General features: G+C 37.6%; 2 long non-coding RNA genes across 10 annotated transcripts; both read left to right on the forward strand.

The window, feature by feature from the left end:
* The first annotated feature begins 10,339 nt into the window (after positions 1 to 10,339).
* Positions 10,340 to 32,710, forward strand: LOC120100662 (uncharacterized). Of its 7 annotated transcripts, none has more exons than XR_005500489.2 (5): positions 10,340 to 10,635; positions 11,360 to 11,551; positions 27,783 to 27,871; positions 29,526 to 30,770; positions 30,888 to 32,710. It is a non-coding gene; the product is annotated as an uncharacterized LOC120100662 (long non-coding RNA). The 7 variants fall into 7 exon arrangements; XR_005500492.2 differs by lacking the exons at positions 10,340 to 10,635; positions 11,360 to 11,551 and adding an exon at positions 23,896 to 25,027 and having other exon boundaries at positions 29,526 to 29,543; positions 29,661 to 30,770; XR_005500491.2 differs by lacking the exons at positions 10,340 to 10,635; positions 11,360 to 11,551 and adding an exon at positions 23,898 to 25,027 and having other exon boundaries at positions 29,526 to 29,693; positions 30,727 to 30,770.
* A 96-nt stretch (positions 32,711 to 32,806) lies between these two features.
* Positions 32,807 to 43,932, forward strand: LOC102554363 (uncharacterized). 3 transcript variants are annotated; one of them, XR_590809.2, is made up of 4 exons: positions 32,807 to 32,969; positions 36,206 to 36,327; positions 41,536 to 41,676; positions 43,689 to 43,932. It is a non-coding gene; the product is annotated as an uncharacterized LOC102554363 (long non-coding RNA). The 3 variants fall into 3 exon arrangements; XR_001836530.2 differs by having other exon boundaries at positions 36,244 to 36,327; XR_005500486.1 differs by having other exon boundaries at positions 36,247 to 36,327.
* Positions 43,933 to 72,089: the final 28,157 nt, after the last annotated feature.

The raw sequence follows: 72,089 nt of genomic DNA on the forward strand, positions 1-72,089 counted from the left end.
TTGGTTTTTCACTTAAATATTTGTAAATTGTAATTTAATGAACTTTTAATAAAATGTAATAAAACTTTGAAATTATAAACCTCAGTTACTTCCTGCACATTTAATAAGACCCCAGCATTTCTATTACACTGCAAAGCCAAATAACAATTATTTGAACTTCATAGCTAATAAGTCATCATGAACCATTTATTTTTTTCAAATACAGAACAAATAATTGAAAGGCTAGACTAATGCACAATTTGAAGCATGAAGCAATTGATATTTTAATATCTTTATTTCAGAAAGCTGCCTTATTTTAATTAAAATAATTTAACATCATTAACATTTTGTTCCTCAAAATAGTCTATGTAAGTGCTGTCTTTATTTAAAGATTAGGAAAATAAAACAGGCTATGTTTTATTCAGGATCTCAAAGTAAATCAATAGGGGGAGATCCAGTTTTTCACTAAAAAAATTAAATGAAAATTAAGACAATCATACATATAATAAAATTTCACACTGCCAATTTTTGTATTGATTGCATTTTGTTCAAATGAAGGCTCCATTTTCTTAAGAGCAAATTTCCAAAGTAGGTATTTTCCTCTCTTTAAGAGTGGCATTATTTAATCACAGAACAAGCAAGATAGCTTGGGAGTGACTCACACAACATTTCTTTTGGTACATCTATTTAAAGAAAGTCATCAAGGAGAAAAATCACAGCATGGCCGCTGTGTTAATGACTGATGAAAATATAAAGTAAAGGAGTTTTTCTATACACAATTAATCCTTAGGAAAATATATTAAATAGCTTGATTTGATATCTATATTTTGCAGACTTTTTCTAAAATGAATTCTAATGCTCAATGATGAAATCTATATCCCAAAGCAGCTTTGAAACAGAAGAACATCATCCTAACTTCTATTTATTAGTAAGTAGACTTTCCATGAAATAAATCTTTTTGGACAGAGAAATACAGAAATTAAATGTAAATGGAAGAAGCCTGAGCCCTATTTGCCCTTCACAAAAGATAAACAAGCCTAGATTCCTTGTTTCTAATATGCATTACAGAAACAGAATATTGTGTGAGTGTCCTATGGAAACTATCTTCTCCTTAAATCATAATGTTCTGAGGACCTTCACATTCTTCTTCTTCTTCTTCTTCTTCTTCTTCTTCTTCTTCTTCTTCTTCTTCTTCTTCTTCTTCTTCTTCTTCTTCTTCTTCTTCTTCTTCTTGTTCTTCTTCTTCTTCTTCTTCTTCTTCTTCTCCTTCTTCTTCTTCTCCTTCTTCTTCCTCCTCCTCCTCCTTCTTCTTCTTCCTCTCTCTCTCTCTCTCTCTCTCTCTCTCTCTCTCTCTCTCTCTCTCTCTCCTCCCTTCCTTCTTTATATCTTTCCCTTGAGAAGCTTGCGATTCTACAATAAATTTGAGTGCATCATGGAAGTCAAGGTAGTGAGATGCTGTGCTATTCCATACCAGCTGCTGTTGTCAGTACCAGAGGTGGGACAATGGGAACTGACACCTTTGTGAATAAAATATAGAACATACATATGGAGGAGAGATGAGGATAAAGACAACTTCTATGAAGTCTTATAAGCTGAATCTTTTGCATGAGACCTACATGGTAGAAAGAGGAAGTTCACCTCCACAAGCATGCTGTGGGATGCAAGTGTGTGCATCAGTAGGACACACACAAGTACACACACACACACACACACACAGAGAGAGAGAGAGAGAGAGAGAGACACACACACACACAATTTAAAAATTTTAAGTAAAACGTAGACCATTACGCATTAACTAGGTTAACTGTTTAAAATGTAATTCATGAAGTGAATTAGCTGAGAAAAAAGCAGGTGGGTACTGGCTTCTGCTCTTTTTTTCTTTATCATGTGAGAAAATGTAATTCTGAAAGTCAGAAGCAGGACAGTAGACTGTAGATCCAAAGTTGGCATTCACTTGATACCTCAGATAATACCCATGTGGAGCTTAATAACATAACATGCTCTAAATTTGTCCAGGATAGTGTGCTAGATGGCTAATCAGATGCCAGTCTATAGGCATAGAGAGTCAAATGTAACTAGGGTTTAGTCGATAGAAATTACTCTTTGACCCATCAATAACCTAATTATGGTCATTTATATAAGGTTTTTTATTATATAGAATTTTCTTGATGCCCTTATATAAATATTCAATCATAAGAATAAATTCCTGACACGCTAAAGTCTAGGTTAGATTGAGCAAAATGTTCACTTAAGAAAATATATGTCGTGATTGAGAGGATTTGATGGCATAAAAAACCCCAAATTATAGAAAAGGGTTTCGTTTCCAAACAAAAATAAGAATGTCCATCATTGTTCTTCCTGTCAATTAGAAGTAGGGGAACGCTCGGTTTTCTATTGATCATTTCGAAAGAGCACAAAGTAATGACAACACTATTCATATATGATCAAGAACCAGGCTTTTCACAAACATTCCTTTTTCATTTTCCCTATATAGCCCAGCTATAAGCTAGTCTAAAGAAGAAACTTCATTCTACATTCTTCAGATGGAAAATGATTATGCAAAATAGAACTGGGCGCTGTAACTTCCTTTCAAGTGTTCAGATACCTAGGTTATTATTGGTGATATAATGATTGGCCTATAAAGAATGTTGTTTGCCTCATTTCTTCAAAACTATAGCATCTGTTCTTCCAACACCATTTTACAGTGTCAGACATGGAAGAGGAAGAAAACAAGAGCCCAGGACTTGTTTTTCTCCGAATGGCTGCAACAAACTCTGAAATCATGACAAGGTAACTGAGAATAATTCTGAAATCTGCCTGCAGCATTATGGTGTGGGAATATTCTTTTTAAGAGAGAAAGTTGACTTTTTGTCACTGGCCTTTTGGTTTCTTTGTCCCTGTCATTAGGCAGAGTTTTCTAAGCTGAAGTTTATTCATGTCTTAAATTTAGTACAAGCAGCAGACAGTTTAGCCTCTATGTACAGGGGATCATGGCAACTATACCTATACTAATAGCACATGTGCAATGCCTCGACCTAGCACTAGACCATTACTGAAACAGAAGAGGAAAGTGCATCCTGACCGAGATACAACTCTGGAAGCTGCCTTTCCTAGAAATGTGGCTATCAAGCAAAAATTGGACTGTGTCAGTGAAGGAGGCCAAAGCAAATACTCCAGCAGCAGGTGATCCTGGTCTCTGACAGCAGAAAGAGATGTCTACTGGATGTTTCTGTGACTTGACACTTAGCGAGCAAGTGTATACATTCCATCTGCACTGGGTTTGACACCTATTCAAAGACAAGTTTAGTCCCAAATATCTTAAATAAGAGCAAAAGAGAATCATCCTGGCAGGACTACATTAAGGACAAAGAGAGGAACGGTTGCACAGATCCCCAAAGTCACGTGGTCATGCAGAGGTAAAAGATAAGAGCTAATGGGAGTGAGGATAACGTCCTGGAGAGGTAGGTGTGGTTTCAAATATCAGCAGCTCTTCAAACATCAAGGTACAGACAGGACCTACAATTTAGGTCAAGAAGAACAGGCACAATCCAGTGACACTTTCCTGAAAGAGGAACAATTCAGAAATTTAACATTAAGTTCTAAAACACACTGGTGGTGACTACCAGAAACATGCATCCAACTGACTGACATTTCTCAGACCATTAAGTTTGTACTTCTTTGGAAGTTTTAATGTCAAAAAATGTTTCCAATAGCGTTTCTTCAACACCTACGTTGTCCAAACAAAATTTTATTTGAAATAAATGGCAATTAAAAAGGATAAAAAATGTAAAGATCCATATTTTATAAAAAGTTACAAACTGATATCAGATATTAGATTTTTAAGCTAAAATTGTCTCTTGTGGGGAACCATTGTGATATCCCAGCTGATAAAGGAGCTTTGCTACCAAGTCTGATGGCTTAAATTTATTCTCTGGAACCTCAATGGTAGAATGAGAGGACATGTTACAAAATATCACACACACACACACACACACACACACACACACACACACACACACACACCAGCACATGTGCAAAAATAAATGGAAATGATTTTACAAATCCTTTAGCACCACAAATAAAAAATTGCAGTTATGTTATCATAAGAACAGTCTAATATGGTCCTTTGAGAGCCCTTCCCTAACACTTTTGTGTAATATACCATAAGCCATATTTGATTTAATCATATAGCAGGTGTGTGTCTACATTTGTGTGTGTATATATGTGTGTCCCCACACACACACACACACACACACGTGCACACATGTATTCACACACCAAGGATGAGGTGCAGGCAGAGGTCAAAGGACAATTTGCAGAGGTCAATTCTTTCTTTTCATCATGTGGATGAAAACTCGGGTTGTCACAATGTGTTTTGTCACAATGTCATCTTTCTAGCCCTGAAGTCATTTAAAAAAAAAAAACAGCAGTGATCAACAGTCGCTAAACATTGTAAAAAGAAACAAATAAATATGAAGGAAATCTAAAGAAAAGTCAAAATGAGGAAGTCTGGAGAGCTTTACAGCTGGACCAATTTGATGCACAAGGAATTTATGGGACTAAGGAAATCTGGGTGGGTAGGGCTAGGTGACCACCCTGTACATTTGTCTCAGAAAGACAGGCATCCTAAATAAATCCTGCCCCAAATCATCATGTTCTATTCTCCAATTTTGTCCTTGTCACCAAGTGTGTCCATTGCTTCTGCATATTAGAAAGCTGTAGAACTCTCTGTTTGCTGCTTAAAATCTTCTTAGTGGTTCAGAGTTCTTTCAAGAATATATTTTGCCACTGAAGCCCATCAATTGTAGTGATTAGAAATGCAAGTTTTATGGGTTGTTTCCCACCATGAACCATTGGATTAATTCAATAATGGATTCTTTTTTAAATGTATTTTTGTATATGCATGTGTAGATGCATCAGCATTCAGTACCCTGGAACTGAAGCTACAGACAGTTGGGAAGCACTTCATGGGTGATGGGAATTGAACCTGGATCTTCTGGAATAGCACGAGTGCTTTTAACCACTGAGCCATCTATCCAGGCTCTATTGGAGCTTCTTAAGTACCGTACTTATCTGTTTTTTTCTCATATGTTACATCTCAGTTGCAGTTTCCCATCCCTGCTCTCTTGGAAGTTCCCCACCCACCCTAGTTTACTCCTCGATTTCCCTTCTCAAAATTGCAGACTCATAGAGATCTCGACCAAGCATCTCATATCAAGTTTCAATAAGACTGGGCACTTCCCCTCACATTAAGGCTGGCTGAGGCATCATGGTAGAAAGAAAGGGGCCCTAAAAGCAAGCAAAGGAATCAGACACAGCTCCAGTGCATTCTTATCTAAGCTAAAAGGGCTTAAAGTGACCTCAGAGGCTGGGAATAATTTCTTTAATAAAAGTTTGAGGAAGAACTCATTAAGGAAATTGTTTAAGAAGCAAAGTTGGAAAGAACTAATCTCTAAGATCTAAACCCTGATATATACATATATAATGGCTGACCAAATCACAATCACAAAGAAAAGCTTCAGAGCAGCAAGTGAGTGGGAACCCACAGTTGATCTTAAAAACCTTCAGTAACACAATGTGATACATAAGCGAAAAATCAGCTGCCACACAAAAGACAATGCCTCCATCCATCAACCCAAACGCCGTGAGTTTCTGACATGTGCTCAGCACAGCCTCATGGCCATGGTGTTTATTGTTCCATTTTGGGCATCTTCTGATGTTTAGGAATGTCAAGAAGTCACACTCTGGCTAATGCTGTAAAACACCATAACTGCTAAGACAGAGAAACAAATCGAGTCCACTTTCATTTTTCTCCTGCAGTAAGATCACAAAGGTCAGACCCACTGACCATGTTTTGTTCCAAGAATCCCAACTCTGCAAGCTTCCATTTGCCAGGTCTAGTTAGGAAACATACAGAACGAATTTATCAGGAATCCATTTCACTGTGATAGATTACACCCAGCAAACAGTAACAGACTTTTGGGAAGAAAACTATATTTTATAAATTTTTAGTCTTTTTTTATTCATGAGGCAAGTTTATTAGAAAGAATGAGGAAACCAAGTTCAAATTTTGCCAACTTTGTAATTCTACTTTATTATTATTGTTACCCAATTTCAGAGAAAAATACTTAAACATAAACTTTCATTAAAACTAACTAGTGACTGATCTTATTCATATATTTCAACATATAATTTGCTGACCAAAAGATACCAGTAATATGAACACTTATTATTGCCTGTTGCTTATTTACTTATTGAGGAGATCAGAATCAGGACTTTGCCCATGCTAGGTAAGCACGATCCCATTGAGCTATGCCTTCAGGTCATATAGTTCATTTTTTTAAAAAAGATTTTGAATTTGAATATATTTATACATTATATTTCCTGTTTGTATAGTGTAAACCTCTATGCTACAGACCCAATTTTAATAACTTTGAGGTAAGCTGAATTAACAATATAATTTACCCGTGTTGCTTCATTGTTGTCTGAAGAACAGGAGCTATTGTTGAGCATGGTAATCTTGATAAGAAACTTTGGTCATATAACAAAGAAAATTTGTTTTTCACCAGACCCAAAGTCAAAGGGAGTGGGGCAATTTACTATGAAAATCCAAACTTTCGTCCATGCAGAGCTACACAAGATGGACTGTGGTTTTAGGAAGGATGCTCCTCACTTGACAACAGGGCAGAGTGTGTGTGTGTGTGTGTGTGTGTGTGTGTGTGTGTGTGTGTGTGTGTGTGTGTGTGTAAGTGAGTAATAACTCACCAATCATCAAAATCAAGTACGTCCAATGGTCACCATGCTATAAATCACATGCTCATTTAACAGCTTTGGATGGTCTCTTTTGATAATGGCCTCCTGAAGCTATCACCGTTCTTTGAAGCATTTTTGTAGTCACAAAACCTTTGTCCAACAGAGAAAAACAGATTTGAGGAGACATATAAAGTTTGGTGAACACGGATATTCCTGCCCTTGATTTCAAAACTGCACACGATTATAAGATAGTAATATTGAGTAGCTAGTAAACTGGCTTTGAAAACAGATTTCTATGAGTTTTTTAACAATAAAATAAGGAGAAGGCACGAAACTAAACAAAACACACATGGATTCTCAGAATGGTGACTCTTTAGAAACTCAATAATTTATAAAAGAGAGAGAGAGAGGAGAGAGAGAGAGAGAAAGAGAGAGAGAGAGAGAGAGAGAGAGAGAGAGAGAGAGAGAGAGAATGGACTGGTGACTAGCTTTACTGTTAGATTCCTCAGTGGGACCTAGGACTTTAGTGCACAGGGTTAAGGGCTATTTAACTACTCAAATGTTTCCTTAGGCAAAGGGCTACATCTCAGAATTGCCCTAATAGATTACCTGTGCTAAATGGGAAAAATCAATATGTATTCTTTATAAATATACTTTAATCATGAAGTAGGTCTTACCATGTCAAAAGAGAACCTTCTGATTCTATTCACACAGTCCTCAGCAGTTCGGATGAAACTAAGAGTTCTGCTCATGGCTTATTTCCGTCCCAATGAATCTTTGAGAGACTAGCTGCTCATCCAAATATTTTCATCTGAAGCCTCCAAAGAGGAAATAAAACAATCTTTAGACCTAAGGGAAATAGACTATTAGGTATTCTCTCTTAGAAATTGAATTTTCTTAAATATTTCAAAGAGTAGAATCCAGAGAAAAGGCAAGTCTGGAAAGATAATCTTCACATGAAGAGGGCTTAATGTTGGCCATTCATCAACTTCAGAAATGACAACTGAGAGCCACCATCAAGATTTTTTCCACTGCCACTACCACAAATAAACAAACACTTATGACTTAGAAATGTTTGAAAGAGATGAGTAAAATGTTCCCATCAACTAAAAACCCCAGTGTTTATCTAATTTAACGAAATGTGTTTTTATAACAGTAATGCTTCATAGTACGTGAGAATTAGCTTTCCCCACACTCTAATAACATGAACTTGACAAATATCACTGGGAAAAAATCACATTTAATCCAACAGAATCTGTTTGTGGATCAGATGCTAATAGCAATTAGAGATTTATGATTTTATTATTCAGTTTGAAACAACTTCAATTTTTAATTTGACATTGGCTGCACAGCAGTCTTTAAGGTGATGTTTTACTAGGAGAGGAGAAAATGCTTTATAAATATACATCAGTATAACCCTACAAATTGGCCTTCTGAAAGAGATTAGTAAAGTAGAGAAAACAGACTTTTTTGAACACTTTGCTCAATGAGTCATAGAAACAAGCTTCATATGACCATGGAAGGAGAAAGTCTGACTTCAGTGTTCGCTTCAGTTTACAGCAGCTGAGTAAAATAAGAAGCAAGTTTCTGTTCAATATAGATGTAACTTAGACTGGAATAATTTGTAGTACATTAGATGTGATGCAAGCACACGGAGTTTAAGACAGAAGTGACTAGCAGGCCTTTTTTGTATTGCATGTAATTTGATCACAAAAAGCTACATAGTACAATAGCAAGGCAGAATTAAATTTCAATATTAAGGTTGGTAACAGGGACTGGAATTTTTACTATTATTTAATGCTGAAAGCAAAATAATTTCTGAAATCATGGAAACATAAATTTAATAGATAAAAATGTATTTAGATGGGGTCTTTCTGTGCACACAGCAGTGTGGCCACAGAGCACACCCCGAATAAACATCGAAGCTCTCACATACAGAGAAGGGTAGTGGAAAGTGCCAATAAGCTTGTTATTGAGAAATCTACTCCCCAAATTGAATTATTTTATCTTAATTTTTCCACTAAAAGTAGAAGAATTAAAACTGTAACATTCCTTGAAGTGGAAAAATAGTAGATCCATTTTAAGAGGATTTCATCAAAGAATTTATTTCAAGTGAAATTTTTAGTTGTTTTCCATTATACCTAGTGGCCAGAGACAGGGAAGTCTAAAAGTATAATCTGATGATGTATTTCAAAAAAATAGATAGTTCAATTTTAAAAAGTAGTCGTTGTTCTGTTTTTGGTGAAAACACAAGTCAACAAAGAAACTAAATGAATCAGGGTGGGTATAACAAGAAAAAACATTAAAAAACACACTTGAAGGCATTAAGTAGAGTGGAAATAAGATTAGGAACACATTTGTAACCTTCCTGTATGTATCAGTATGAACTAACCTATGAACGCTTGAGAGATCTTGAGCTGGCTGGCAGCATTTGCAGAACTGTATGCAGAGAGTCATATTTCAGAAAATAATTAGCATCTAACACATGGCTTGGAAACTGTTTTGCACGTCAACGTGCTTTAATATAATAGTTGGATGTACTGACTGTAAAGCGGCCGCTCTCACTGTAAAACGCTGAATGTTCACTCACAGCATTAGGAAAATGTGGGATCCAAACAGGAAAGGGAAATTTATAAATCGTAATATTCATGCCAAGTGTTTAAAGCTGTGAAAAGTACATAATGCCTAATTTCAAAAGTTAAACTTACAACTTCAGGGAACCCAGGAGTGGAAAATATTGACAAACAGTAAGACAATATCAGTAAGTCTTATATCATTAAAAATAAGACCTAATACAAAGATGCTATTGAAATTTAATGGAGGAAAAATAACATGAGAAAAAAATTTGCCCAAAACAAACTAGTTTTGTGCTCTTTTCGCTTTCTATAGTTATGGCACTGAACGTAAAAGCTTTTGTTTCCTGTGTATATTTTGAATTGAAATTCTAAGATAGATCTTAAATAAAATACAACCAAGCTTTAGTGTTTATGTTTTATAATTTTTCTAGAAAATATTTTCATCAAACATAAAGTGGTTACTAACATTCTTTTTCCTAAGTAAAACTGAGTTCACGGAGTTAAATGTGGTACTGAGAATTCTATTTTCATCTCACACAAGCTTCGTTTCTATAGTTTTCTCACATAGGTCAGAGTCGCTGAAGATGTGAAGCACCTTTTCTGTAAGTGCCATGATACTACTCCAACAGTTTTCCGAACTGAATATTGTTCATCTTTGATATTAAACTAATAATTGGCATCTGGCTTTTCATCTAAGGTGATCTTTCAGCTGTGACACTGCCTTCTTTCTTTCCTTTATCCTTCCTCCTTTCTTTCTTTCTTTCTTTCTTTCTTTCTTTCTTTTCTTTTTGTAGTCATGTAACGACAATTTCTTAAACAAAAGGGTGTTTTTTGTCACCTGAATATTTTTTCTCCTTTCCTTTCTTTTCTTTCCTTTCCCTCTGTCTCTCATCTTCCTTTTTTCCTTAGGAAGGATTATAAAATTATTGAATCAAATAGCTACCCAGAGCCAATGTTCTTACCTGCAGTCAAGAAAAATGAAAGCCTTTATCAGATGCAGCCTATTTAAAGTAAACAGTTTTAGTCTGGGTAAGGCCTGTCGACAAGGAGCAGAAGTTATAGCCTGGCATAGAAGTTTAATTCTTGTTTGAAAATTTTTTGGTAGAGTGTTTTTCTAAAATGCAGTCTGCTGGCTTATTATTTTTTTAAAGGCTGACAGTTAATTAGCACTGAGTCTTATTACAGAAGTCTCCTCTAAAGCAGACATATTCTGGTTCTACTGAAGTGATTGTCATCAAGGGGTTGTTTGCTGTGGTGCTCACAGATGGCAGAGAAGACAGCCTAGGAACGCAAACAGCCTGATAATCACGATAGCCTTAAAATATGGGTGAGTTTTCAACTCTGCTTCTGGCAGCAATCGCTTTTCAAATATCTTGGGTTGTTATGTCCAAGTGGTTTACTTTAAAGCAGTCTTGTCATCAAAGGGGTCCCAGAGTCAAGAATAATTATGATAATTACCTAGAATTGCACCCCCCAAATAATCATCATAATACTGAATCTTAACCAAGTACAATATTGTTTGTGCAATACACTGCTACATTCAAAAAGATGAAGTGCTAGACAGCTAAGATCTATTCTTGACTAACAAAGCAACTATAATTGTATGACTTTCTGGGATAATGGTTTAAACAAAAGTAAATAGTAAAAAAATGCACCCCCCCAAAAAAAAGGATTGGAAAGCTTAGCTGTGTTTAGTGCCCATTGATGAGAGCAGTGTTCTCTGATCCATGCTGCTATTGTTGGGTTTGGTTTAGCCCCCTCTCAATCAATATCTAACAGGGCATGATTTAATAAGGTTTTATAATCTCCAAAAGTGGGGGGGGCGGGGTGGCTGTGGCATTGTCATTCCTCAAAGGGGGCCTTTCAGGTTTCTTTACTTTCACCTGCTGGGTCCCATTTGGTCTCTTTCAAAGAGAATGCAATGACAAAATGAATGAGAAATGCTAGAATAAGAGTCCCTTATTCTGCCCAATAGTATAATCAATGGGTACTTGTAATCCCTATTGTACCGCACAGAGGTAGTTGTAAGACAATTAAATCTCGCTTCTCAGGCAAATGATTTTGGTAGTTAACCTGAAACAGCCAACAATATTGAAGAGAATGAATGCATTTGAAGCAATGATGTAATGGGATCCGGCCTGACCAGCAGAGCATGCGTGCCTATTGACATGTGCATGCATGTATATGTGTGCTTATCACAGTTGCTCCATGTGCAAACAGTTCATGATTCATAGCATGACGTGGTAAGTGGAAATGGTTTTAAATGGTTTCACAATCCGTCTTTTAAAGTTCTATTTTCAATGATGTAAAAAAAATTCATATTTCTGTAGTCTTATACACTTTAAAATGTAGTTTCATAAACAGAAAACATTTACATAGTTAACATCAGTTTGATGTGACAAACCAATTTAGTTTTAATTTCATTTGCATCAGCTAAATTCAATTTCTCTTTCCCTACATGCAGTCACTGCTTAAATGTCAAAGGGGACCTTGTATTCTTCTGAAGGGACACTCATTTCAACTCCTGTGTTATTTGCCCACATCCAATTGGATGCAATCCATATTTTATTTCCAGCATTATCTATCAAGAAATCTTGTGGTTTGGCATTTTTAGGAGAGAATAAAACTATGGACCATGATAAAATTGCAAAGCACAAATTCTAAAAGATTTGTGAAGAAAAGTATCCCCTTCTTGAGAAATGAAGGGACTTAAAACATATAAACGTAAAGAAAAGGGGAGTGGAGATAGCCATGTCAGATATGCAACGATGAGTTTAATTCAGAATCATTTAAGGTGTAAATATTTAATCTGTTGAACACACTTAATTTCTCTTACATTTATGTTGAAGCCATCCACAATCTATTATCCAAGTTGTCTTAGGAGCCTCAGTTGGCCTTTGTTTACAGTACCAAAAATGATTCCTGGGACACAGTACCTGTCAGTAAACACGTGTGAAAAGAGTGCTTTTATATGTAGAGGTTCATGTTTCCTTCTCTAAAAGAATTTCTATTTTGACCTAGAAACTGAAATGTTACTGATGCATACCTAGGCACATGTGTATGTGCATGTTTGCTGTGTTACCCAGACATATAGCTACCTAATATGTAAATAAAGTAAGTTCTCTGTGTATACCATTCTATATCGTTTCCTTGCTAATCTAGCAACACTGAAAAGCAACTCTGACTCTCAATGAACTAGAAATGTAGCCTCATAAGACTTCTAAGTGGTAATATTTGTTATTTCTAGGTCGTTGTAAGTTTTTTTCCTTGCACTCCAATCATAGGGAAATAAAGAAATCCTCTAAAAAATAAGATTGACCTGAATAAAACAATGTATTCACACATAATGCTGCTTTTAGTGAGGAGTGAAGTGCCCAACTCCTCTGGATACTTCCAAATGAGTCCAGCTAATTGGGGTAACCCAAGCCAATGGCCCTTTGAAAGACTGGAGGTCAGGTGTTTTATTGCTGGGATAGTATTCAAAAACATGACTGTCGGGGGTGAACGAAGAATTATGTCAAGAGCATTCAGCATTACTGCCACTAAAGAGGGAGGAGGGGGAAAACATTGTGAAGAAAAACATGTCATTTTCTAAATGAGTGAGGGAGGAGGGGATAATGTGGCCTTCAGCTGTTGGTTTATTAGGTTTCCATTCCCGTGATCCACATCTGCCTTAGGCTGAAATAGTTTGACTTTTAATACAGTTGCATTCAACTCCGTTGCTTTCTTGTAGAGTGAAAAACATGCAGATGAGGTTTATTCTTTGAGGTTGTTTGTTTCCCTATCTCCTCTTCTGTTTTCCTGGTTCTATAGCAAAGCTGAGCGTTGTTGTCTGATTCTCCATGGAACAGTGAACATTGCTTTTCCTAGCCAAATCACCCAGTGTTAAGTGCTATGTGATACAGATCAATAGGGCATCTACAGCCGTACAAAAAGGGCAATGTTGTTTCTATTAACCATTCTCAATAAGAGTGTGGCCTAGTGGTTAAAGGATTAAATTGGGTGTTGAGGTTTGTGATGTCTTGACTTCTATTTTTACCTAAGACATTGTATTCTTGATGATGCTGTTAGATTTCTTTTTCTTTCATTTTGCCTCATAAGAATATATTCACAAGTTATATGCATGAGGCATATATCTCATGTGATCAATCGATGCTGAAACCTGGAAGACTGAGGAGAGAATTGGAAGCACATCTGATAACATCTAAATTATGCTATTTCAACTATTCAACTCAATTAATTGCTCATATTGTATTTCACACATTCTTTATGTTTCATCCCACTCTCCCATCATGCTTTCTGAATTTGCAACACTTTACACTCATATGCGTGAATGCATGAATGCATACACACACACATGTCCACACACACACATACACACTAGGCATGCATGTATGCACACGTGCACACAATGTACATAAAACTGAGGCAAGGGCTTCTCTTTTGTTCCACAGCAGGGCGTACTTCATTTCATGTGAGCTTCCTGTATGGGACATTTTCATCAAATATAATGCAGACCATAGCCTAGCGAAAGAGGGTGGGGTTTGATGTCATTACCAGTGTGGCTTCAAATGGTCATTCCTAAAGACTAACACGCATTAGCTTTCCACAACAGGTTGGAGCATAGCCCTGTATGAGTACATTTGTATGAGGTTATGTGGGGGAAAAGAATCCATGTGAGAAAAAGGGAAAGAAATGAAAGCATAGAAAAAGTTTATGGAGTTGAATTGTTATTAATTCCAGTTGGCCTTTAAAGGTAGGACAGGCCTCCATACCATGTTTTCTGCTAGAGTTCTGGGTTCCAATTGATCACCTCTCTTCCTCCTCCTTCCCTTTCCTCCCCTCCCCTGTCCTTCCCTCCTATCCTTCTCCTCTTTCTTCTTCCCTGGATCATGTAGCACATTTATAAACCATTCACTTAAAATGAAAATCAGAAAGGCGAAAATCCTCCTGTGTTGGGATACCAAGTAGTAGGAAGGCAGATCCTTCCTTTTCCTGTGTTTGTGGCCTGGTTAGACACTGTTAGATAATGGTCTCTGCAAGAGAAGAAAAGTAGGCCCGCGTCAGTGGGAAGCTGAAGGGACTTCTGAGGAAGAGGTGCGTGTGCGTGTGTGTGTGTGTGTGTGTGTGTGTGTGTGTGTGTGTGTGTGTGTGCGCGTGCGTGCGTGTGTGTGTGTGTGTGTGTGTGTTCTCAGCTGAGTGTGGCAGACACTCATCTTGTCCCAGATGCCTTGGTAGTGTACTCTGAAGACAAAAACTTTGTGAACAAATTTGGAAACTGGAATTCATATATTGATAAATGAATTTTCTTAATTTGGGTATAAATTGATTTAAATTTCAGGGACAAAATTGAATGGCGTTACCAACAAAAGGTTAGATTTCCTTCCCTAAGTCAAGGATGAAATCTTTTTTTAAAAAGAATGATCACCTTTGTGTTTCACAAACCAAAGATAAGTATTTCAGCCATCCCAAACTGTCAGCTGTGTTTCCTGTAGCACATATGCTTTCTGTGGCCTCCTTTAAAGATTTATTCCTCACTTCTTCCAACTGAGGATCTTAACTGTAAAAATGTGATTGGAATTTATAGCATCCTGAACTTAAAAGGGGTGATGCATAGCTTTTTTTTTGAAGAAGCACATCATGTTTATTAATAGTTTTAAAAATATTATTAGGTCCCTGTTAGCCACATTTTAGGGTCTTTAATAGTTTCCTAGATTTTCCCTTGTGGGCTATAGTGAAAAATGAAGTGTAAGGAATTTGGGAGCTTAGTTCTGTGCAGTCATGACTTTGCTATTTATTGTTTACTATTTAAAATCATGGAAGTGAAAAAATTTTCCATTCCCAATTTCAAATATTAGATGGACTATATTCAACTAATTGTTTGCTTAAAAACCCAGACCTATTTTCAAGAAAAACAGCATGTTTCAGAAAGCAAAATAAAATATATTTTAAAAATGGATTTTTATGAATCAAGGAAGAGCCTGGTAAATAGATTTTAAGTGTGTATTTATACAATCATCTGTTAATGTTACAGAAAAGGAATTGAGAAATGAGAAAAAATGTATAGTCTAGTTAAGTCTTTTCAATGTTCCACCAAATAGAGTTGAATTTAAACTTTACTTCCATTAAATACAAAAGAGCTTACAAAATGTTTTCATATATTTGTCTCTGGCTGTTTTGTATAAAATCCTATCACAAAATATATCCAACTCTGAAGGCCAAAAGATTAAACCAGAATACTCTGTGTCATTAAAACTACCTCTCATCTACCACAAACACTTGGAAGTGTCTCTGTTTTCCATTGTGTGGAATATTTATAATCATTCATTCACATAAATTTTTTGGGCAGTGGGGTTTCTTTAGAGGGCTGAGATCAAACCAAGAGCCCAGGCTTGCTAATCAGAGAATCCACTTCATCCTCAGTCAGAGTTTTTAAGAATTTTTCTGAAATGTTTTCAAAAAGGTTTCCATTACAATCGTTGTGATTCATTATGGAGCGATGTCCCTCCTGAAGCAGGTATTTTTCTGCAAGAGCCAAATAGAACCAAATAACAGTTCCGCAAGGTACAAGCTCGCCCAGGCTGTTCCCAAGCACAGAGTGACCTTATGCTCATCCCCATCGTTGATGTTAAATAGTGAGGAGCAAAATGGGTTATACCATCAGTCTTGCTTTATGTTTCTCAAACCAACAAACAGCCTAAGAGGGGAAGCTCAGTTGTGTATTCATAGGGGTCCTGTTTTCTGATTTTTGTCTCTAATTTTTTATTGATCTGTTACAACCCACTGTGTTATAATAATCATAGGAACTTTAGGGATTATATCCAAGGTAAAAAATGATAGAATCAATTTCAAGAGAAATTGAAGACATAACTTATTAACCATGCCGTATGTTCACACCACAAATTAACTGAAATTTTCTCAAACTAGATCCACACAGAGAGGGCACTACAGATAACGTTGACTGTGAAGGAAGTTTTACCACCATGGTACCCAATGATTCCTCTCACCCTTGCATTTTAAAGAGCTATGATTCCATCATTGGATCCTTGTTTTACTAAATGTTTTAAATGGATGTTTGGTATAATCTCTAGTTTTGGTAAATTTATAAAAATCAAAGCTGTGAAAATACTTCCAACAATATATCTTCTTCTCAGATAATATGTAAGGGATAAAAAGCTTTTCAAGGGTAGATTATAAAAACCAACTCTCATCCCCCAAACCAGAAATCCTTGAAATTTTAAACTGATATAATTTTACATCTATCAACATTGTAAAGCCATTAGAAGTATAATTAGATGTATAGATTATATAGCTATATCAGTAGTACGTGGAATAAATTACGCACTTCAGCTTACCAATGTGTAATACCATTTTTGATCATATGTAAATCTGCTATGAGACTTTTAAAGGAATATCAAAAATATGCCCCAACTACAACAGATTTGTCATTCATGCACTGCTGAGCATGGAGGCCTAATTTACCCTTTTGCCATTATTTTAAATTAAGGCACTTATCCAAAGATCAAAACATCGTCTACAATGGACATTTGTGAAGGCAGATAGTGATAACATCTGAAGGGGTGTGGTAATTGTTCCTGGTGTGGAGGTACAGGGATAGAAATGTTTGATATGTATCTTGGGAAACAGGAAATGTACCACATATAAAAGTACATCTGCAAGTGTGGACGGGCAGACTAGAAAATGCCCAGTGACCGGGCAAAAACTTTAAACATTGTATTTGAGAAGCAAGAACAAAGACGTGCTTTGCCTAGCTGGTAGAGGATGTTAAAGGGGGAATGTCTCCTTTGTCACGGCAGTTTTAAATCCAGCATTTCATATTACAGTCCTTAATGAGAGACGCCAATAGTGTAAGGTGAAGAAAAAAACAAAGAGATTTTTTTTATAGAAAAAAAAAGAATTAAGAAAAAGAAATATGAATGTGAATGTTTAAACTTTGCAGTTGTTGCAGGCCCAGCGGTGAAGGGACTTTTCTGTCCATCTATTAAGGAAGACCCCATAACAAATAGCACACTATCCCCCAAAGGGAAGAGAGTAAAGTTCTCAGGAAACCCCAGCAAACACTGACATGATTTTTACTATTCCAAATTTAATCTGACATTTTCTGAGTGCGTGTGGAAGGAGGACAGAATACTCCCTTTGTGTCCTGGAAAGTGTCATGCGACACAAAAAGATCTTTCTCAAAGAAAAGGCATCTTACATGACTAACACTGAGCTCGCAGCTTGAAAAGAATAAACCCCTCAATGTCGCACTGTGCAAGGTGGCTGAGCAGGTCCAATACAGTGCTTTCATGCCATCTAGTGGTCATCTGAGAAGTCTCCCCGAGACCCCGGGATCTCAAGGAACCAATTCCTGTTTGGGGCAACTGATAGAAAGGAGTAGCCAACCTCACCACCACCACCACCAACGACCCCAAAAAAGAAAGAAAAGAAAAGAAACACGAGGTTGAAGAATATGAATATTTTAGGACAAAATAGCTCATCGGCTTCAATAACCTTCAATAAATTTATGGTACCATTTTAGTTTGAGTGGAACTAGTCTTCTCTGGCCCTTCTTTCCCTCCTTCAGCCCTTTCCTCTCCCTTTTCAAGTTTTTCTTTTTCATTTTCTTTTCATTAGATTGAACTTTAAACAAAACACATCCGTGTTTTGATTTCCAGTTTCTGAAAGAATTAAAACATCACCTGCTTTCATACCTTTGTGTGGGTATTTTAAGACGTTTCTTTGAAACAAACCATCTCCCCACCACCCAAATAAAATGTCAGGAGGCAAGGCAGTGCATAACTAAATTCCTAGGTAATAACTAAATTCCTTCTTTTGGAAAGGCACAGTGCCTAAACTGTTCTCGAATTCTCTTCCGATGTCGGCCCTCAGACAGGCTGCCCTATACGCAGCACTCGAAGTATCGAACTGTGAATTGTTCGAAAGCAAAAGTATTTATTTTTCCAATCTGCTAAATAGCTTTAAAATGTCATTTTATGCATCGCATGTCCAGGTGTGCCGCTTATACTTTGTCTAATAAGTCATCTTCAAATACTGGATTTTCTTTCTAGTTGAGATTCATTTCAAAAGCTTAAGAATTCTTTTTTTTTTAATCTCGTACATTTTAATATTATTTTTACTGTTTCTAAGAATTTGTCTTTTAAGGGACTCAAAAAGTTGACTTATAATTGTGTGGAACAAATCTTTGAATGATTTCAGTCAGCAACCAGTGTTTTTATGCTATTGGGGGAGCCTGAGCCTTTCCCTTTTCTTTCTTCCTTTCCTTCTTTCTTCCCCTTTTTTCTTTTCTTTCATTCTTTTTCATGAAACGGCAATTTTGAAGGCTTCATGACTTAAGAACAATACAGATTTTATAGCGGTTAGAGATCCATAAAAAACACAAACTGGAGTGGTGCTCAAATGCTGGTCCAGGCTTTGAATTAAAACAAAATACTTACTTAAAATGACTTAACAAACCCACACAGTCCTCGCAAATATTCCAAGTAATATTGCAACAGAAAATAATTTTGTTGGTTATTTTTCCTCACTTTTGGCACGTGCGCGTGGGCACACAAACGCTGGGACATTCAATGCCAGTGGTTCCATTAGACAGAAATAAAAATCATAGACTTAACATTGATTACATTCGCCATAGTTATAGTCTCGGTCAGTGTAAATTTTCATCCTGTAAGTTAAACAAAGGCACACATATTTTAAAGTAGATGTGTACTTCAAAATTAAGATTTCTTTAAATCTCAAACTATGTACCAAATATAGTATATAGTATAAATATGCATAAAGACACCAAATCTAAATTTTCACCTTTTAAAGGACTATAGAAGAAAAACTATGTCATTTAAAGTTTTATTTTCCTTTTATCTCCTTCTTGAATGACAATATGATCTTAACCATAAAAAATAGCTACTGATTATATACATATTCTATATCTATATATTCTATACATATTAAAGAAATGTTTGCTGATTATATCTATCTATTTTACTATTTCAAATGGTTGGTTTTTTTTAGCTTACGTTTAAATATAACTTCCTCATGAAACCTGGTAATTTAAAAACTGTGTTCATTTTTGATATTTTTAATACCTGGTACAGATGCACCTCTCCTTTATTTCGCTAAGTAAGCAGAACTCACTTGTACATCAGAGAAAGAGAGTGAGGAGGGAAGCAGGAGGGCAGTGTGTGAGTGGTGTGGTGTGTGTATCAAAGCACCACAATACGATGCATTACTTTGTCCACTAAAAGGTCTATTTCTATATAATAACTACTGATTTAATGTAAGCATACTTCAAACCAAGAAGGTTTTCTACGTTTTGGAGAAAATAATATTACAATGAAAAATATGCAAACCAAACATAGGAAAGGTTCCTAAAATAATAACCTAAAAAGCCCTGGCAGGCCAGAAACTTCTTTGTTGAGCAAAGTATGGTGCCTTTTTTATTTTATTTTTTGCATTTCTCCAAGTGGGTTCATAGAAATGAAAAGAAAAAGTAGAGTTCAAGAGCTTTGAAATTTTATCTACATAAGATGCTACTTTCTGATAAAGAGAAATTCAAGAGAGCTATACATATTCATTGATTAAAGAACAAACAGAACTCAGGGAGGTTCCAGTGCAGAGAAAAAGGCATATGGGCGTCACGCCCGTCGCTGTCTGGGAACAGGACTGAATTTTGATTAGAACAGGAGGCTATAATTGGAGTGATAATCTTTTACACTGTTTTTAATTGTAATCAGTGCAGATGTTTGCAGCTTTCTGATAGGAAAATAGTGATGGAGGATATGTATGGCTGATAATTTTTAAAGCGGTAAGTTTCTCAACTTGGCTCATTTTAAATGATATCTTTGATTCTCGGAATTACTGAAAAGCAGAAAAGTCACAAGTATTAAAAAAAAGCAAACGAAAATCAGCCACTCGCAACAACCCGGAGTATATATATTTCAGACGGAATAAGCTTACGTCCATATTTTTTTCCTTCTGAATTCATTCTGTATGAAGAGAAGTCCACAAAGCATCTTCTGTAAGATTGGAGAAATCAATACTTTGAACAATGACTGAACTATTTTTGATAAAGAAAAGATTGAAAACTTGATAATTTAACCTTCCTTTTTCACTGATGAGATTATTTTAGTTCATTCCAGTTAGTTAAATCCAGATGAAAACAATTTTAACACAAATGTTGCATTTTATATCTTTCTTTTTACTCAACTTACAGTGAGTATCAGAAGATAGGTAGATGATAAATACATAGAATTTTTAACATGGATACAGATTTGTGAATTTCTGAGTTTTTAATCTGGAGTTTCTAATGCAATTAATTGACTTTTGACATTCACATTATATACTGGAGGGAGGACCTTCTGTATTTTATGGAAGAATGACTTGCAATTTCATAAACACAAATCAGCGGTGCCCTTGCCTCCCTTTCCTGAGTAGGAGTATGTTCGGTGCACAGAAATCTCTTAATGACCTTGGTCTGGTGTACTTCAGTTAAAGCTGTACTTAGAGGCAGGCATTACAGGTCGAGGGTTCCTTTCTTTCAGTTTTCCTGGGCTAAGTTCTTTTATTTTTAGGCTTTGCAGCAAGGCTGCAGCAACACCCTATTCTGTCTCTACAGTGAAACTGAGGGAGGAGAGCCATCCTGCACCCAGCAGCATCTTCTGTATTTAACACAACACACAGTCTCAAGATACAAGGCATTCTTGAATAACAGGGAGGTTTAAAAATTAGAAGGTTAATTTTCTCCAAGAATCCTAGGGAAAACTGTCAAATTTTTTCTAGGTGTAAACATAATAATTTAAATATAATTTAAATTATTATGAACATTTGCTTATAGACACACACATACACACACACACACACACACAGAGAGAGAGAGAGAGAGAGAGAGAGAGGCAATTAAGACTCTCTACTAGTCAATTTCTAGATTAAGACTAAGGATGAAAAAATTGTAGGAACTGTCTCTCTTTTTTACAATGCTAGACCTCAGATTCCCAATAAAACTACTGGTGGTTGATTGAGAAATTGAATCATTGTGAGAGAGTCTATGAAGTTTACAAGGGAAGCTGTAATTGTCTGTGGACTGATTTTGACCATTTTAATAATAGTAGCTGCTATTCTACTCAGTGCTACCTAATCTCACTCAACATTTTGCTACTACTGATATTTAGAACAAATTCATAAAATAGGAGCCAAGTATACTTTGCACGTAAAGAACGTGAGACTGATGGAACTTGCATACCTTGCCGATGTCACTTGCGCTGGTTATGAGGGTATGAAACAGCAAAATAAATGAACCGGTGTCATCCTGCCTCATTCGCACATCTCTTCCCAGTGTCTTGATGGTTATTAGTAGTAGTCAAAATTTATTCTGTGCTCTCTATCTGTATTATTTGATTATTTGACTTTCCTTAATGTTTCTTTTGTTAAATTGCATGTTAAATTGTTCCTAGTAACACACTTATGGGATTTAACCAGGTATGTAAATAAAACATAAGTTTTGGTCAAAATAATGTTGACAATTCTAACAAACTAGATCAAATATAATAATAAAAGGGACTCAAATGGATGCTTTTGGTAAATTTTATTTTTGCTCTTTTCTGTCTGACGATTCCATTTTATGGAGTTCCAGATCCTCCAGTCTCCCTTGCTCACACCTGGTGGTCTTTACCTTCCTTACCTGAATGTTCTTGGACTACCCCTTTGTTTATTTTGCTACCTCAACAAGAAGATACAATGCCTGGTAGAGCTTGTTTACTTCTGCCTCGTCGGATCTCAGACTTTCTTCAAGGTCTAGTACAACCTTCCCACTGGCCAGTAAGTTTGGCTTTGCCAGCCTCACTGGACTTGGTCCTTTTGTCCTAGCACTATTCAGTATGTATTCCTACACACCAGGTTTTACAAACAACTCCGTTTCATTTCATATACAGGTTTCTTATCTTCAGTCACACTGAAGGCTTTAAAGTGGAACCTTTTTTCCTTGTATTTCTATAATATGGATCTATTAACGTCTTCCATATCTGTTAACATTCATAAGAAGCCCTTCCAGGGTATCTCCTAAGCTTATATCCCCTGTTCAAGAGCCAGGAAGGAGCCAGCGGTTTGACAACTCCCCAAATCCATTTTCCAGTCTGAGGATGGGACCCATAAATACCTCACTGCTACCGATCACCACGGCATTGCACTAAACTTTTACAAATGCTCTTTGTTTAACATTTCCTGGATTGGTCCAGAGTCTAGAAATCTTCTCTCTTCTTAGAATTTTATATCCATGTGGACATTCTTTGGCTCAAATGCTGAAGTATGGAATCTTCTGTCCACAGTGACATTTTCTAGACAAGATCTCATATTCCACATGCTAGTCCTTTACAGTTAAAAATTTTAACTAAAAGCTCTGTGTGTGTGTTTGTGTGTGTGTGTGTGTGTGTGTGTGTGAAATACCTTTTAAGTAGAATTGTAAGTTGATTTTTTTAAAAAACCACATGGTATTTTTTGCATTCTAAATTCATCTGAAACTGACCAGTGGCTTTTCTCTTAGATAAGGTATCTTTTTCCCATTTAGGCCAGTATCCAAGTCCTTGCTACTTCTCAGGAAGAATCCCCCAAGCCCACTGAAGCATTCCTTATCTACCTTCTGTCTGTAAGCATTGAAGTGCTACTGACTTGATCTAAGACTTAAATTTTAAGCTATTAACAGGAAAGTTGAGTCATTCATAGTCATGCACATAAGTTCTGGGTGTTAGTCACTGTGTGATGAAGCAAGCTATTTTTAGATATTTCAAAGCATTTTTAATGCAGTAAGAGCATTCCATTATAAATTGTGGGCACATATGTGCACACAATATAATTATACAAAATGGCTACAGCATGGGTTATTATATAAAATATCTTCTATATTGCATTTTATTCAAAAGGATAGATAGATAGACAGACAGACAGATAGATGATAGATAAGATGTCTTTTAAATGAGAAACAAGGTGTTCTGTCTGTATAAGAGAAAAAAAAACAGTGTACATGTAGAAGGTTGTGCCTGGTTGAGGGGACTGGCTTTTAAGTCATGTCTTAGAGCTCTTCTTGTCTTGTTAGCTTTTTGTATGGTGGGTTCCTGATGTGAGAGGTGCCCAGCAGCTGAGAGCATGCCGATGGGTCAGTTCAACAGATGCTGGGCCACACAACTAAGAAGCTGAACAAGGGTGAAAAGGAACAAAATGATCTTACTGTGTCCAAGGACTGCCACAGCCCTGCAGACTCTGAACCTGCTTTAAACAAAGTTCTGACCTGCATCAAGATATATCTCATCACTACGTCTATCTTTTCTTGAGAATGAACTGGGAGGTCCAGGCATGTTGGCACAGGCCTTTAATCCTGGTGCTGATGTGGTAAAGACAGATAAAGTCCTGGCTAGCCAGGTCTATGTAACAAGTTCCAGAACAGTCAGGACTATAGTAAGACCATGTCTAAAACAACCGAACAACCAAAAATCAAACAATCAAACAAACAAATATTAAGCTAGGCTTAGAAAGAAGGCTCAGTCCATCAAATGCTAACCTTGTAAGTTTGAGGAAAACTGATTCATGGAGCCAGGAGATGGATCATGGTTAAGAGCATTTGCTTCTCTTGCAGAGGACCTGCATTCAGCTCCAAACACCTGCACAAGGTAGTTTACGTCTGTGTAGCTTCAGTTCAGGGGAATTATGAGGAATCCCTTTTCTATCTTCTGTAGCCACTAGATTCACAGAAGGGACACATACATAACATGCAGACGATCACTCTAACACACAAAATAAAAATACTCTTATAAAAGGTGGATACAGGAGAATTTGGAATGCAATCCCATCCCTGGAAAGTCAGAAACAGAAGAATCCCTTGGGTTCACTGAGCAGTGAATCTAGTCAATTGTGAGCTCTACATTGAGCAAGAGGCTTTGTATCAAGAAACAAAGTAGAGGGTGATTGAGGAAGACACATATGTCTTCTGACATTGAGCCCCCCCTCTCTTTCTCTCTCTCTTCCTCTCCCTCATCTCCCCCCCTCTCTGACTCTCTGTCTCCCTCTCTCATACTCTCACACAAACATACACACAAGAACATATATAATCTCTTGTAATTGTGTGTCAGAATTAACTCTGGAAATGTGAGAAAACACAGAAAGTCGGTTTCAGTAAGGGTACAGTATCTCATAAGCCCACCCGCCACATCTACAGGAGCTTTTATCAAGACATAATAGGATGCTAGAGAACTAATTATAGTATCATTTTTCAAACATGACACTCTGTGGAGTTCATATTAATTTATTCCTTCAATAAGTGTTTTATGAATGCAAACTTGACGAAAGTCACTGAACTATGTGTTAAAGATGAGAAAAGGAAAGTGTGAGATCAAAGCCCTGCCCACCAATGTCTTCTCGTCCAATTAGAGAAAACTCATAATGCAAAATTATATCTGAGGAACACAAGGGGTGTGACTGAGTGAATGCTGTGGGTCTTAGAATTCCAAGGCAGAAGAGCTAATGAACACATTAAAAAGAGGTGAGATTTCAGTCAGCTTCTAAGAAGTGAGGGGAATAGAGTCCAGAATAAGCTTGGCGTCAGAAACGGGCTTTGTTTCAAAGTGGGATTCCCAGCCCTGTAAAGAAGAATGTCTATCCTGGCAAGAAATGCATTAACAAGGCAGGAGGCAGTGTCACTGGTGGAGATGCTTGCAGGGGTAAGTCTCATAGGTTTGAGTTATACGATGACACTTAGGGCTTTGTACACTAGGAAAATATCCTAATCTTAAAGTCTCAGTATAGTATACTTTGGTTATGAGGGTAACAGGGCTACTTGGTAGAATATATGAGAAGACTTTTTTTCTTTTCTTTCCTTTTTCTTTTCCTTAACTTTTCATATTTGATTTTATGATTATTTTGTTTTATTATTTTATTTTTACATTCAGCAGAGTTCCTGGTAGAGTTATGTCACTCTATAAGCATCAGGAGCTATCAGCAGCAGAATCCAGGAAGAGGCATTTCAGGGATGAAACAGGAAGTCTGAACTTGACTGTCACCTGAATTGAGCATTATCAGGTTGTGTTTGTTAGTGGTTTCAAAATATGATTAAGACATTTCATGGTTAGTCTAATGGGTGGTAACATTCACTTGGAGAATGGGCTGGGGAAGAAGAGGGAGGACAGCCGGGAAGTGATTTCCATGTGAGTAAGGTGTGAGGAACTGAGTATTTTCATGGAGATATTTTCAAAAGGAAGATCTCCTTGGGAAGTTGTTATCAATTTGCTACAACACACCGAATCATAACCCTGATAGTCATAAGCATCTTTGTTTACCTGACAAAAATTATAGACCATCTCAAAGATGTAGATGTTCAGTTGTAAAACTGAATGCACTTTCAAGGGATCCTAGAAGCTTTGTCTTAGAAAAGCAGGGGGTAAACACAATAATGGAAACAGAATAATGCATAAATACTAAGTCGATCATTTTATATTTACAATATTGCAGTTTTATTTATAATTTATAAAATTTGCAAATTTAATTTGCCCCATAGAGATGTAATATTTTTGTATCTCAACTTGCAAGAATCATCTGTCTTTTGATCTATTTCTTTTATCCAGTGTTCCTGTGACCCCTCCTGCATGACTCCCAAGTGCAGGACTTCCTATTCGACTTAACACTGTTGGACCACAATCTTCTATCCTCTTTAGAAACTTGATGTGTAGGCCTTCTGTAGTAAATTCAAGTGCTTAAGAAGTTTTTTTTCTGCCTTCAAAATATAAATCAGTTTGGGAATTTTTCATTTTCTGTTTCTACACTTAAATCTAAAGGCCAGGAGAGGGGAGCATAGGGTTTTCATCATCAACCTCACCTTCATCCTCCACTGATAAATCCTTCTGCCCAGTTATTTCTATATCATCATATAATCAAGTTGCTAAACAGGAGCCCAGGTTTACCAGATGAAGTTTCCATCCTTTCCACAGGAAGCACTGAGAAAACAGAGGCAGAAATTTGTATTCTCCTGCTATCGGCCTCTGCATTCCATTCCCTGTAGGTACTCCAAGTATCCCCCCATGGTTCATTTATCATGCCCTATGTTTACACAAGCTGCTTTAAACTTAATGCTCTGATAGACACAAACCTTATGTTGGTGGTATCTTTGTTTAAAACTGTGTATGTAAAACAGAGGGTATGAAGCTAAGTTTCTGTTAGTAATAAAACCATTTTCTCTGATTAGTCATGAAAGGAACTTCAAATAACATTTCATGACTACTTACCAAGTTTTCACTAGCAGTTCTAAAAAGCAACAGTGGAATAGTGTCATTCGGTTTTGAAATTTTTAATTACACAGATGTGCCTTTTAAGTTGTAGCAATTCACTCTGTGAGTTTAATTCCTCTAAAGATAAATAGACATGAGCATTAGAAAATGGCACTGCAATATCTTGGAGCCCCCAGAAAATGTTATCCTCATCACAAGCATCATATGAATATTCTTAGACTTGATACAGGTTTTACCCTAACAATTTAAGATTTGGTTGGACAGTATGAGAAATTTCCTCAACTTCTATAGAGATTTAAATTGGAGTAGTTTTAGATGTTTTTCCTTGTGGATACAGCTTTGTTTCAATAATGATTGATTCATGATAGGCTTGTTTGAGTCCAAAGATAACACAGAACTTGATCAAGATACAATTTAACTGAACTAAATAGTTTAAGTTTAAAATTAACATTTGGATTTTGGATAGACCAAGGCTATTGAAAGCATCTTAGACGTTTTGTGTCTCACTGGCCTTGGAGTAAACTCCACGCATAGCCAGTAGGGACGAACAGATGTTGGCTGGCCTAGAAGTCTGAAGCTTGTGGTCCACTGATGTCATTTAATTCCATAAAATTAGAATTGAAGCATCTTCCTAATTTTCAGGGTAATCCTAAGGACCAAATGAACAAAGACTTACTATTCTGAACATCGAGGAGTTGGTGTCTTTTCATTGTTAGTGTTCTGATGTAGAATTTATTTTTTTATAATGGTTCAGCTCTTATACAGTCATTCACTATTCCCCTCCATGGCTCTTTTTCCTTAGATTTCCACTGATGTTCTCCATCATCTTTTCTGGATAAAGCTTTGGAACTGTTTTTTTTTTGGGGGGGGGAACTGCTTAAAATTAGACAGAATTTTATATCAAATAGCAAGAAGCCTTAACGATTACATATAGAATTCTAAAGAAACCCCTTTAGGCATGCGGGCTCCACCCAGGGACTTGTGTTTTATGCATGGGGTTGATAGAAGTCTGTGAGTAGAAGTATGTGAATTAACATTTAACATTTACACAAACTAAGCAAATATGGTGACGTTATAGGGAGCCTATGCCTTCTTCCCCTTCCCCTTCACACGCATACAAAGGAGGCTTTGCTCTACTAAAATCTTAATGTCACAATAGCAGGCATGCAAACTCTACGCATCTTTTAACTCCCAGGCCTGGGCATGAACTTGGCATCATGAGGCTGAGGAGCAAGGGAGTTGTGAAGACAGTTAAGACCGGCTCTTCCCTGAGTTAGAGACAAGGTGCGTGGGGGCGTGCACGCGGTGGGGTAGGGGTGCAGCGGCACCTGTCTTCCTTTCCTGATAGTTTCTGGGTTGCCCAGCTTTGTTTTAGTCATCAGGTGAGCTAATTACAATGCTAATTAGTCCGTTTTACCCAGACTGCTGTGCTTCCCTGCACTAGAGTTCTTTGTTTGATGTTAATCTTGTTAAGATCTACATCTTAAGCTTGGTCACCTGCTCACCAGCACGGAGAGATAGCACACGGAATTGAAAGAGGAAGAACATACCTTCATCCCTATTAACGAAGATAACTGTTGCAAACCAACAGACCAATTAAGGACAACGATGAACAGTTTTGATCAGCAGCTTTTTTTTTTTTTAATATGGAAGTTGGTTATGAGCAAGAATGGCCTAGAGGAAACCAACTTCCAGGTTTCTCCAAAGGATTGCAAAGACATTTATTCAATTATTTCTCTCACAAAGTATTGTAACAAATAGTTAAGGTGATACCTTTATTTCAAAAGAAAAAAATTTAGAGTTTGTTGGGATCATTTTCTGCAGAGAAACAGTTATCTTCGTTAATACGGAGTTATCTTCCTGAATAATAAGTTATCTTCCTGAATGAGTTTCATCTGTGTCTGAGGAGGACAAGGCTGCTTGGATCATTACCTGACATTGTTGAACAACAGAATAATTAATTGGGCAAATACATATAGAGTTAGTAAATCTGCATACACAGTAACTGGACAATAGAAATTCTTTTCCTGAGAACGACCTGCCACTAGTTTGATACACTGGTATGCTGTGTTAGCATTTTTCCCCTTGGCCTTACCCATTCCAGATAATTTTGTTAATTTTTATGAACTTATCTGTTGTCCACAAAAGATTTAGAAATGGTCAATTTTATTATTTGTATCTACTTTTAAGGTAGCAGATTTCTTTGTTAGCCCTGTGAATAAATAGTTTTTGAAATGATTTAATAATCTCACTAAAATGATTTAAATTAGCATAAGGAATGTGTCTTTTAAAAAAGGTAAGCTCTAAGGGGCTTATTTATTTATTAAAGAACTACCTATCCCTTCTAATCATTGTACAATATTTATATGATAATTTAAATTTGCATTTAATATAATAAATGGAAACAAAATAAGATAGCAATTGTTTTCAATAAAGTAATGAATGTTAGGTCACCATCCTCTTGTAACTGTTTATTGTAAAATATAGAAGATAAAAAGTTTATAACTTTATTTGAACATGAAAGAAGAAACATATTTAAACAGGGAAGTATTTGTTCTAATTACTGTTTTAAAAGTAATTATTCTAATGGCTAATAAGAACTTAGGTTTTAATTTAGACACAACTCAATTTCCCAGTATCTTCACTTCTTAGGAGGATAAAATAATGATGGTGGTGATGATGATGATGATGATGATGATGGTGGTGGTGGTGGTGGTGGTGGTCGTGGTGGTGATGATGATGATGATTTTGATTCTGATTATATTTTAATCCAGATAACAGTACTCAGTCTCTTAATTCAGACATTCTGGTAAGGCTCAACTTGTCACAATGTATAGCTTTCTCTCCTTTGATAAGGTCAGTTTGCCAAAAAGAACAAAGTACATATGAGTAATGCATTACTCAACCTCTTGTATACTTACATCTATTTTTCTTACAGGTCTCACTATTCAGAAAGGTACAGACATGGCACCGTGATAAAAAGGGTCATTTAAAAGGCTTCACAGAGGCTCTGTACTGTGAAGGATTGAATTCTCACTTGAATGCCTACATTTTCACATCGTTTTCTTTGCAGAAATATTCCTTTTGAATGGCAGACTGCAATTGGGTAGGTTTTTTTTAAGTCACTGACCAGGAATATATAATATTAGAAAGCACTTGTCCCGGAGGAAGAACACAGCTCACTGAGAGGTATGAGGTGTTATTAAAGAAGTTATACAACTTTTCTTTTCATATTGGAGGGTTGCTTTTGACAAGAACCTCAAGTTCAGTCAAGGTGGAACATGAAGGTTTAAGACTTGCACAGGGTAGACAATTTAAATAACTTATGATATTATTAGCCCCAAACCCATCCACTGGGCAATTTTTCATAATCACTTTGAATGTGTACTTTTATCGACACACCGTGCTGACTCTAGTTTGTTTCATCTATCTGATTCCCACGACACTTGATCACAATTATTTGAAAAATGTTTATAGCTAATTTTCAAAGCCTTTCAACTTTTCTTAGCACTTTTGTCTTCCCCAAATACACTTCAACGAAGAAGACAGAAGTCTTTTAAATAAATACAGTAAGACATTTAACCTTAGTTATTAAATTCTGTGTGGAGTTAATGTTAATTCAATTCAGTTGAATGCACCAACTATTTCTTGATCTCCTACTGTTGGTAAGGAATTACACCAGGATTATGAAAAGGTATAAAAATAAATAAAACATCTTTATCTTTAAGATTTCTACTGTCTTGGGAAAAGCATAAGAATTTCAGGAATAATAAAAGGTAGAAAACCGTGAGTCAGATCAGGAAGTTACAAACTTTTTGTCTAACTCAATGAGTGAGATTTGTTTGACCTGAGTTAAGGAAGACCATAAAGAAGAACATGATTAAATACAACTTGGAAATGATGTATTCTTTGGGGATAGCAGTTACAGATGGGCAGGAATAATATGATAGAAATTATTCATCCTAGACAGAAAGATGGTAAGAGAAAAAAATCAAGGCGGGAAGATAGAGGCTTTTATCTATGCTAGAAAGTTGCTGGGCTGGGTGTAACCTAGCATGCTTGAGAAGGATGTGGAAATCAAGTGTGCACCTAAGCCAACACTTGATTGGTTTGCTAGTACTTTGGTTGTGATTTTACAGGCCACGGGGAATTTTTGAGCCAGAGAGTATCTTTCAGGATTGTGGTATGTATCTTAGAAAATATTGTTCCTTCCCTCTCATGTATAATTTATCTAATTTTTTCCTATAGTACTAAAGGTTTTTCTTGAACTTTAATTCTATTTTTTTTTCTCTCCTGTCAGAACTAAATCAGAAGAATACAGAAATCACCAAAAATACATTGTATTCATGTCCATTTGGGGACCAAACTAAATTGTTAAGAAACTCCATACTGATTCTGTGATGCTAAGTCTAGTGGAAATTGCATAATGTTATGCTATAAAAATACTTACAATTACTTCGGAGCTATATGAGAACCCAGAAGAAATTTACCTTCACTTGAAAGCAGAAGGATGCCTTGTTCATATACCACAGCAAAAATGATGGAAAGGCATTTCTTGGGCTTTAAAGCCTGCCTAAAATAAGAGTCATTTATTTATAAATCTTGGTATCTAGGAATGCTATAAGGTTGAAAATGCTTGGTTTAGTTCAAAAAGACTGAGTGGTTCTCAAATAAAGCATTCTGTAGGTTTCACTGACAAATTCAAATTTATTTCCTCTCCACCATTCTCACAGCTAATCAATAGGCACTTGCATTTTACAAAGTTAAGCTGTAATTAATGAAAACAAAGATAAACATAGTCCTTTATAAATCTTATGTTACTATTACTCTTAAAAAATAGAAAATAAGTTCTATTTTTTAATGACACCTTTGAAACAAAGGGTAAAAAACAATACAAATTGTGAATTTCATCTAAAAGTTTGTTTTAGATAAGACAGATTATTGTACATAATATTAAGACAATTGGAAAATGAGCCCAAGTTAATCTGATGGAGAAACAGGTCAGTTGTGTATAGTGTACACATGCGATTACAAGATCTAATGTGTTCTATTCATTTAATAGCACATAAATATTATTCAATAAATTGCCAATTAGTTAGCCATTATGACAGTTATAGCATACAATCTGTCATGAAATAATTGAATCATTTCCATTCTCAAACTTAGAGTAGGCAGATACAATGGAAAAGAGGAAGGGCAACAAGATGATAAACTTATAGCTATATCTTCTGTTCATATATAAAAATAGATAAGCTTCCATATTTGAGCATATGTGGCACTAGTCTTTTTCATTGACAAGGAAACCATTTCAGTTTTCTTAAACATGAGAGTAATATCATTAGTTTAGAAGCTGTACCTTGGCTTGGAGATGTTGACATCATCCCACAAAATTTACGTCCAATTATGTTGAAATTGCTACAACAAAAAAATACAATCTAGCAAGGAAAATATTTGATAAGCTTGTCAGTGTAGTATAGTGACAGATATTGCAGAAGCCAAAAAGTTAGATAATTCATTATGCCTCAAATCTCATGGTCTTCTTCATTCTCGTGTTCAGAAGAATCTAAGCTAAGCATTCTTAAATCTATATAAATTCTATATTAGCTCTGCTTTATAAGAAATATTCTTTTACTAATGTTTTATGTTTATTTAAATCTCCAAAACATGTGGTCAGGCTGGGAATACCTAGTACAATATAGTCATTTTTGTTAAATTTTTGTGACATTAAAGCTTTCTTGTTATCCATACATTTATAGAATTTAATCTACGTCCTTGTCTACTCTCTCCCCAGATGAGAGCTAATACAACTCATTATTGTCCTGGCACCCTCTGCAGGATGGTAGACCTTTATTTCCCAATGTTTTACTCCTGCCTCCTACTATTTCCTGGCTCCTTTTGTTTCATTTTTCTATCCTTTTCCATATTTTTTTGTCTCTTTGAGTAGTGCTGCCACAGAAATCCTTATTTTTTGGTACAGGGTGTGTGTGTGTGTGTGTGTGTGTGTGTGTGTGTGTGTGTGTGTGTGTTTGTGTGTGTGTGTGTCTGTCTGTCTGTCTGTCTGTCTGTTTGTCTGTGTGTCTATGAGTGTGTGTGTATGTCTGTCTGTGTGTGTATGTGTGTCTGTGAGTGAGTGTGTGTGTGTGTGTGTGTGTGTGTGTGTGAGGCGGGGGAGGGAGGGAGAGGGAGGGAGAGGGAGGGAAGGAGGGAGAGAGAGAGAGAGAGAGAGAGAGAGAGAGTGTTGTGTGATTGAATTCACTGGGCAGTATGGCAAAATTGGAGTTACAGTTAGTATTTTAGTTGATTCTTGACTTTCACTCTGTCTCCCTTCATGTTCCTTAGGTATTCACAGCTTCACTCTGGATCTATGAAAATAAATGATTGGGTATGGAATTCCCTGATAAAACTTTATATATAACCTTTGGATTTAGGAAACTCATTCCCAGTTCATCTAGACTAGCTCTAAAACATATGATCTGGAATATGCAAATGTAATAGCAAATAATAATTACTGATTAAATAGCTATTTTGAACAATGTTCCCTGTCTGAAATGTATGAAATACAAATCACAAGGCTACTGCCATTTATGTAGGTACTACGATTTTTATAAATAAAAAGAAGTGATATAAAGACATATGCATATTAAAGGTGTCACAATAAACCATTATTTTGTATGCTAACTTAAAATTATTTTTAAAATGAAGATACTGTTTGCAAGGCATTCATTATGAACAGTTAGATTTAAATGAATATTAAGGCATATTACAAGAGTCTGCATATGCAGTGGTATGAATTTGAAGGTCAGCTGAATATCTGAGTATCCACAAAAACCTGCCTTGGGAAAACCCGAGTCCATAAGAAACAAGGTCAATAAGGAAAATGTGCTTCCCATAGCTGGAAGTTGTCTGAGTTCTTGCTTAGAGAGCAAATAGAGAGAGTCTTGGAAAGAGTTTAGCTTGTAACTGCAGGGGAGCTACAAATTCCAGGCTCTGGAATTGGCAGGGGCAGCCTTCTTCCTTTGCATGTTGTAATCTGAGCAGAACACCAGACGAGTACAGTTTCCATCCCTAATTTGAAAACTAGATGAAGAAAGACAGATGCAAAAGCCCGAGTGAAAGGGGGTGTGCAACTTCCAGTGTTACCTGGGGAAGGGAGAGGGAGCAGCTAGGTAACTTGCCTGGGGCTCCCACTCTCTGAATTGGTTTCACAACTGGTATTCTGGATCATGGTCTTCAATTTAATCTCTTTGACCTATGAAAAAATCAGATACTAAACATAGGGCTTCCTCATTGGCTCATAACTTTCGTTGTAGGGTTTTTACTGTGCACTGAAAAATGAAACACATAGTAAAGGAAAGAACATTTTATCCATGTAACAACACTATATTCTAGCATCCTGACTGCATTCAATTGGATGAGATAATTAGTGGAATATTTTGTCTGAGCCTTGATTATATACAAATTTCCCATTCACACAGTCCGTGGAAACTGCAAACTCTCCTCCTTCCTTAGAAACTTGTCAAATTTCCAGTAATGCAGAAGAAAATCCTTATGTAGTACTTCAGCCAGAAAGCTTGCATCCTTCTAGAAGTGATAGGTTTTACTTGCTAATAAAGAGATCCTGCAAGAACTAGACGATTCTAAAACACGCCCTTCAGCAAAGTGACAGTAGTTTTGAGAGTTTGGGAGGAATGTTAGGAAATGAAAGAATTTGGTTTCATAGAGAGTGGTAGCATCACAGAGGTGGGTTATGTGAGGAGCAGCTGTGAGATTAGACGATTGGGTGGACAGACAAAGGAACCTTGCAATGAACACAGCACTCTACCAGCATAAAGACCAGGGAGACGTTCTTAGGTAGACAAAGTAGGGGGGATTTCCAAATTCCCAGGGTTGATTTTCCCTCCATCCAATTAAGAAATACCTGGAAGCAGTCTTTTCTTATTTTTTTTTTTAAAATGAAGTTGTAAGTTCCAACCTGGCAGTATAGCCCAGTGGGTAAGAACACTTACTACCAAGGCTAACAACCTGAGTTTCACCCTCCAAATCCAAAATGTAGAAAGAGGGCTTCCTCAAGCTTTCCCCTCCACATGCTCAATTGCATGTGTGTAAGAATATGTACAGGCATGTGTGTGCTAACACTAAGGGCATAATCAAATAGGTGTAAAATGAGATGAGTTTCCGTACTTTAGGAGTTAGAGGATTAATGTCATAAGGGGCTTGAATAGTTGGGTACCTATAGAATATAGCGGCTATACACTAGACAAAGGCCTGTTTTTAAATACTTCAATAATATGAGTATTTCTATAAAGATGTTTCAGATTAGAAGAACAAAACAAAACAGATGTTATCTATCTGGCTTTCAGTATCTTGGTACATGAACAATAGAATCAAGATTCAATCTGAGTTTCAAGTTGAAATGCTCACTTAACAATCCAGGTTCTTATTAGCTGTACTCCTTCCCAAAGGATGGTTTTAGGAGAAAAAAAATCTAAACATAAGCCATCCATCCATCCATCCATCCATCCATCCATCCATCCATCCATCCATTCACTCAACAGCTCTATTTTAAGAGCCCACTAAGATAAGAGGAATGTTTATCTGAAGACTGAAGGAACAGCAGACAGGAAAACTAGTCCTTACTGGTCTCTCATTTAAATGTAGTGGTAGAGTGATAAATTTTAAAATATTGTAGAGAAGTGTAGAAAGTCAAAGATAGGAGGATCAGAGAGTGGTGTAGACACTGGTGACCTGTAAATACACTCCTGACAAAGTGACATTTAAATAAAACTGCAGAATCACTCAGGGCAGGAAGACAGTACAATAGCAACTACACAGGCCCCAGGCAAGAACTAATGTGGCTGCTGAGGACAGGGCAGGATAGGGAAGGATGAAAGGCAGAGAAATGTACACACAGGGCTGCAGGAGGAGGCAGCGCAGTGGGGTAGTCTTGACCATAATACCTCCCGGACTGCAGGTAAGGCCTGAGAGAAAATCCAGACACCAAGACATCTGACTTTAATAGAAGGCCTCAGATATTTGCAAAAGTAGTTCCTAATATTTTTAGCCAGTTTTGGCTCCAGTTAACTGGGTACAAAGGCCTTGATGTGTTTTTATAATTACTTTGTAGGTATTGACAATGAGGCATATTCTCTGTTAAAGAGCCAAGAAGAATCACTGTACAATGATTTTTTTATGTCTCCATATAAAATAAAATTAATGGTCCCTCTAGCTTAGTGTTTGTTTGAGGGGGTCATTATCTTAGAGGGAAGAGAATTCTCATTTATGATGACTAAACAAACTGATTAAGGATAAATAAGAGGTAAGCTGAAATATGATTTTTAAATGAAATACAACAAAGCACACATGGCTTGGCCTCCTTTTTTAAACGTGAAAATCTGTAGACTTTGCAAAGAAAATCTTACTTTGTTCTTATTTGGTGCCAAGGTGTGACCCTCAAGTTCATTTCCACCTGGATCTACCATGCTTTCTGGGGCAGAGCAAATCTTCCAATGGGGTGAAAAAGATTTAAATAATATTCCATTCTGGTAGTATAATGTTAATTAGGAAAACGACAAATAGAAAAGTTAATTTCAATTTTACATGACCTGCTGTGTGTCTTAGCTTCTAGTTCATCCGGAGTGTGTCTTCTGCTTCTCTAGCAGAGCAGGTCCTCCACTCGGGGATGCCAACTGAAGAGAAATTAAATGAACTGCTCAACCACAAGTGCCTGAGGAATTGCAGAGGTAACTTTCATTAACCTTGATCTTATAGTAGAAAGCCCTTGAATGTCAATGGGGGACTAGACTCTGTCGAGCTTATATTCTTTAATATTCCATGATTAATCAAATATGGCAATAAAACATTTATCATCAGAGAGTTAAATGGGAGTATCTTGAAACTTTGAATGGGATAAACAAATTGAGTCATTAAAAAGGGTCAAAGGTCATTGTTACTAGCATCTTCAAAATTAGCTGGTTTTTAAAAAGGAAATTTCAACACAGCTATGTTTCTGGTATTTCTGATCAGAAATTATCGGCTTTAAGGTATTTTCCTTTCTAAGTTTTTGACAATTTTGTACATCTATGCAATGAAATGTGACTATATCTCTCCCACAATTTTCCCTCAATTCCTCCATATCCCTATTTACCATGTTCCCTTCCAATTTCTTTTTTGTTTTTTAACAACCCACCAAACTCAGTTAGTGCTGTCCGTATATAGGTGGTATTATTTGCTACCTATCAGTTGTCATTGTCTGTGGTGTGGTAATTTAGAGTCACCTGCCTCTAACCTTAGTATAGCATCTAACTCATGTTTTTCTTTCACCATCATACATGTCTAAAGGTAACTGTGTAATTCTGTACTGCACTTTAAGTTCTTTGCTTGGTGCCCATTGTGACTCTATGAAGATGAGTATTAAATATGTTAAGAGGAATTTCAGAATGCCATCATCCCTCAACCACTCTCCCCTTGACTTATTCGCTCTTCAACAACAAGACCTCAGTGACCAGATTACCAGGGAAGGCCACCGTGAACTCCAGACTCTCGTGTAGTAGTCTCTGTCCTCTGTTGGCTACATAGCAACTTTACGCTAGATAAACATTAAGACAAGGTCTTATATCAAAATGTATTCAAGTGGTAGAGGGATAAGAAATGTGTGAAGCTCCCCCTCTAAGGGATGAGTACCTGAGAGAGAACTGGGCAAGATGTGCAAAGAAAGCCGCATCCCAGAATTGGCCAAGGATAGCCTCGCAACCATCTCCAAACCAGTCAGTTTTAGTATATAACAAGTGATTTGATTTTAAAATAATCGGCCAGTTATTTTTTTGTCAATGATTTTGACCATTTTGTGAGGGAAGAAGACAAATGAGAAGAATATTAGATCTTTAGATGTGAGAGCAGGCAAAATTATTCCGTTAACAGTTATTGCTTCTTCAGTGTCAATGGAAAGCTCTGATTTATGAATATTGACTCTACAAGTGACTGCATACACACATGTATGCATGCAGATACTTGTGTGGGTAAGATAGAGGAGGAGGAAGGGAGGCAATGTTTCTTGTCCTGTGGTAAGCAGGTCTCAGGTGATGAAACCTGACCTTTAGTTTTACTAAAGTGCTATCACTAACCAGAGGCTAAAATCTTTGTTCAGAGAACAATGATTAGACACAATGGGAGTTAAATAGTTTTAGATCGTGATGTTTTGTTTCAAAAATAATGGCTTTTTGGTGTATGTTATGTACTGGTACTGAAAAGTTTCTTTTACACAGACAGATCCTCAAACACCATGTTTACCTTGTGCACAACATACATAACTCACCATATGGAGATTAAGGACTCTTTGCTATTAATATTTAATAGGAAAACTTTCCTAGTGTTAGTTCTTCCCCTTCCAATCTTGTATAATCCATGGGAAGAGGGAACTGAAACCAGCTTCTTAACCCAGTAAGAAGCAAAGACAGCCATGCAGCAGTTTATTTTCTCAAGACTGACAACTGGGGCATCTTGATAATTATTTCAAGTCACAATCACCACAGCATCAATAGTAATTTCTTTGAAAATCCCCAAACATAGCAATCACTTTAGTTTTTGCTCTATCAGTGCTGGCTTACTCAAAATAATATATAATTCAATGTCACTAGTAGTCTTAACTGACTAGATGTTATGCATTCTTTCACAAAACATAGACTAACTGGAAAAATTTAACCTCACTAGTTAATTATCGTTGATGTGGTTTGATGTTTGTTTACTTAAGGGTTCTCTGTAATCAATCCTAGCTTCACTTAGGGCCAGAAATATACTCTAATGGCATTGAGATGGTGACAAGATTCTGTAAAACATCCTATCTGTCAAATTTAGCTTCTTCCTTGGACAAGCTATTTCTTGGGTACAAAGGGAGTATCCATAGTGGAACCAAACTGTTCAGAATTGCAGCATCCCTCAGCTGCTATCCATCCGGGGAAGCTCTAGGCAAGAAGTCTATATACACAGTGCTTCTGTTCAGGTATCTGTCCAATGCAGATGAAAATAACAGTACATGATTCATAGTTTTGTTTTGAAAATTAAGTGATCAGCTATATGACGATTAGGAAGACAATAGCATATATAGTTCTCCAGGCTAGTATTTCTAACCTATACATGTTCTCAAAAGACACTGATGTTAGAGGAAACTGTAATTCCTATAGGTTACTGCATTCATCTTCTCTTATGGAAACAGCAGGGACAAAGTTCAAATTCCTCTGCTCTGGCTTTCTTCTGCTGTTTCTTTCTAAACCCACCCACACAGGGAGGTGGTTTCCTTGGCATTTATCTAAAGTTGAATCGAACAGCTCTGTTGTCACCACAAATAATCTCTTCAGTTAACACTATAATCTCCATTTCTGCAGTTCTGCATGGCTCGACTTCCTACCTATTCTATAGTAAAAAGAAAATTAAAGGTGAACTCTTCATGCCCAAACGTCTGCATCCCCTCATCCTGGTACCGTCTTTTGATATCTGGTCTGTGTCCATAGAGAGCAGCCGTCCTTCAGACTGAAGGATGTTCCTTAAAGTGCAGCAACAAATGTAAAAGATAGACACACGCTATTCTGTCTTAAAAGAAGGACAGTCTTCCTCTGCAAGTGCTTTCTTATGGAGCTGACCTTACCTTCTGCAGCCCAGGCGGTAGCTCAGGCTGCAGAGGCCAGAAGTTACCTCCTTCCCACATGGACCTCAAGTTCAACCATAACTTAGCATATTTAATTTAATCATAAAACCGTCTTATAATTTCTTGTGTTGAGTAAAAGCAAATCTTAAACAAAACTTACTTAAAACCTCAAAATCCAAGCACGATATAAATAGAGCTGGAAGGGAATTAATTCATGGAAACATCAGCACGTCTCATAACTGACAAAAATATTCTTAGTGGAAAACAAGCTGTACAGTATTATAGCTAAATTTTCATGTTTCAAGGAACTATTATATGAACTCTCTCAAATTTTTATTTCAAAGGTTATTTTAAAAATAATTATAAGGGATTGTTGATAAGAGGAATACTTATATATTGGAAACATTTTCCAAGAAGTCTCCAGTAAGGAAAAAAAATGTATATTTAATGAGGACACATTTTTCAGTTAACATTTAAATTTTAAATTTTGAAATCTGTATTTATTAAAAGTTATCATGTGGGCCCTTTCTAATGAAGTCAGGTGAAGGTATCTGGCTCTCACTGCTCATGAGAGAGCATAACCCAGGTACAGTGGAAGACAGCAACTGCACTGAGGGCTCAACAGAGTTTGCAGCCCAGCTTCTTAGAGCATCAGTGAGTTAGACAAAGGGAAAAGGAGGTCGTCTTCCCCTCACCTGAACCAAAGAACACCTTCTCTGCCTCCGCAAAGGAGAAAGGGGTCTGGAGCGCCTCGTTTGTGTGTCTACCATTCCATCGTTTCTGCAGGCAGCGGTCAACGTTTTACACACATCAGTCACCTCGTCGTCTTTTTACAGTCATCTTCCGTTTTACAAAAAAGAAGCTGGGTCTCAAGGTCAAATAATGGTAGAACAGGATGGGAGGGAAGAAATGATCTCTGAGCTGCTCTTGAAAATCGCATGCTTATGAAACAGCTGGGAGGACCGGACTGAGCTCTCACGTTCCACATCCTCTGCTTCCCCAAGCTAAGCATTTCATTGATATATCTCAGAAATGATTAAAACGTAAAAATCACATTGTACTTTTTATAACGCTGGTGATTTCTGGGTCGTAAAAGACAATAGACGATAACAACGACCCCTCTAACTCCACTCGTTAGAATGATTTCACCTGTCCTCTCTTAGGCATTTACTTCAGTACTTTGCTAAGCACTTTCCACATATTGTTTTACTTTGAAAAGTAGCCATCATTTTGCTATCTAGAACTCAGATAAAACTGAAACATATGTTCTACTTTTAAAGTAAAGATATGGACACCGTTTTCTGTTTCTTTCATTCTACCCTTTACTTCAAGGGGACGGATTTGCTATTGTCCAAATGTGCTCCACCCAGGTCTAAAGTGAACCTACAACAAAGAACCCGCAGAAGGTGCTGAAATTGGTGCAGTCAGCAGGTCTCAGCAAAGCCAGAGGCACAAAGAACATCTGAGAACTAACTGAAATCCAATTCACTCCTCTTATTTTGTTTTTCACCTGCTTGTACCAGGTGGCAAAAGCTGGCTGCACAGTATTCCTCTCAGCACTCAAACAAGCTAGCAGGCCAGCACACAGTCACCCTGGGCTAACAGGGAAAGGAATTCTGCCCTTCCCATTGGTGCAACATTAAGGGAAATGAATCTCATTCCGCTCATATTGGGGAAGTAATTTATCAGATGATTTATTTACAGTGCAGTCTACATGACAAGTAAACAAATATGTTATTTTTGCCCACTGTAGTCGGATTTTTAAACAAGAGAAAGAGACAGAGTGAGTGTCTTTCTAAGATATGGGAGTAGCTCTGACAACAGCTTTGAAAAATAAAGGGACTCCATTACAAGGAGTTTAGCAAGAACTGATTTACATACTAGAGTAGATCTTTCATGAATGCTGTCAGCGCAGAGTGGAAAAGGGGAGGGAAAAAGGCTCCAATTGCTTGCTACCACTGTGCATGTTGATGAATCCCCAAGCACATGTTAATTAATGCCCTATTGTGTTTGGCAGACTACCAGGGACTGTGATTGTACACGGACTGATCCTTTAAATGGAGAGTGGCTTACTCTATATTGAAAAGAAAGAAAAAAAGAATTGTATTTGTATAAGCCACAACTATTCCTTAGGAATAAGTGTTTTGCTTTTAGTACAGTTAGGAGAAGAGAACTGCCATCTATCACAATATTTTATCATTACACCCTAAAAAATACTCAACTCCAGGAAAGTAAGAAAGCACAGAAATGCCATTGTTTGTAAGGAAAAAAATGTAATTGCTTCCATTGTCTTATATGAACCGTGGTCTAGATTTCACTGGAAAATACTGACAATACTGGCGTCTGCCATGTTCAGTGGCTGAAGAAACGGGGCTGTGCTCCATCAATTCAAAGGACATCCTCATAATAAACATACGGAATGAGTGGGAGAAAATGTCACCTGGCTACTAAGGTAAATGGTTGGGGGTGGGTAGAGCTTCAAATATCCTGAAATTAAAATAAAGCCTATAAAAACCTAATGTCATACTGGAGTTTTAATTTTGATCAGAGGGAAAAAGACTTATTATTTTCTCAGCTCTCATTTCTTATTTGTTTTAATGTGCTTTTTACTATTTGTACTGTGAAGAGCTGATAAATATTGGATGTCTGAAAGCATAAGAGGTCTGAAAAAAATAAATTGCCTCCTATTATTGCTTCTTATGAATAAAATTGATATATCTGAGAAGCTGCTTCTGTATTCTCATCCAAAAGGATATTGCAGCCAAACAATTAATTCTCTGAATCATTTTAAATAATAATAAAATTTGCCTCCAGCTGATTAAGGGCCCACCTTTCCCCTAATCTACACTGCTTTTGCCAAAAAGGCTGATGTCCTTCTCCGCTGATGTTCATGCCTTAATAATTTCAGTCTTTTGGGCTTCCTCCTAAGTGGAACTCCCTCCAGATTTCCTTAGTATATGTAAGCTTCATTTAAACTAGTGAGCCTTGGGCTACAAGGACAGCAGACACTGGAGACATGGGGGCAACTCTCCCTTCCAAGTGAAAAGCTTAAGTTTAATGTCTAGATGGCTTACTTGACTTGGAATTCATCCAGTCTAGGCTGGTCTCACTCCTTTGCTTTAACCAGAAGCCAAGCCTGCTTCTAATCTTAAATGGGCTTCCCTTTCTTTTCTAATCAGCCAGTCTTTCTGCCTTTAGTCTTTGAAATAAAGCTTTAAGTCCAGGAGCATTTACTGTCTTTGCGAGAGCTTCCAGCTACTATTACTCTGTTCTACATTCTTCAAGGAGAGAACAAATAGATGAAGTCCCACCTGTGGGTTTCCCTGTCATTGCTTGTCAGAACCACTGCACAATGGTGACATTCTCGGGGCTAAAGTAAGGGAGGTCCTGCCGGTCTATTTCAGAGCTCAGAGCTCTGACAGAAGCTTACTGTTATAACATTGCACAACACGGTTACAATAGATGAAATCACTTTCAACAGAAGCCAGAGCCTGAACCCTGCCAGTACTTTGTTTAATGAGCCCAAGACAAAAATAACCACATCTAATGGGCAGGGAGGCTTAGAGGACACAAACCAGTCTTTACAGAGTGCAACTCTGAAATACAACATAAGACACACTAGAAAGTGATCCTCAGAATCTCATTTTGATTCAAATCACCTTGCTGTGCACAAAGGATTTACTTTCTTGACTGTATCTCAAAAAAATCTTCAAAAGAGAAAGAGCATTCCTGTCAAGCGTTTCCACTCTGCATCCTCCCTCCCACAGTCTCCTGTGGAATTCTCTCCCGATGCCACAGGGGTGGAGTAGCCAGTTGGGATGAGAAGTGCTGTGATGGTGAGATTTGCCTCTGTTCCTTTAGAGGTACAGCGAGGCAAGGATACATGGGGCTAGACGCGGGTGCTTTTCCTTATATCCATAACTCTTGGCGCCTTAACATGCTTCTCCAGCTCCTATGTGACTCCGTTCGATACCTTTGACTTGTTCCATCCACTTAAATTTGTTTTCTGAAGTCACAGTTCTTCCACGAGTGCCACAGCTCTATTCCTGGACTGGGTAGCTATAGTTACTGTCGCATCAACCTATAACCGCTAGATTTACTTTTATGGACACTCAGCTAGTGGCAATTATTTAACTAGAGAATTACATAAACCTCACCCGAAATTTTACCTCGTTGTTTTATGACTTCCTCCTCTGTGGTTTTTGACCTCCATGATTGCTTTTCATACTTCTATTGCCCACTGCAGCTACGAGTGTGCATTTCCCCGAGGAAGCATGTGCTTCTTGGTATTAGAAAACATGTCTCACTTATTTTCCCGTTGTCCACTATATCTTGAATTTAATAGTAGTAGTAGTAGTAGTAGTAGTAGTAGTAGTAGTAGTAGTAGTAGTAGTAATTAGTGAAACGCATGTTTTAGACTCTATGTTGAAGGAATTCACAGTGTTTATCTTAATTTTTTTTCAGAATCCTGTGAAGTGGATTATTCATGTGTAATCCATGAAGATGCAGAATCTTAGAAGAATCAGAAATTTGTCTAAATGTGTTCACATTTGTGGAAACAACCTTCTAAATCAGGGCTGTCAAACTTCTGAATTCGTTAATCGCGGCACGGAGCTTTTAGTGATTGGGTTGAATGAGTAAATTGGAATAAATTGCTAACAATAGTAAGCCATATTCAATAACTCTAATAAAAGTATTACATCTCCAATGTTTGTGTATCAGACTTATCATGGAAAAGATCTTTTCCTCAGCTTGTTTTATATTTAGGGATTTTCTCACACTTAGTCTTGGCATATAAACAACTCAAATTAAAGATTTAAAAAAAATTAGATTTCATCACCAATGTTGGACAGAGAATAGAAAACATAATAAAAGAAATATTGGTGCCTTATACAGAATAAATACCCATAATCATTGTATGGAGGATATTGAATTGATAAACTATCTAATCAATGAAAATTGAAAAGCAGCCTTCATAGTAGCTGCTTTAGATGAATATACAAGTAACTCTTACCAAATATTTGTTTTCTAACAGACCAAAAAACATTGTAAGCATGCAAATGTACACAAAAAACAACCATGAAAAGTCCCAGAACATATGCTTCATAGAAATCTGAGAGCCAATAGTCAAGGCTATCTTTTGTTATCCTAATGGGATAGCTAATTCTCCCCCACTGTTTTTATGAGGCTAAATTAAATGTATCTTGTGTGCATAGGTAATCATACTTATTTCTCTTGTGGGTACCTTCCTAACTTATTCTTTGAAGAGATGCTAATGAAAAATCTTTTTGAGACTATACTTTCTCTAAAGTCTTTAGTTCTTGTTAATAGATCACAAACATAAGAAATTACATGTAGTTTCCTGAGAATTCCTCAGTTCCCTTATAGAGGACAATAAAGAGTTACTGTTTATGGTATTCCTTACCTTATCTCCAGAGACATCTTTGTTAAATAATTATCAGATACAAGATAATCCATAATGAAAGGGATTTTATTTGCCTTATAAATTTGAAGGTTCAGAACTTTACCTCGACTCTGGCATTAGGCTTCTCATCAGAGCAAGGTAGAGCAGCAGAAGAAATGGCTGACTGCAGAGTCTAGCTCTGCTTTGCACCAACCTGCTCTTTCAAGAATTAATTCATTCCTTGGTATTACCATTACCTCCAAACCAACTATTCCCTTGTCCAGCTACCTGCCACTAAGACCTACATCTTAAAGGTTCAACTGTCCTTCAATATTGTCACTGTAGGGATCTATAAAGGTTTCTATCACAGAAACCTTGGGGGGGGGGGACATACTCAAACTGCATTCAAGCATACAGAGATATATTCAAAGGAGAGCAATGAGTATGCTTCCTCCAGACTTCCTAATTCTCAGGGTTGAAAGGGAAATTGTAGATCGTTGTGGCACTTAGAAGTCTGAACTTGACCTACAGGTATATGAACTTGTCAAGATACAGTTCATGACTTTGAACTCCAACAGTCTTCAGGGATCAAAGGAGGATTAGATTCTCAATCTCTAGATCTTTAAACTGTTCTCTAAACACTTTTCACCTTACTCTGATGGAAGTCTGATTCTTCCTGATAGGGATGCTGTCTGTCAGTTTCCTTTGGTAGGCTCTGGGTTTTTGTTTGTTTGTTTCTTCTTCTACGACCTGGGCCTAGGACAGGTAGCTGTCCTAATCTTCCATTGCCCCTACAGATAACACTGTTTTCTGTCATGATCACCACGTTACTAAACTGTGTTACCACTAGCCACTATTCCTATCTCATTGACCTTTAACAACACATTGGTCACCTTGATCTTCATTGTACTCCCAGTACACAGCCATCTCCTGATTCCCTTTTCTTGTCAGTAGTTACTCTTTCTTCTTATTTCCTGCTGGTTCCTCAATAAGTCCAGCAAACTAAATATCAGTGCACCCATGTGTCAGCGTCTTACATTTTACTTAAGTCCTTGAGGTTTAATCTTTTCTAATCTCATGCTTTGAAGTACTATCTACATGTTGATCTTCCAAGTTTACATTTCTAGACTCTTGATTTCCACATTCATACAGTTAATTTCACACAGTTAATTGACTGCTCAACATTTCCACTTGGAGGTGTAGTAGCCCAAACTCAGCTTTCCATGCCCCAAATCTACACCCTCTCCCAATGAATCAAGCCCTAAACCTACAAGTGATCCTGGTTTCTCTTGTTTATACACTCTGCATTTAACACACTAGAAGATCCTGCTGTCTATACTAGGAGATATACCTCAGAAAGGATTACTTCCAGGTACCTGTACTGCTGTAATCCTGGACCCAGTTACAATCCTCAGTAACATTGCTGTAACCACCTTCTGCTGGATTTGTGCATTTCTTGCCATTTCACTCTAGTTTTAGAAAAATAGTTAAATAGATTTTAAAGTAACAGTCAAAAATGTGTAACTCCTGTGTCTAAACCCTACCATTTTTTTCTACCTTGGGACAGTCCCTTAGTCTTGCAGCATTTTGCATCTTTGGTGCCCTTAGTCATTGTTCAAGCACCACTCTCTTAGAAGGAGATCATCATCCCTAACTTACATCCCTGGTGAATTTTTCAATAATCTTCAACCTGTAGCATTTTACATGCCTCTATTTTTCTCATTACTTCAATCCCTTTTGGTATATGGTTAGGACATTTATATTTATTTATCTATTTATTTAGTTTGTTTATTGATTGATTTGTTTATATATTGACTATTGCTTGTTGCTATCTCCAGTGATGATATGATGGTTTCATAAGATAACAGATTTTTTTTTAAATTTAAACACTGTTTTAGATTTAGCTCTATTGTTTTATCTTACATTAATGTTTTTCCCTGAGTCTATGTATATGCATGATATGGTGCAGGAACCAGTAGTGGTCAGAAGATGTCAGAGCTTTTGTAACTGAGGTACAGTTTTTGGGAAGCAGCCAGGAGGGATTGAGAACTGAATCTGGATCCGTGCAAGAGTATGAATGAGCGTGACGACTGAGACATCTCTACAGCAGCAAGAGCACAGAATTCCTTCTTTCCCCCCCCTTCAATTAACACAAGAATCCCCAAAAGCATTTGTAATATTTTGCAGTTATAATAATAATTGTTCAATAAATATTTGATTTGAATAGTATTTTATAGGACACATCATGCATTAGGGAATTTATGCTCTTAAAGCTATCCTTTGCTGTGGACTAGATAGTAATTATTTTTTATTATTTCAGCAAGAAATATGAGGCCAGAGAATTTTTTATGTCTCTTGAATTAGTTTAATGATACTAATAATAATTTTGGGATTATTTTGCTTCATTGGGATTACCTGGTCAGTGTTCTCAACAATTTAATCTGTAGCCTAAAACATTTACTGGGTTGTCACTGTTATTTGTTGATAATTGTGCACCAGCATAAAACACAGGTCTGAATCTCGGTGACCAGTTACTACGCTAGAAGGATATGCCTGGACCTCGACTCATAACGGGCAAAAAATACATTTTTCCTTTAGCAACAAATTCTCATAGGGTCTCAGCCGGTCAATTCTTTCTGACTCACAGCCACTTGCATCTTGCAATTGGTTTGACACATTCAGATCAGGTCTTTGATCTCAGCGTAACTCTGAGATGACACCTTACAAGGTGACTAATATAATTTTATTAAGATCAGATTTTGATAATTTGCCAGCATTTACTCACTTGACAGGGAGATCAACGGTCTTTTGGTATTTCTGATCATAAAATTTAATACTGTTATGACCATGGATTGCAATTAAATGTGTTAAGCATGTTTAAGGACCAGGTCTGTGCTTGTTGACCAAAGGCAAGCTCACAATTAGTTGCCAAGCCTATCTTGGAAACACTCATTAGAAAGTCGCAGCCTCCTTTCTCTAAGCTGTAGCCAGAAACTTACTCTTTTTTTTTAATTTTTTTATTTACTTTCACACTCAAGATTTATTCCCCTCCCAGTCCACCCTCCAACTGTTACACATCCCATACTTACTCCCTGTTCCCCCATACAATCCTCCCAAACAAACCCCCACACAGTATCCAGGAGGATGTTCCCACACCCCACCAGACTTCTAAACTTCCTGGGGCCTCCAGTCTCTCTCTCTCTCTCTCTCTTTTTTTTTTTTTTTGCTTCTTTTTTTTCCGGAGCTGGGGACCGAACCCAGGACCTTGCGCTTCCTAGGCAAGCGCTCTACCACTGAGCTAAATCCCCAACCCCGGGCCTCCAGTCTCTTAAGGGTGAGGTGTATCTTCTCTGACTAAACCCAGACCCAGGAGTCCTCTGCTGCATGTGTTTGGGGGCCTCATCTCAGCTGGTGTATGCTGCCTAGTTGCTGATCCAGTGTCTGAGAGATCTTGGGGTCCAGCATAATTGAGATTGCTGGTCCTCCTACAGGGTTGCCTTCCTCCTCAGCTTCCTTCAGCTTTTCCCTAATTCAACACAGGGTTCAGCAACTTCTGTTCATTGGTTGGGTGCACATATCTGCATCTGACTCTTTCAGCTGCTTTCTGGGTCCTTCAGAGGTCACTCATGATAGGTCCCTTTTTGTGAGCTCTCTATAGCCTCAATAATCGTGTTGGGTCTTGGGGCCTTCCCTTGAGCTGGATCCCATTTTGGGCCTGTCACTGGATCTTCTTTTCTTCAGGCCCTTCTCCATTTCTATCCCTGCATTTTTTACAGACTGGAAGAATTATGGGTCAGAGTTTTGACTGTGGGATAACAACCTCATTGCTCACTTGATGCCCTGTCTTTCTGCTGGAGGTGGGCTCAACGAGTACCCTCTTCCCACTGTAGGGCATTTCATCTAAGGTTCCCCCTTTGAGTCATGAGAGCCTCTCCATTTCCAGGTCTCTGGTATATTATGGAGGGTCCTTCCAACCTCTTTCCTCCTGAGGTGGCCTGTTTCCATCCTTTCTGCTGGTCCTTAATGCTTCAGACTTTTCCCACCACCCAATGTCTGATCTTGTTTCCCTCTCCCTCCCCATCCCCATCCACTAACCCTCTCCTGTCTCTCCCTCCCTGTTCCCTTGTGGCTGCTTTCTTCTCCCTCCCAAGTGGGACTGAGGCATCCTCACTTGGGCCCTTCAGTTTGTTGACCTTTTTGAATTCTGTGGATTGTAGCATGGGTATTGAGTACTTTTTTTTCTTGGCTAATATTTATTAGTGAGAAGAGACTATGCTTGTCGTTTTGGGTCTGAGTTACCTCACTCAGGATGATATTTTCTAGTTCCATGCATTTGCCTGCAAAACTGAGGATGTCCTTGTTCTTAACAGCTAAGTAGTATTTCATTGTGTAAATGAACCACATTTTCTGTATCCATTCTGTATGTATACGTCATGGCATATCTGGGTCGTTTCCAGCTTCTGATTATCACAAATAAGGCCGCTATGAACTAGTGGAAAATGTGCCCCTGGGGCATGGTGGGGCATCTTTTAGGTTTGTTCCTAAGAGTGGTATTTCTGGGTCTTTAGGTAAGTCTATTTCCAATTTTCAGAGGAACCTCCAAATTGATTTCCAGAATGGTTGTACCAGTCTGCAATCCCAACAGCAATGGAGGAGTGTTCCTCTTTCTCCACATCCTTGCCAACATGTGTTGTCACCTGGTATAAGATGGGATCTCAGAGTGGTTTTGATTTGCATTTCTCTGATCACTAAGGAGGTTTAACAGTTCTTTAGGTGCTCCTCAGATGTTCGAGATTTCTCTGTTGTGAATTCTTTCTTTACTTCTATGCTTCATTTTTTGATTGGGTTGTTTGGTTTTTTTGGTGGTTAGCTTCTTGAGTTCTTTATATATTTTAGCTATTAGCCCTCTATCAGATGTGGGGTTAATAAAGATTTTTTTCCCAATCTGTAGGTTGCAGATTTGTCTTATTGACTATATTCTTTGTCTTACAGAAGCTTTCCAGTTTCATGAGGTCCCATTTATCAATTCTTGATCTTAGAGCCTGAGCCATTGGAGTTCTGTTTAGGAAATTTCTCCTGGTGCCAATGAGATCAAGGCTCTTTCCCATTTTCTCTTTTATTAGATTGAGGGTATCTGTTTTTTATCCACTCGGGCTTGAGCTTTGTGCATAGTGACAAATATGGGTTTATTTTTATTTTTCTTCATACAGACAGTTAGACCAGCACCATTTATTGAGGATGCTTTCCTTTTTTCTTTGTTCATTATATATTTTTGGCTCCTTTGTCAAAGATCAAGTGTGTTGTAAGTGTGTGGTTTGATTTCAGTTCTATTCCTTTGATCAACCTGTCAGTCTCTGTACCAAAACTATGCAGTTTTTATCACTACTGCTCTGTAGTATAACTTGAGGTCAGGGATGGTGATTCCCCCAACCATTCTTTTATTGTTGAGAATTGTTTTCGGTATTCTGGGTTTTTTCCCTTTCCAGATGAATTTAAGAATTGCTCTTTCTATCTCTTTGAAGAATTGTGTTGGGATTTTGATGGGAATTGCATTGAATCTGTATATTGCTTTTGGTAGGATGGCCATTTTTACTATGCTAATTCTCCCAATCCATGAGCATGGGAGATCTCTCCATTTTCTGAGATCTTCTAAAATTTCTTTTTTGAGAGACTTGAAGTTCTTATCATGCATATTTTTCACTTGTTTGATTAAAGTTATTTTAAGATATTTTATATTCTCTGTGGCTATTGTGAATGGCATTGTTTCCCTAATTTCTTCCTCTGCCTGTTTATCATTTGTATAAAGGAAAGCTACTAATTTATTTGAGTTAATTTTATATCCAGCCACTTTGCTGAAGTTATTTATCAGCTGGAGAAGTTCTCTGGTAGAATTTTTGGGGTTGCTTATGAGTACTATCCTATCATCTGCAAATAGTGATACCTTTAATTCTTCTTTGCCAATTTGTACCCCCTTGTTTTTTTGTTTTGTTTTGTCTTATTGTTTTGGCTAGCAGTTCAAGTATTATACAGAATAGATATGGGGAGAGTGGGCATCCTTGTATTGCCCCTGATTTTAGTGGAATTGCTTCAAAAATCTCTCCATTTAATTTGATATTGCTGTTGGTTTGCAGTGAATTGGTTTTAATATGTTTAAGTGTGGGCCTTGATTTCCTGATCTCTCCAATACTTTTAACATGAAGGGGTGTTTTATTTTGTCAAATGCTTTTTCTGCACCTAAGGAGATGACTATGTGATTTTTTTCTTTCCATTTGTTTATATGGTAGATTATGTAAGTGGATTTTTGTATATTGAACCAACTTGCATACCTGGGATGAGGCCTACAGAGGATTCTAGAAGGAAAACTCCAATACAAGGAAGATATCTATGCCAAAGAAAAGGCAAGATACTAAGCATCCCACAACAAAGTCAAAAGGAGAAAACCACAAGTGCGTGTAGCTATTTACAAAAACAAATATAACAAGAATCAAGAGTCATTTGTATTTAATATCTCTCAATATTAATGGACACAACTCACCTATAAAAAGACATAAGCTGCTAAATTATCAGTAAACTTTTCAAGTGTACATGAGTAAGAGTAATGCATGACCTTAAAATAAAGACATTATATTTAAAATTAAATATATTATGGGATGGATTTATGTACATATTCCTAAAAACATCTTAAACTGCCATTAAATTTTATTTGTGGTTATTTTTACCTTAAATATGGATTCCAAATTAAATCATCCAGGGCCTAAGCAAATATTATAGCTGTATGGAGTCAGAAATTAAGAAACTGAGTGATGTTAAATCTTGACTTATAGAATAGGATGTGCTTCATCTAAAACCCTTCAATAACATTGAAAATAACAACAGCAACAACAACAATAACCCACATAATCAAATTAAACATAGAGAAAGTATAGAATTCCCCTAAATCAATAAAGATGCCAGATGTCCATGAGTGATTTGGAGTTGTGTTACTGCTTTTATTGGGAGACAGTCAGAAACAGAATACTAGGGAAAGTTATTTGAGGAGTGAAGATAAACCAGGACTGAACCAATATGACTCAAGTTCACCCGGACATCGTGAGTCTCTCAGGGGAGAGACATGGTATTTTTCTTAACAAAGGAAAGGGAAATTCAGGATACTGGACTTGATCTTTGTCTCTCATGATGAAAAATCCCAACAATGAAGTCTCCTGGGTGAGTGGTAGCCGGCCTCAGTGTGGAGACCTCAGTGGAGAAGGGACAATCAGAAAAGGAAGTGAGGAAAGAAAAGACAAAGGGTCCAGTAGAGACAAAGAATGTGCTATTTGTTTTGCTTTGCATTGTATTTATCATCGCAGATATAACTAAAGCAAATATGGGAGATAAGTTTTGGAAGTTTTCTGCACACAGTGGTGCTCATGGCAGGCCATCAGAATATCCTCATGCTCTCATCCAGCAAACCCACTCATTTTAACTTCTACAACTAAGTTATTTGCCTGATTGCTAATCGCTCATCTGCCTAACCCCATAGCCCAGAATAACTGGCTCAGGATATATCCAGTCATGTTTTTTCATCTGTGAGGTAGTCTCATCTTAATCTCCTTTCCATTTGTGCTTTTGTTTGAAACTATCATTGATAGTTTGGTGGTTTGAAAAGTAAAGTTAATTGCAACCTTTCTGTTACTGTATAAACTGTCTCACGTTTGTGTCTGTAACATACAGCTCTAACAACACAGGTAGTCCTGGGTAACTGTCAACATTGAAGGAATGCACGAAGCAGTAGCTTTAACTCATTGAAGTATTTTGTTGAAATTGATACTCAAGTGATCAATATTAGCATATACAGTTATTGTTTCTATCAGGCTCTCCTTTGATGGAAGGAATCCAATGGAGACATGATCCTAGTAAATACTTAAGAAAGGAAAATAGTTGGAACTTGAAAATATAAAAGGATTTTTTTTGAAAAACAATACTGAAAGAAGAAATCAAGTTAGACTTATTTATTGTAGACATATCTTGAATACAAAGTTAGACTCCAGCAAACCAAATAACCCTATCAAAAATGGGGTACAGAACTAAACAAAGAAGCAACTAAAGAAATGTTTAATATACTTAGTCATGAGGAAAATGCAAATCAAAACAACCCTGAGATTCCACCTCACACCAGTCAGAATGGCTAAGGTCAAAAACTCAGGTGACAGCAGATGCTAGCGAGGATGTGGAGAAAGAGGAACACTCCTCCATTGTTGGTGGGATTGAAGACTGGTACAACCATTCTGGAAATCAGTCTGGAGGTTCCTCAGAAAATTGGACATTGAACTACCTGAGGACCCAGCTACACCTCTCTTGGTCATATACCCAAAAGATGCCCCAACGTATAACAAAGACACATACTCCACTGTCTTCACAGCAGCCTTATTTATAATAGCCAGAAGCTGGAAAAAACCAGATGCCCTTCAACAGACAAATGGTTACAGAAAATGTGGAACATTTACACAATGGAATATTACTCAGCCATTAAAAACAATGACTTCATGAAATTCATAGGCAAATGGATGGAACTAGAAAATACTGTCCTGAGTGAGGTAACACAGTCACAAAAGAACACATATAGTATGCACTCACTGATAGTGGATATTAGCCCAAAAGCTCTGAATATCCAAGATAAAACTTGCAGACCAAATGTAGCTCAAGACGATAGACAAAAGTGTGGATGTTTCAGTACTTCTTAAAAGGGGAAACAAAATACTTCCAAGAGGAAATATGGAGACAAAGTATGGAGCAGAGACTAAAGGAAAGGCCATCCAGAGACTGTCACGCATGGGGATTCATCCCACATCCAGTCACCAAGCCCAGTCACTATTGGGGATGCCAACAGGTGGATTCTGACAGGAGCCTGATATAGCTGTCTCCAATGGAGGACTTATAGAAAGGACTGAGGTAGCTGAGGGAGTTTGCAACCCCATATTAAGAGCCGTAATATCAACTAACCAGAACTCCCAGGGACTAAACCACCAACCATAGAGTCCACATGGAAGATCCATGGCTTCAGCCTCATATGCCACAGAGAATGGCATTGTCTGGCATCAATAGGAGGAGAGGCCCTTGGTCCTGGGAAGGCTCATTTCTCCAGTGTAGGGGAATGACAGGGTGTTGAGGTGGGAGTAGGTGACTAGGAGGGATTGCATCCTCATAGAAGCAGGGGGAGGGGGGGTGGGAGATGGGGAAACCTGGAAAGGGAATAATATTTGAAGTGTAAATACATTAAATGTCTAGTAAAAAGAAGAATAGATGATATAGTGTTCTTAACCTAAGGGAAATTTCAGTGTGTAAATAATTATCACTCCACTGCGGTCTTTCAAATTTCATTTCTTGTTTTCCTTAGTCAAATTACTAAGAGGTAAATTTGATTATTAATACAAAAGGCATAGGCAATCATTCTAATGACTTTTGTGCTATAAAACTGAAGGGTCTAGTTCTTCATGTAAATCAATTTGTTTGTCCTTGAAAAAAAAAACAAATTAATTCTATGTACCTCTAATACAGTTACCAGAAGAAAAGCTAATCTAATTAATAGCAAAGTCAGAGATTTGCTAGAACTGTATTAATAAACTTCTGAAAAATATCAGGTTTACTAAAGTCATTTAAGGAAAGGATATTTGTATATTAGGTGACAAAACAAAACAGCATTATATTCTTGAACATATCAACACTGAAATCTTAAAGCTAGAAGGAAAATAGGCTACTGACAGGGCAAGGTGTGGGTGGTGTATCCAAGTCTACCAAGACCTGAGTCATTGTAAATGTTTTTCACTGCCCTCTACTTTTAAATGTAATATAACCTAAAGAGCTAGCATTTCTTTAGCGAGTTTGGAGAAGGAGTAGGAAGTCTTGCTTTACTGTTCCAGCAACCTTTCAATATAGAGACTAGCATGTCTATTTTACTGATAATTCAACTATAAATTTCTGTCTTGAGATAGAATCATTTGCCAAACACCATTTTATAGAGTTAAAAAAATCTTTGTTCTTGGGACTGATCTAGTTATTAACTGGAAAAAATCATAAGCAAGTCCGTAGAATTGTATACAAAGTGGAAATGTACTGATTGGCTTTAATTTATATAGTTTCACTATTATGTAGATAAAATTTAATATTTATGTAAAATTTAGGGCCTGTGTGTCTCATCAGAATTTTTGTCTAGAGGAAGTCAAAGAATAACTAATTCACCTGACTCAGTCATAAATTAGAGAATTAAGAGCAAAGAGCCAAGCATTTCCACAGAGCGATAGTTGTACAACTGGGGAAGTGCCAAGAGTTTGCCTTAAACTATGGTCTTTATTATTTTATGTGCACTTTAGAAGGAAAATTTTAAAGGAAATGTAGCAAAGTGAAACCTGTTGAGAGAGCCAGAAACTACCACAGAGAGATGAAGTACTCATAATATTAAGGACAGCAAATGTCAAACTAGGACTGTTTGATTGTGGCTGGCTTTCAAAGTGCTAATAACAATACTAGTTTTCCAAAAGTTTTAGGAGAGAAAAATCACAAAAATATGGCCTCTTCATTTGGCTGTGAAATCAGTAACTTTTTAAATTTTGCCATGTCCTGCAAGTGAAATTTACATTTTGTTAGGCAAAATGGGGAGGAAAACAATCAGGAGTAAAAATTCTTATTGCCACTTACTTTATTTTCTACTTTCTGTGAATCTTTTCACTGGATTATTTTAGCAGAAACTGTTTAAGCAAACAGAAAGATGGCTACAGTATATTTAGCCATTTCCACATATCAAGTTTAACTTATTTTCCTGGAGAGAATGAGGTGACTATAAATACCTTTACCACTTGATCCTATAACCTCAAATGAGGGCAAAACTCCCCTTGGCGCTAACAAGAATTTTGCCTGTGAATAGTTACAGAATTGAGTCCTGGACGATTAAGAAGCAATTTGATTCTTTCCCAAGAGATAGAAAATCCTGCACAATTTTCAGATGGAGTATACACACTAGCATCTTGTCCATATTCCTAATAATAACAAGAACGAAAGGGGAGAAAAGCCAGGAATTCTTGCAGGCTTTAGCAGGCTTGCTTCAAAAGCCTGTCAGTTAAACAAATAAAGTGAAATGCTGAGAGGAAGAGCTGGGAAATTAACTGCTGTGGGCTATAGCTAATGAGTGGTCTGTTGCAAAGGAAGTTATGGTCATGGCACTGTATACATAGAATGAGAAAAATTAACACTATCAAATAGATTCTTATTTAATTCTGAAGTTTATTGCTTTCTGGTGGAATCTGCCTCCCACCAGTTATTGATGTTTTCCCCCACCTCTATACCCGCACCCCCAAATAGGATGAGTGAGATCAATCAAATGATGGGAACTTTGAAGCGTGGTTAGGCTGCTGGGTAAAAGCATGCAAAATATATTTGAGACTTCATTAAAAAGCGCCTATCCGGCACCTTGGGTAAAATCCACAGTAGCCTGGCATTGCCGCCTCATTAGTAACAAAATGAAGTGGCCATTCTCTGAGGAGTGCCCTTGCTATACGCTGACCATTCATTCCCATGAGTGGCTTTCTCATGCTCAGTGATTTAAAGCCTTGTATCTATAAATCCTCTCAGCTTCATCTAGGCAAGGATCTACCTGCTTTAGGCAGTGTGGCCCAAACCAGGGCAATGTGTCAATCCAAGACTCAGTTTGAATTGGCAGCCCTAATTACAGGTTCTCTGTGAATAACTTCTTGCATGTTTTTAAAAACTTGAAAACAAATTAATTATCAGCATCTTATCTGAAACAAATAAAAGCACAAAACAATAACAACAAAACCACCTAAACTACTCTACCAAACAAATTCCTCTTTAGCTGTATTGAGAATTAACTACTCTTCCAAACAAATTCCTCTTTAGCTGTATTGAGAATTAAGGACAGTCCACAGAACAAGGCATTCTTGATAGAAATCTCTCATCCTCTACCAGACACCATACTGAGTCAACCAGAGAGCACACAGAAGCTGGACCTAGGCCCCATACACCTCTGTAGCAAACATGAAGCTTGGTGTTCAGGTGGTTCCTGTGACAAGTGGGGTGGGGGTTGTCTCAGTCTCTGTTCCTTGACACTGAATCCCCTTCCCCCTACTTGGACTGCTCAGTGGGAGAGAGGATGCCTAGACCTGATGGGAGAGGTTGTGCCAAAGGGGGGCTGCCTGTCCCTGAGGAGAAGGGGGGAGTAGTAAGGGAAGGGATTTGTACAAGTGGCATTAGTAAGTTAGGGAGGAGGGTGGCTGTGAATATAAAAAAAGAAAAAGAAAAACTACGAAGCTCTCAGGACTGTGCAAGACTTATAATTAATTATGTGCCCTTCATAATTGCTCTTATCAGCAAAGCAAAATTTAAGGTTGATCTCCAAACTTTTTAACAAAATTTGATAAAAATGTCCTGAGTGAAATCCCATGAAAGTCTGAGCACTGCTCTTGCCAAGTGTTCCCAGTGGGAGACAGCAGCAGAGCAAGAATACCAACTTTCATCAGCTTCATTCTATTTGAACATTTACTCTTATGCCTCTTTTTGTCATTATGATACAAGCAGCAAATGATGAAGTTTCAAAAATACTCTAAGCATGTAGACACTGTGAGACTCTTCAGCAGACTGGGTTCAACAGAAAGTGGTGTGAGCAGATATCTTAGTTACAGTCTTGAGAGCTCAATCAATAACCTTCATAAAGGCTTGGTGTTGGACATAGACAACATGCTATCAGTAAAGGTTAAGGTGCTTATGCTTGCTTTTTGCTCTGAAGTAAGCCTTTAGGAAATATAATTTATCCTGAAAAAGACAGACTGGACCTACACAAACATGCCTCAGTTTATACTATTAATTTCCTGTCAAATCTTCTCATAGTAAACACTGACCTCTCAAGAACAAATTCAAATGGATATTAGCCCAAAAGCTCATAATGCCCATAATATAAACTGAAGACCATACAGAGCTTAGGAGGAAGGAAGACGAGGGTTTAGATGCTTCGGTCCTGCATTAAGTGGGGAACAGGATGACAGCGGTAGGTGGAAGGAGGAGGACCTGGGAGGGAGACAGAAGTGGGAGGAAATAAGGAGAGCGGTATCAGGAACTGGAGGGGATGGGAGAGAGGTACAGAGTGTCAGTAAATTGAAAAAAAAATATGTAGCAGGCGGGGATGAGGCTCTGAGGATAGCCACTGCAGGGTCCCACACACCAAGGAAATGAGAAGCTTCCAGGACACAACAGGGATGTCTGTCGCCGAAATGAGCAGAGAAGGTGGAGATAGAACCTGTAGAAACCACCTCCAGTAGACAGGCACAACCCCTGGTCTAGGGATGGGGCCACCCACCCATCTCAAAGTTTTTAACCCAAAAATGTTCTTGTCCAAAGAAAGAACAGGGACAAAAATGGAGCAGAGACTGAAGGAAGAGCCATCCTGGTACAGCCATACCTGGGGATCCATCCTGTTTGCAGACGCCAAACCTGATACTGTTGTCCTTGACAAGATGTACCTGTTGACAGAAACCTGGTGTGGCTGTTCCTTGGGAAGTTTGACAAGCAATTGACCAATGCAGATGTAGATGCTTGGAGTCAACAATGAGACTGAGCTTACCCCAGTAGGGGAGCTGGCAGAAGGATTGGAGGAGCTGAGGGGGATTGCAATCCCATAGGAAGAACAATATAGACCGGCTTGTCAACCCAGTTCTCCCAGGGACTAGACCACCAACCAAGGAGTGTGCAGAAAGAGACCCATGGTTCCAGACACTTATGCCTTGTCTGACATCAATGAGAGGGGAGGCCATAGGTCCTGTGGAGGTTTGATGCCTCAGGGTAGGAGGATGCTGGAGCAGTGGGATGGGAGAAGATGGGTGAGTGGGGAAGCACCCTCATAGAGAAAAGGGGAGGGAGGGAAGGGTAGATGTGGGATGGAGAGTCTGTGGAGGGGTAAATGGGAAGTGAGATATCATTTGAAATGTAAACAAATGGAATGATTAATAAAAATAAAAAAAGAACAAATTTAACACCAGAACCACGTTAGGACAGGGGCATGATCAGATTATATGCTGTTGAAGGATGTACTCTATGTGCATATCTTTACTGTGATTTTATAAAAAGTACAATAAAATTATTGCCTATGCTAAGTTCCTAAGAAAACAGTCATTACTTTAAGCCGTCTATAGCCAAATTAAATGGGCCAACTAAAGTCTTAATTGTCATTCCGAAATTTATAGTTTCCAAAACAGACCAAGTCTTGGTGTTTTTATTTTCAGTTTCTTTTTCACACTAGTACTATGATGTGTGTGTGTGTGTGTGTGTGTGTGTGTGTGCACTTGTGCATGCATGTGTGAGTTTAAATCCATAGTTTTCAAAAGGAATACACTTTCCAAGAAAGAAAACAAATCTTACCATTAATTAATTAAATGTATGAATTAATTCATTGAGCAAAATTATGCAATTTCCTGCTTGGCCCTTAGAACTTCTAGTATTTTAAAATGTATTAATATTATAACACTGGGGATATAATAGAAAAACATAATACATAATATTAGACACAACATTTTGTCCTAAAAGAAAGAGACATATCTAGTTGCATTGTCCCTGCTTGGAATCTAGAGGTACATGTGTCGAGACTCATTAACTAACCTAAATTTCAGTGCTGCTTAGATTCTCCCTCGTTTGGGTTCCACAGTATATGCCCAGGAGAAAACACAGTATACTAGCAGGTTCTCATTCTGTTCTACATTCTTTTCCCCCCACAAACCTAAGTTCTGCATTATTTGCTATTTTGTCTTTTGTTCTTGCATCCTAGCTGGAGTATTGTCCTTGGGCCTGTGAATCATATCTTGCACTGTCTTACATGACATACCATCTAGAAGTTTGCTGGACATAGTGGATAATAACATGCAGTTTTGCTGAGCTATCTTGAAATTAAGTTCTTCGTGTTTTAGTGATATTGTTCTGTTATATCAGAATTTGAAGAGATAATCAGCTTATATTCCCTGTATTTTATGTCAAATATACCTTTACTTCTATGAATAATTAATATAAGTACTTCATGCATATAATTGTTATGTTGAAACTAAGATTTGAATTTTGAAAATGAAAAATATATTATCTATGCCAGACATTGTTTTTTCAAATTCCAGAAGCCAGTATACAAAAAGGTCCAAATGCAGTTGGACCATTAATTTGGTCCTATTTTGGTCAATGCTAATGAGGTTCTTAGTGAGATTCAGGAACTGTTTGTTCTTGACCCTGCAAGTATTCTTGACATTGTTGATTTATAAAGTATCCAGACCCCTTATTCCCACAGTTGGTCCTGGAACTTATAAAAGTGAATACGGCTTCTTGGTTCCCTGTTCTGTGTCTTCATAGCATGCTGCCCTAACAAGCACAGATTCCATGAATTTTTCACTACAAGAAAAATGGTCACATGCTCTTGTGTAATGTGAAGCTCATTGGTTACATTCCTTCATTTTATCGAAATAATGAATGCTTACTTGAATTTAATATTTTTGCCTAGACATTCAAAATTAGAAAAAGAAAAAAAAAAGCTCAGAAACCTGGTCAACATGCTCTGCCTACAGCATGAGGTGGTAAGCGGTGGTGGGGGGAGGTGGGGCTTTCCCCCACTATGACTTATAGACTACTTAAAATCCCTCTCTTGGAGTTTGGGGCTTGTGCCTGTAATTCTAGTTACTGAATGAAGCATGCCTCATGAGTCTGAGTGCTTGAAGCAACCCTGGGAAACATAGCCAGTTGCCCAAATATCAACAACACCTTTTCACCCTCAAGCAACAAGAAAAACCTCTAAGTGTTGTTTCTTCTCCTTGAAAAAGACTCGTGAGAGGACTGCCCAGGTACAAGAAAAAGTTCTCAGATTGATTAGTTCTGTGCTGAATTTAAAAAAAAAAATCACCAAACTGTCACATGCTTACAGAAAAATGTGAATTTTATTAGATTGTGTTTTATTTGTTTTCTTGGAATCTACCACTATACAGTCACACAGCCAAACTGATTGACTTAGGGAAACCTGGAAATAACTCAGTACCTTAAATTAGCAACTGAATGAATAGGGGACGCAAATTACTTCTTTGTCTACACAGTAGCCATCTTAGATTGTTGTGAACATTGCCTCAGGTGATTTGGCCAAGTACCCACCTAAAGGCAGAAAACAGAATACAATTATTTACCAATATTCCTTATTATGCTAACTTAATTCTGTTAGTTTATCTGAGTAGGCTTCTTATATATTTTTGTATTTCAAAAAACAAGAAAAGTTACTGTTTGCTATAGAATTTGTGTTCAACTAGAGACTTTTTGTTCTCAAACAGATAGGTCGAAAAACAGTAGGAATCAGATTTCAAAGTCAAGGAGATGCCTGAACATACCTATCAAGGTTTCCACTCCCACCTTGTCCTCTCCTGGACACCATTAGAGGAACCATCAAAATTGAATTCAAGTGCCATGTATTATGCATGACTGCATTGTTTGTTGCACGGCATCCGTCCGTGCCATTCAGTTCACCTAGATGAAATCAGGCAAAGGAGGGAAATGAAGTCTATGTTCAGTATGCCAGAATGCTGACTCTTATGAAAATTGATTTACTAGTTTATCTAATGTTTTAAAAACTCACTTTATTAAGTTGTAAATCATATCACTCAGGACCACTACATCAGAAGGTAAAATTAATGATCGAGATAAGGACATTTTAAAAAAAGCCACAGCATGGTTACAGGACAACATGAAAAAAATTGATAAATAGCAGCTTAGGAGCAGTGACACGGGGTTCAGATTTAATGTGAATGGTGAAGGGCATCGTCTTATGGAGCAGACTGGATAAGGGTAAGTTCATATTGGCATATGGGTTGATGTCATCATGGGTGATGTGAACCAGTGATACAGCGAGAAAATGTCATGTGGAATTTTGAAGACTCAAGAAATGAAAAATTGAGGTTATCCGTTAGAAAGAAAAAAAGAAACCAAACCAAAGAAAACATGACCCTTTTTAGTAATTTTTAATGCAAAGTTGTTTTTTTTCTTTCTTTCTCCTATAAGTTGTCTAAAAGGAAAGCAAATTTGGTGGCAGGGATACGGTGTCATATGAACTATAGAAATTAGGTGACAAGTTTGTGACTAGAAGTTTTGTGTCAGTAAGGTTTTACCAGAATGAAGAAAAAAGCTTTACAAAGAACAAGGTCTTCATTGGGAATTTGAGTTCCTTTCGAATGGCAAATGCCTCCCACCCTTCAGTATGCCACTGTTAAAGCATCTCAAGGAAGACAGGACTCAAACAGAAGACAAAAGGAGTTTTTATTTTGTGTGATGGGAAAGTTGAGAAACAGAAGGCAGTCCTTCTTGTGTGAGATTCTGGATGGAGAGGATGAGAGAGCCTCAGCAGACTGACGAATGCATGTCACTAGCTCCTGGAATCATGCATTGGTTCATTCCACTAAGGCAGCGACTTCTAGTTGTGGTGCTGTTTGGGTATCAGCTTGCCCTGCCCCAGGAGAGGACATCTAGCATGGCCAGCTAACTACATGCCACCACACCTGAGCCAAAGCACACAGAGGAAAGCCTCAGACTGTAGCTGGCCACAGTTGGAAAGCCTTACTTACTACATCCCTGAACCAAGGAGAGCCGATGAAGATCATAGCGCATAATTCTATAAGTGCAGAAAATAACGAGGAGAGAAAAAACGTCCCTCTCTAATTGCCTAATGGCAAGTCTAGAATGAGAGCTCCAGCCTTCTGCATGCGTTAATAAACCTGATCACAAAGAACAACAGCCAGTTGCCTTATTTCTTTTTCAAGGAAGTGATGATATCTGTATGCCAAGAAAGGAATACATCTCTTTTCGGAGGGAAAAGGTGACTTGGTGTAAATCTGTATTCTATTAATTCACTAAACTAAAATTCAAAAGACAATATATCTTAATAGCGTGAAAATCAACAAAAACAAATTCGTAAAAGAAACACAACATTGAAATCATCACAGTGTCAGAAACAAACCAATCTACATGTGCAGCGGTGAAGGTAGAGAGATGCTAATCTTGAGAATTGTGTATGTGAGTCAGGCCTCCTGCTTCATTTGAAATGAACACATTTAAGGCCCAGTGCACGTGACTCTCTACTGGTTTATGAGTGAGACTGAGGCAAGTGTGCACTTGCCCAAGAAAAGTAGACCTCTCCAGAAGTCTCCTCTGACCACTTGAAGAATCACGCTCACAGCATGAAATAATCAGGTCTCTGCTCATAAAATAACCATGCTCTTATTTATTTCCTTAGGATTAAAAACTGATTTTTAATGCTGAACATTTTTACCTTCAAAATGAAAATCAGGTTTATAAACCTTTTGTTTCTTTGCATGATACATCCTGACTCCTTCTGAGTATTCTGCAATGACATTCGAGGTGCTCTGTACTATACACAGCACCTCAGTGTTTAACACAAGACAAAGAAGCACGCTCAAGACCTGCAACTGTCTAAATGATGGTAGGCAGTGGTGAACGTGCATCAACCTTAGCTTAATTTTTCTTCAATATAAGGATTAGGACACAAATGCAAAGCTGAAATGTGGAAAATAAAACTAGAAAATACTAGAAAATGGCATCGAGGGCTCCATATGTAATTCCAGTAAGTAGGAAAATGGGGCAGGCAGAAAGATCAAAAGTTTTAAACCAAGTTAGCCAAGATAAAGACACCCTGTCTAAAAATGAAAAAACCCCACAGTATGTTAAATAAAATACCCAATCACAATAAAGTATAAATATAAAGAATGCCAAAGTGGGGGCAGGGGCCTGTGACACTGTGGAGAAGCTGCATTGACCTTGCACATTTCTTGACTTCTGCATTAAGGTCCGTACTCCTTAAACTCTTCTGAACTCATTTTGAATCTCACTGTTTACAGTTTGGCCATAGATTAAAAAAATCACATATCAGGGCAAATGTAAATTTCTTATTTTATCTTTAAAAATTTAATAAATAATTTAACTATTTATCGATGCCTACAATGCACAAATGGAAACAGACAAGTGGCCCTGAGTGATAAATCAGAAATGGAGATTACTAGTGGGACCGTAGCTGGTCTTCTCAAGGTGAACGTCACTGACTAGTTCATAACAGAAATGAAGCTGATGACTCAGAGACATAAGGAAGATCTGAGAGCACTCATGGACCTTTGGATTGTAGGAGCATGTGTTGTTAGCAGGAGCTGACCCTCTAGTATGTCTTACATTACAAAGAAGAATGAACAAATACAATGAACAAATATAAATGCCATAGCTTTGGCAATAAAAGTTAACTGTTCGACAAAAGTATAAAATAAAGTTATATATTGATGCAAAATTTCTTCACTCTACTTTCTTCCTCCTCTTAGTACAGAGCGTCAAACTATAGGGAGTCTAGCTTGGAATTCGTGGTCACCGTACTTCTCAGTATATGGTTTTCTTCCTTCTGTCTAAAAGACCTGCCTTGAAAAGTGAAGGAATGCTGTCTTAACTCTTCTTTCAGCTACTTATTTTGCTAAATATACACAATAGACATTAGTTGTTTATAATTATTTATCATAATTTGACTGTATGAATATCAAAGATAAACATTATACACAGAAAACAATCTTCAGAAGGGACCTTCTGTTTGCTGCCTGCTACTCTCTCCTCAGTTTCCAGTTATTTCACAGGCAGACAATATAAAAAAGTGCCAGGCCACTCAAAATTCCTTCAAAGGCTGGAAGATGCTGAGGGGGAAATCCACAAGGTCATAAAAACTCAGGTAGCAGAATTCAAGTCTCCCGAGTATGGCTGTATGTAAAGCTGCCCATTAGCACAGACAAAGGTCCTCAGTTCTCACCCTGCAGGACTGGGCAATCCGAGTGCCTTCAGACCCTTCTCACATAATATGTTAGTGAATGACTTCTTAAAGACAAAAGACATCCCTGCAATCTTTAATAAAGGCAGGGTTCCTAGTAAGTGTATGAAAGAAGGATAATGAATGAGTGAGCTTTCACAAAAAGAAATCCAAGTACTTTCAGCTGTTCTGAAATGCAGCATAAATGGTCTGTTTGGCTTTATATTATGGTAAATGTTGTGCTAAGTCCTACAAAGGAAATAAAAATGGCCTTGTTTTCTCATGGATGAACACCATTTTCCTATTATAACACAGCAATACAGTGGCTATAAGGGTCAAATAAGCAGAGACGGGGCTGCAGGGACAAGCTACTCCTTTCTCCTTTCATTGTTTGCCACATCCACAAAAGCATCTGTGCAATCCTCTTTCCCTAAGCAAAAGAATAATTCAGTTCATTTATATATTGCTTATCTTATTTAAGAAATCCTTAGATATAAGGAGTTACCAAATTAATATTAAATAGAAAAGAGTAAATATTTTTTTCTGAATCTAATCTTTTATTAATCTGCATACATGTTATTCCAAATATATACATGTAGATCACCACATATATATGTGCATAGAATATATAAATGCATATATATTATACATGAATGATTTATTACAGAAATATCAGTGTTTCTAGATTACACTGCATACTTGATGAGCTGTCATTAGTGCAGAAACGATACATAGCTTTTCAACAAAAGAAAAGAATGAGGCTGCCAGAGTGTGCAGTGGTTTAGGCTTTTTTTTTTCTTTCTTTCTTTTTTTTTTCAGCATCCATCCCTGCCAATCTCTGCACTGCCAGTAGGGAAAACCATATCCATGGCAACCAACCGTACCATTCCAACCCACATCAATGACGCCTCCAATCTAAACTGTCAAATATTCTATGCACATCATGTAAAATAGGTCTCTTTCCCCTTATACCTCTGTGCATCTCGTTTCCGTGGCTACATGTTTATGCAAATGAGAATTGTCCTTTCTCTCTCAGGTTGATTGAACACTGAATTTGTTTTGCACCTTGGCAATGCAAAGCCATGCTGTCTTGCCACCTGGTCTACCACATAATTGCAAAAAATTACATTATAATGATAACTGTCCCCAAATTAGCCTGATAACACCATCTACCTGCCTTGTGAGCGAAAGAAACAGTATGCAATAAAGAAGGATGTTAAAACAGAGTCGAGATAGGGGAATAATGTTTAATTGGCTCTCCAGAGTCTACTAATTTTCAGAATTGGAAACCTAGTGTTTGATTTGTTCTTTTTAGTCAGTGAGAAGAAAAAATATCCTTCATAAATTCTGAATGACAAATTTGCCCATCCTTTTTTGCATGTGGTTTCAGCATCCCTGGGAATCTATAGTGTCATTTCCTCCCTGGAAGAAAGGAACCACAACACATGCTGGCCATGTACTCTAAATTTTCACTCAGAGTCTGTTTCAGCCATAAATTTCCCCCAATCCTCCTGTCTCTCCAAATTTTCCCCCCAATCCACTCTAAATCTTGCATCAATATCTTTCTTTTAAAGTTAAGATACAGAATTTTTACAAGATGACACATAGTAAAATAAAATAAAGCTTTGAATCTAGAAAGCCCCTATATCTACTCCCTCCATCTTCTGCTTCTTTACACAACTATGTGGAGGAATGATTCTCTGGTGGTGTTGACAGTATTCAATTTCAGATCCAGAAAAAGAACAAATGTATACAAATGAGAAAAATAATTAATTGTTTTTGTTTAGTTAATTTAATTTTTTAAAAATTTACTTAATATATTTTACAAAATATGATGATGTTAAGAATTATTTTTATTTTTTTACAAAAAAGAAAATAATAGGTAAAAAATGTAGAATAGTAACTGTCTCTAAAGTGTAAGTGAAAAAATTGAATATATTAACTTCTATTATAACAAATACTGGATACGTGTTTTTCTTTTCCATATTTACTACCTGTCTTCTCAAAATATCAAATCCATCCATATTGAAAAGAAAAAAATGTGAAATTTCACAAGATGTCTCCCTCACACATATCCCGTGAGGTATGTCTACACAGGACTAGAGTCACTTTTGAGGAGATTCGGGGGAAACAAAGTTTGCAAACATAGCTAAAATCGGTGTCCAGTTAACAGAGGATCTGCAAATGTTTCCTGGCCAAGATTTTCCATCACCTTTCTTCCCACCTTCATTTATAAACTCTACACACCTTTCTGGGTTCATATGAGCACGCACTTTCTTACTGACTATTTCTGCCTAAATAGGTATCCGAGTCCAGCTTCCTACTTAACCTCTTGGCAAGCTTGGTTGGAGGATAACATCTCCTGTGCATACAATGCAAACCTCTAGGCAGAGTTGAGAGAAAACTTTTCAATATCTCTCTTTTTATGTTTTATCCTAAAAATAACTATTCTGTTCAGTTAAATTGAACAGCACGTCTTTATTGCTCTTGAATTTTAGGGGGTAGACATTGAGACAGTGAACAGCTAAAAAATATGCCTGAGGTCACAGAAAAAAAAAAGAAAACCACCTCTATTTAAGTATCTATTATACTTAAGAAATCACATTAGGTAATTTACAGAGCAAATGGTAATCTTTTTCTTATTGAAACTTACTTTTTTAAGAAACAGATTTTATATCATGTGTGTTTATTGGTAATTGTATTACCTCATTCAGGATGATATTTTCTAGTTCCATCCATTTGCCTATGAATGTCATGAAGTCATTGTTTTTGATAGCTGAGTAATATTCCACTGTGTAGATGTACCACATTTTCTGTATCCATTCCTCTGTTGAAGGGCATCCGGGTTCTTTCAAGCTTCTGGCTATTATAAATAAGGCTGCGATGAACATAGTGGAGCACGTGTCTTTGTTATATGTTGGGGCCTCTTTTGGGTATATGCCCATGAGTGGTACAGCTGGGTCCTCAGGTAATAGTATGTCCAATTTTCTGAGGAACCTCCAGGCTGATTTCCACAGTGATTGCAGTTTCACCAACAGTGGAGGAGTGTCCCTCATTCTCCATCTCCTCATCAGTATCTCCCGTCACCTCTGTTTTTGATCTTAACCATTCTGACTGGTGTGAGGTGGAATCTCGGGGTGATTTGGATTTGTATTTCCCTGATGTCTAAGGATGTTGAACATTTCTTTAGGTGCATCTCGGTCATTCAAGCTTACTCAGTTGAGAACTCTGTTTAGCTCTGTATCCCATTTTTAATAGGGTTATTTGACTCTCTAGACTCTAACTTCTTGAGTTCTTTGTATATATTGGATATTAGCCATCAAAACACACACACACACACACACACACACACACACATACACACACGGTATGTACTCACTGATAAATGGATATTAGCTCAAAAGCTCAGATTACCCAAGATACAATCCACAGACCACATGAAACTCAGGAAGAAGGACAACCAAAGTGAGGATGCTTCAGTCCTTAGAAGGGGGAACAAAACTATTCATAGGAGAAAATATGGAGACAAAGTTTGGAGCAGAGACTAAAGGAAAGGCCATCCAGAGACTGCCCCACCTGGGGATTCAGCCCATACATATACAGTCACCAAATCCAGACAATATTGCTGATGCCAAGAAGTGCATGCTGACAGCAGCCTGATATAGTTGTGAAAGACCCACCCCATGAGTCTTAACTCAGAGCTGCAACAGGCTTGAACGAGCCCAGGCACGCCCAGATACCTAGGGCCGAGTCACCGTTAAAACTAACAGACCATAAAAGGAAAGGAATACAGAACAGACTAGGAATAACAGGATCTGGCAGGAAGGGATAAGCCCCTAGCCCCCGACATTCAGGACGTCCCAGCCCGCACGTACTCTTTTACCATGTTACAACCTCATTCGAATATGATTCAAACCTGCCAATGTGTGTAGCTATACCTTATTACCTCATCATGTGAAATAACCAATCATATGTGAACATGTCTATATGCCTCATTTAAATCCACCAATCCCCATAACTATGCATCTGCTTCTGTACACCCGCTTCTGCTTCCCCAAACCCTATAAAAGCCCCATGCTGGAGCTGCTGGGCGCGCAAGTCCTCCGAAGAGACTGTGTGCCCGCAGGTACCTGTGTTTTCCAATAAACCCTCTTGCTGATTGCATCCGAGTGGCCTCGGCTCGGTCATTGGGTGCTTGGGGTCTCCTCATGAGGGAAAGGTCCTCTCCGGAGGTCTTTCATTTGTCTCCTGAGAGGCTCAACTAGAGCATAACAAATACAGAGGCAAATGCTTACAGCTAACCATTGAACTGAGAAGTGGGTCCCCATTGGAAAAGTTAAAGAGAGGACTGAAGGAGCTGAAGGGGTTTGCAACCCCATATGAACAACAATACCAAGCAACCAAAACTCCTAGGGACTAAACCATTACCCAAAGAGTACACATGGGCAGACCCATAGATCCAGCTGTATATGTAGCCCAGGATGGCCTTGTTGGACACCAATGGGAGAAGAAGCCCTTGGTCCTGTCAAGGCTTGGTGTCCCACTGTAAAGTAATGTCAGGGTGGAGAGTCAGGAAGAGGTGGGTGGTTGGGGAGGGAGAACATCCTCATAGAAGAAGGGGAAGGGGTTAGGGGATAGGAGTTTATGGATGGGAAACTGGAAAAGGGGATAACATTTGAAATGCAACTAAAAATATCCAAAAAAGAAACAGATTTTATTTTAAAAACAGTTTTTGAAAGAGATATGGCATTCTGAATAATCTTGTTTCGGGGTTGCATCTACACACGTAAGCTCATGCTCACACATGCATTATGTACAACACAGAAATACACACAGGTACATGCATATACACATATGTACATGCATATACACACATACACGTAGGCACATGCGCACGCACACACGCACACACACACACATGCACACACATACACACACAGAGAGAGAGAGAGCGAGAGAGAGAGAGAGAGAGCGAGAGAGAGAGAGAGAGAGCGAGAGAGAGAGAGAGAGAGAGAGAGAGAGAGAGAGAGAGAGAGAGAGATGCTTGCTGAGCACAGCTTTTGCCTCTTTGGAGAATTACTTAAGATTGAAATCCCTATATGAAGATCATAACCAAATAGGATAATGAACGTATAATATACAGGTGACAGAAATACCTAAAGTCATGTCACCAGTCACCAAATCATGATTATCACTCCAATGTCATATAAAATATACAAATATTTTGAGGAAAATTACTGCATTTTTGTTCTTGATGAGAAGACAAGGACAGAGTTTGAATCTGATTTACCCGAGGAAGACAAACATTTAAAGGACCAAAATTTTATTAACTCAACATTTTCCAAACTGAGTGTGCAATAGAATCCACTCTGGGATTCAAAGCCCTGATCCTCTAAATTGCATTACTCTGGGCACAAGAAACTTACTTTCAAAACAATAGCAGACAGCAGCAGAGAGAGACAGGAAGGAGGCAAGGACAAACACCTACTTCTTTTACCTAGGACTTATCTCTTAAAGTTTCCAAAACCTTCCTGGAAAGTGTCATCAGCAGGGTGGGAAGCATTAAATAAATGAGTCCACAGAGACATTTTCAATTCAAATGCTAAAATCACTGAAGCCTCAAGCTGAAAATAGAGCCCAGTGCCTACTATGTATGCAATAATACTTGACATACTACATGATCCAATGTATACATCGAGGTACAAATATACCATGGGCAATTGACATCACTACTAGCGTTATCGTTAGTCATATTTTCAATAACTGAATATCATAAATAAGTAATTTAATATAACTTTTTAAACATTCCTTTTTATTGAATATTTTTATTTACATTTTAAATGCTATCCTTTCCCAGTTTCTCCTCCAGAAACCTGCTCTCCCATCCCTGCTCCCCCTGCTTCTAGAGGGTGCTCCCTCACTTACCCACTCACTCACTCCCATCTTCACACCCTGATATTCCCCTACACTGGGGCATCAGGACTTGACAGGACAAAGGGCCTCTCCCATTGATGCCCAACAAAGACATCCTCTGCTACATATATAGATGGAGCCATACATCCGTCCCTGTGTACTCTAGGGATGGTAGTGTAGTCCCTGGGAGCTCAGTAAGGTCTGCTTGGTTGATATTGTTGTTCTTCCTATGGCGTTGCAAACCTTCATCTCCTTCAGTCCTTTCTCTAACTCCTCTATATGGGGAGCCCAATTCAATGGTTGGCAGCCAGCATCCACCATTGTAGGTGTCAGGCTCTGGCAGAGCCTCTCAGGAAACAGCTATATCAGGCTCTTGTCAGCATGCACTTCTTTATAAATGCAATAGTGTCTGGGTTTGCTGTCTGTTTATGGGGTGGATCCCCAGGTGGGGCATTCTCTGGATGGCATTTTCCTTAGTCTCTGCTCCACACTTCATCTCCATATTTCCCTCTTTGGTATTTTTATTCCCCCATCTAAGAAGATCTGAAGCATCCACACTTTGGTATTCCTTCTTCTTGAGCTTCATGAGGTTTGGAAATTGTATCTCGGGTGTTCTGAGTTTTGGGGCTAATGTCTGCTTATTAGTGAGTGCATACCATGTCTGTTCTTTTGTGATTGGGTTACTTCGTACAGCATTATATTTTCTAGTTCCATCTATTCGTCTAAGAATTTCATGTAGTCATTTTTATTTGGTAAGTAGTATTCTATTGTGTAAATGTATCACATTTTCTGTACACATTCCTTTGTTAAAGGACATCTGGATTCTATACATCTTATGGCTATTATAACTGATACTGTTATGAACACAGTGAAGCATGTGTCTTTGCTGTATACTGGAGCATCATTTGGGTATCTGCCTAGAAGTGGTACAGTTAGGTCCTTAGGTAGTATTATGTCCAATTTTTTGAGGAGACTCCAGACTGATTCCAGAGTGGTTGTACCAGCTTGCAGTCCCACCAAAAATGGAGGAGTGTGCCTCATTCTCCACATCCTCACCAGTATCTCCTGTCACCTGAGTTTTTGATCTTAGCCATTCTGATTAGTGTGAGGTGAAATCTCAATATTGTTTTGATTGACATTTTCCTGATGTCTAAGGATGTTGAACATTTCTTTAGGTGTTTCTTGGCCATTCGATCAGCGACAATTCTTTGTTTAGCTCTATATCCCATTTTTAACAGGATTATTTGATTCTCCAGAGTCTAACTTCTTGAGTTTTTTGTATATGTTGAATATTAGCCCTCTTTCAGATATAGGATTGGTAAAGATCGTTCCCCAATATATTGGCTGCTCTTTTGTTATATTGACAATGTTCTTCTCCTTACAGAAGCTTTGCAATTTTATAAGGTCCCATTTGTCGATTCTTGATCTTAGAGCATAAGCCATTGGCAATCTTTCCAGGAAATTTTCCTTTGTACCCATGTGTTTCAAGCTCTTCCCCACTTTCTCTTCTATTAGTTTCAGTGTACTGGATCTTCTCTACTGGATCTTTTGGGGTCACTTAAGTATACAATCATATCATCTGCAAATAGTGATATTTTGACTTCTTTTTTTCCAATTCATATCCCTTTGACCTCTTTTTGTTGTCTGATTGCTCTGGCTAGGACTTGAAGTACTATATTAAATAGGTAAGGAGAGAGTGGGCAACTCT

This window comes from Rattus norvegicus, chromosome 2 (genome assembly GCF_036323735.1).
Source record: "Rattus norvegicus strain BN/NHsdMcwi chromosome 2, GRCr8, whole genome shotgun sequence".
Lineage (NCBI taxonomy): Eukaryota > Metazoa > Chordata > Mammalia > Rodentia > Muridae > Rattus > Rattus norvegicus.